This window comes from Amia ocellicauda, chromosome 14, assembly GCF_036373705.1.
Source record: "Amia ocellicauda isolate fAmiCal2 chromosome 14, fAmiCal2.hap1, whole genome shotgun sequence".
Classification (NCBI taxonomy): Eukaryota; Metazoa; Chordata; class Actinopteri; order Amiiformes; family Amiidae; genus Amia; species Amia ocellicauda.
This window is the reverse complement of record NC_089863.1, coordinates 27,106,042-27,178,130: the sequence shown is the minus strand read 5'-3', so window position 1 is coordinate 27,178,130 and position 72,089 is coordinate 27,106,042. Positions and strand designations below refer to the sequence as shown.

The 72,089-nt window shown below is 43.6% G+C and overlaps 1 protein-coding gene across 1 annotated transcript; it reads right to left on the bottom strand.

Moving 5' to 3' along the window:
* Positions 1-20,307: 20,307 nt before the first annotated feature.
* LOC136767368 (uncharacterized) lies at positions 20,308-50,344 on the bottom strand. The gene is made up of 10 exons (XM_066721135.1): positions 50,212-50,344; positions 42,490-42,588; positions 39,830-39,857; positions 39,198-39,280; positions 31,023-31,082; positions 30,342-30,407; positions 29,800-29,865; positions 28,850-28,942; positions 27,610-27,663; positions 20,308-20,792 (listed from the first exon to the last, which is right to left on the bottom strand). Exons 1-10 carry the CDS (start codon positions 50,342-50,344, stop codon positions 20,737-20,739), a joined length of 738 nt encoding a protein of 245 aa, XP_066577232.1. The 3' UTR covers positions 20,308-20,736.
* Between the last annotated feature and the right edge of the window lie 21,745 nt (positions 50,345-72,089).

Genomic DNA, 72,089 nt, shown 5'->3' with positions numbered 1-72,089 from the left:
GGAGATGGTTAAACTCCAATTACAACATCAACTATTAGTTAGTCAAGGAGGGTAAACTTAGTGATTACCCTGACCCTCCCAGACGTGATGTTCTTACTGGTTTTGATCTGGCTGGTAATTTACGATTATTGCCAAAATTCTTTGAAAAAGAAAATGTTTTTTTCCCTGTTTGAGCGATTGGCTGAGTGTAGGGATTGGCCTGATTCTGAGCTCACTTTGCTGTTGCAGTGCGTATTGACAGGTAAGGCTCAGGAGACTTATTTAGCGCTTAGTGTTCTTGATGGCACTAGTTATATAAAGGTTAAAACTGTAGTGTTACAAGCATATGAGCTAGTCCCTGAAGTTTATCGTCAGAGGTTTAGATCTGAGACTAGGGGAAAACCAGACTCATGTTGAGTTTGCGCAGGAGCTGGTAACTCAGTTTAATCGTTGGTGTTCGGCGTCATCTGTCACTACCTATGAAGAGTTATGCAATTTAATTGTGCTCGAACAGTTTAAAGAATCTCTTTGTGAGCGTCTTGCTACTTATATCAATGAACATAAGGTGTGAACAGCTTCTGATGCTGCTGTGTTGTCTGATGAATTTGTCGTTATGCATAAAACTACTTTTGGAGAGACTCGTGTTCGTGACCCAGGAAGCAGGGACACAACTGAGTTTAACCCAGTCCAGTACCGTTTGGGGCATGAGTCGAATTCTGTTAAGCATGAGCGTGTGTCACGTGGGCCGGATTTCAGTCGGTAGGGAGTGATGTCTGTGCCACTTAAGATCTTGCGGGACACAGGGGCCTCAGAGTCTTTTATCCGAGAGTCTGTGCTACCCTTATCTTCTGAGACAGCCACCGGAGATAATGTATTAATTTGTGGAATAGGCTTAAATACGATGGCTGTTCCGTTGCACGAACTAGTGCTTAGGTCAGATCTTGTGCTCAGGTGTTGATCTCATTTTAGGGAATAAATTGGCTCAGGGGCGTGTATGGTCTGATGCCCCTTCGCCTCTGTTGGTGTCCCCTATTCCTTTTCCCTTAAGTTTTTCTGATGAGAGTGCGCAGAGATCTCCTAAGGTGTTTTCAGCTTGTGCTGTAATGCATGCTAAGTGCCATACTGAGTCTGATTCTGTTGACAAACTGGACATCACACAGTCTAAAATGTCATTGAATGATTATCCTTTGTCTGTGTCTTGTAGTGATTTAGTGAGAGAACAGAGTGCTGACACCTTATTAAAAGAATTGTTTGAGTGAGTTCTTCCAGTGGAACATAAGAAAGTTTACAAACGAGAAGAGGCCATTCGACCAGTCGTGCTCGTTTGGTGTCCGTTAATATCTAAGTGATCCAAGGATCCTATCCAGTCTATTTTTAAATGTACCCAAACGTTCAGCTTCTACCACATTGCTGGGGAGTTTTTTCCTGATTGTGACTACTCTCTGTGTGACGAAGTGTCTCCTGTTTTCTGTTTGGAATGCCTTGATTCCCAATTTCCATTTGTGTCCCCGGGTGCGTGTGTCCCTGCTGGAAAAGCTCCTCTGGTTTGATGTGGTTGATGCCTTTCATGATTTTGAAGACTTGGATCAAGTCCCCACGTAGTCTCCTCTGTTCCAAGGTGAAAAGGTTCAGTTCCTCAGTCTCTCTGAGTAGGACTTTCCCTTCAGACCTGGAATAAGTCTGGTTGCTCTCCTCTGAACTGCCTCTAGAGCAGCGATATCTTTGTGTGGAGCCCAGAACTGTCCACAGAATCCAGATGAGCATTGTACAGTCTTAACATTACTTCCCTTGTTTTAAATTCTACACTTTTGACAATATACCCTAACATTCTGTTTGCTTTTTTATTGCTTCCCCACATTGTTTGGATGGAGAAAGACTTAGGAGTCTACGTGGACTCCTCACTTTCTCATGCGTTACTTTATCTAGTTCTATTCCTCCCACAGTGTAATTATAGTGGACATTTTTCTTACCTGCATGTATTACCTTGCACTTGTCCACATTGAATTTCATCTGCCAGGTGTCGGCCCACAACTGAATATTATCTAAGTCCCATTGAATAGCCTGTGCTGCCGAGATTGTATCTGCTGAGCCACCTATTTTAGTATCATCTGCAAATTTGACAAGTTTGCTAACTATCCCAGAGTCCAGATCATTAATATAGATTAGAAACAGCAAAGGCCCTAGTACTGATCCCTGTGGAACTCCACTAACAACCTCACTCCAGTTAGAAGCAACTCCTCTAATCGACACCCTCTGTTTCCTATACATCAACCAGTTCATAATCCATCTACTTACATTACCCTGAATGCCTACAGCTTCCAATTTGAGGATCAGTCTTTGGTGTGGAACCTTATCAAAAGCTTTTTTTAAATCTAAGTATATTATATCATATGCTTTCACCTGATCTACAGCTGCATGTTCAAAACATTCTAATAAATTAGTAAGACATGATCTGCCTCGTCTAAACCCATGTTGACTATCTCCAAGAATATGGTTTTCATTAAGATGCTCCTCTATTTTCTGTCTAATAATTTTTTCCAACATTTTACAAATGATGCAGGTGAGACTGATTGGTCTGTAATTTCCTGGCTCAGTTTTGTCCCCTTTCTTGTGGATTGGTATGACATTTGCTGGCATCCAGTCAGTGGGCACATCCCCTGTTCTAAGTCATTTGGAATATTTGAGTTAGCGGCCTAAAAATAATTTCCCTCATTTCTTTAAGTACTGTTGGATAAATCCCATCTGTCCCAGGAGATTTGTTGGTTTTTAATTCTGCTAGTCCCTTTAGTACCTCCTCCTCATTTATGCTGATCTCTCTTAAGGCCGATTTTATACTTCTGCATAGGTCTGCATCTGCGTCTCTATGTAGCAATACAGTGCAGGGGTTTCTGGGTAAGCATAGCCCGCAGAGGCCCGCAGACGCGCCAACACGCACTCCTCCGAAATCTCAACAGCGTGTCTCTGCGTCAGGGCAGGATATTCTGAGAGCAGCGGCTCATCCACAAAACGCATTTGTCCACATAATTAGTATTTTGTCCCTCATACTGCACATTTCGTTAATATAATTCACATTTTATCCCACGAAATGCCCATGAATTTCGTGCTTGGAAATTTTGGACGAAAGGTAAAATGTATTTTGCTTTCCGTGGACGGAATGAACAATTATCATTCATGATCAAACAGTGACTGAGACCTGGGTTTACAACATGATCAGGATTGAATTACAAAGGAAAGTTAGGAACTTGCTGAGCCGATCAGACTAGCGCTATATCGAGTGTAAATTTAATACAATTATAATTAATATATGATGTGTAGCAAATAGTGTTTCACCAATAAACATGATTATAAATATTTCACAATTACTAATTTGATTACAAAGCCCATATTGTCTGCTATATGTATTATATTATTCAGTGGGCTATAGCCTATCACATAAACTGCGGGTCTGGCGGTTGGAGAACAATGTATTTATAGCTCATTCATTTTGAGGAGTTTAACAGCAGAAACACCATATATGTATCTAATTCAAAGATATAGTAACATATAAGAACAGATATGCAGGACAAATTCACATACGCAGAGATGTGGGTATGTATGTTCCAGTGTTAAGTGTCTAGCCAACTATAGCAAGACCTCCATTTTTGCCATTTAGCTGTTTCTTGCTCTTGTAATATTGAAAAAAGCTCTTCACATTAGTTTTAGCTCCAAGACCTATGTTTCTTTCTATTTCCCTGTTTGCTTTCCTGATCCCTTTCTTAAGATCTCTTTGCAGCTCAACATATTCTATGTATTTTGTTTAGTCTCCATCCCTTTTGTATGCGCTATACAACATTTTCTTTCTCGATATTTTTTTGCATACTTCTATTAAACCATTTTGGCCAATGTTTTATGGTCCTCAATTTGCTCAATTTGCTCAAGTCCTCAAGTTTTGGAACAAATTGCTCCTGAGCCTCAAGTAGTATATTCTTAAAATATACCCATCCATTTTCAACTGAATCTGTATCCAATGTGCTCCAGTCTATCTCTTCTAAGTGCTGCCTCATACCTTCAAGGTGTGCTTTTCTAAAATTTGTAGACCATTGTTTTAGACTTGGACCTTGTTTTTTGAAAGTATGCCTCAAAGCTAACCATGTTGTGATCACAATTTGCCATTGGTTCTTTAACTACTGTCCCTCTGACTCTGTCTTGGTCATTTGAAAAGATCAAGTCAATGCATGCACTCTCCCTGGTTATTTCACTGACAAATTGAGTTAGAAAGCAATAATTTACCATCTCAAAAATTTATATTTCTGCTATTTCTGAACAGTGTTGCACAGGGTTATTTTTTGCAAGATCAAGTATTGGTGAGAACATGGGTGCCATGCGGTGACTGTTTTGTTGGTGACGCTATTGTTCAAATGGTGGTTCAAACTATTTATAGAGAGTTGGTGCTGCAAACGTCTCATGGCGATACAGCTGGTCATATGGGCATCAGAAAAACTTGTGACCGCATTATGCAACACTTATTGGCCGCGGATGAAGACGGATGTATCTGCGTACATTAAACCTAACCAGGTAATCAATCCTGTGCTGTTGTTTCCTATTCCAGCTATTGGTCGTCCATTTGAGCATCTGATCATACAAAGTGATCAGGGTTCAAATTTTACGTCCAAGGTTTAGCACAGGTGTTGTGTCGGCTTCACATTAAGCACAATCAAGCTAGTGCTTATCATGCTCAGAGTCAGGGTGCCCTGGAGAATTTCCATCAGACTCTAAAGTCATTACTATGTGCATTTTGCACTAAACTGGACTATGATTGGGAGGAGGGGTTGGCATGGTTACTTTTAGCACCTAGAGAGGTGTCACAGGAGAGCACTGGGTTTAGCCCAAATGAGTTTCCGACACGGCTTTATGTTGCTGGTGAGTTGGCAAAGAAAAAACTTGCATCTTCGCAGGGTCGAATGAAGCGACTATTTGACCGGTGGTCTGAGAAATGTCAGTTTAGTCCTGGTTATCAAGTCCTTGCACTTCTGCCTATTGTTGGTTCTCCTTTCCAGGCCATGTTTTCTGGACCACATCATGTGGTGTGGTGAGTCTCTGACTCCAGATTGAAGAAGAGCGACTCCGCTCTGTCATGTCAATGAAACCATATTATATACGGGTGTCTGTTTCTGGCACGGATGTTAAATCTGTGCTGTTACCTGAGTCTGTGGACAGGTTTTCCCTTGTCTGCCAGTGACAGCGCTTGACGAGGGGAGGGGTACGTGATTGGTCCTGATGATGGTGTTTTGCGGGGTAGAATAAGGAACTCTGAATCGCACCTCCGTGAAGTTGGCACCCCATATAATTAAATAATCACCAAAACTATTCCATTCATTTGTGCTGTGTTGGTGCTGATTTGTGCCGCAAAAATTAACATTTGTGCTGGTTTGGTGTTTGAGATATTAAGCATTCTTTTTTGGGCTGTGTGACGTCACTCTCCACCCCATCTCGCTCAAATCGCTCCAAACCGGTGTCATTCATTTGTGCTCCATTTGTGCCTGTTTGTGCCATTAAAACAAATGCTGTAACTATGTCCATTCCTCAGATATAGCAAGAATGTTTTCGGGAGCGGTAATGTCATTCTCCACCCCATGTTGTCCAAATCACTCCGAACCGGTGTCATTCATTTGTGCTCGATTTGTGCTGTTAAAAGAAACTATGTAACTATGATTGTTTCTTAAATATAATGGAAAAACTTTTTAAAGAACAGTGACGTCACTCTCCACCCCATGTCATCCGAATCACTTCAAACCAGTGCCATTCATTTGTGCTCGATTTGTGCCGGTTTGTGCTGTTAAAAGAAACAATCTAACTAATTCCCTTACATAGAAATAACAAAATTATATCCCGGATCTGTGACATCAGTCATGCATTTACCCCATCTCGACAAAGCACTCATTTTCTCGTTCATTCGTCATTGTTTTTTTTGTTTTTTTTATATTGACAGTTTGATCATTGGCAGTAACTTCAAGGTTCAAATCCAAATCACATATGCCCTGTATTTGTGCTCGTGTAGCACTTGTTTGAATTCACCTTGTGCATATTGGTACTTAATATAATGTTGCTTGTGTTCTGGTCCATCGCTGAACCAAGTATTACATCTCGTTTATTACCGTTATGTTTTAGGAGTTTATTCAAAGTAAAAAGTAGACTAACTTAACCTCAGTGAATATATCGTTAAGGCCACTGCGTTATAATAACCGTTTGCTTGATTAGTTACTGTGTAACTTGATACAAGTGGAGCTTATGTTCAAAATGGTTATTGCATTATGCAAGGACCACGATGGAATGATTGGATAGGATAAACAGTTTCATAAGAAATGGAGATAGTTGAAGCTTTTTCATCTTTGCATTTGAAAGTATATACATGCATTAGGTGTTGTCTGTTCTTTGTTCCATCTTTAAATAGCAATTCTGTAAGCTGCATTCTGCTTGATACTTTAATCTTCAATATTGATTACATGTTGAAATTGAAACATAACTAATTACCAAGTTATTTGACATTAATGATATTTCAGATGATACTGTGATGAAAAAAACAAAAAAAACTTACAACAGCATAAGATGTTTTTTTGGTCTTAACTGGTCTAGCAGCCTTGTCTTTCAGCTGGGTTTAAAGGGCACTTTTCAAGTGGTCAGACTGGGAAACCAGGTTAAACCAGCTAAGACTAGAAAACCAGCATAGGTTGGTTTCATATGATTGGCGTTATTTCATCAAACTATAATTTTGGCCAGGAACTAAAATGTGTCACCCGGGGAGGGGCGCAAGACGAGGCAAAATTATACAAGTAGCCGCACTACGCTACCTGAATTTCAGCTGTTGAGTATCAGGACTCTTAGGGCTGCAACACCCCCGAGCAGCCACAACCAACTACAAAAATCCCTCTTCCTAAAGATTATTTTATCTAGGGGTCCACACACCAGTTGCAGCAGAACAGTACAAAGTGATGGGTTTCAATAATTTATTACAATTACTTCCCACATTTCATACAAAGGTTAAAAATAATTTAAAACAACAAATTAAATACTGAACTCCTGGACCGTCTTCCACTCGAGCGGTAGGTGAGCCTCTTGATAAAAATCTCGCCTTCATCTGCAATACCTCAAAAGAACAACAGAAGGAGAACAGAGAAAAAAAGAAACAACCAGTCGAGTAAGAGGAGCGCCTAAATAATTTCAACAGCACAGCCAGCGGAGCACCAGCCTCCACTTCCGTGGCTGGTACTCGGGACAGGGGCCCTGATCTCCAGTGTCCCGCCTGTGCGCCTCCGAGCCCCTTGCTGCTCTGCTCCCCTCTGGAGGCTCTGCTGCTCTCGTGTAGAAGATCCAGAGAAATACAAAAGATTGAACAGCAGCTCCCACCGCCAGCAACACAGGGACCCGAAAGCTATTACCGTCCATCTCACTGTGCCCTTGGTGGAGTTGCGGCGTGAGAAACAAAAGAAATTATAAAACAGCGCTCAAAATAAAAATAGAAAATACAATAAAAGAGCGAGAGCGAGTGGTTTTAAAAACATGAATACGTGCAATCAAATAAAGAAAATAATAGTGAAGTAAATAAGTAGTCCAAACCAAAATAAAGTGCTCAATATGAAATCATGAAAAACAATTAATAATAAATAAACAAAACGTGCAAGTCCCAAGGGTGACACAGGTTCCCGACCAATTGCTTTACACATCCCTCCGGGTCAAATTGATGACTAAGCGGATGATCGTTATATCCGATTTTTTTTTGTTTAATTTATTTCTCATGCAGATTACCATTTAATTACCATTTATATATTTATTACATGAATATAAAGTAATGAAACTGACAGCTTCGCTATTACCTGAATTTGATATACTTTCAAAATACGTCGGTAGTGCAAATAGGCTAAGACACAGCTTGCCGGTGGTTTCAGTGCATTTCAAACACAATAAATAAACTGTAGACTATCAATGCCAAATGCCAATTTGGTCATAACAATAACTAGCATACAAACAAAATGAGTCTACCTCTGTTTTGTGCGTCGGCTCTGGAAAAGTCAATTCACAAACTTGTCAATTGATGCCTGGATCATGGGTTTGTCCAAAACCAAGTTCACTTTTTACTAACTTGCATGAGATTAGTCTAGCTATCAAACTGAGACTAATCTATGTTTAGACTGTTTTAGTACAGTGGAGACCCCTTATAATGATCACGTTGGTCGTTTTATTTATTTTTCTCCATATGTTGAAATGTTTGAAAAGACCCAAAATGAACACTATAAGCGGAGTACTTGATCACTAAAAGCAAATGATTTAAACAGCATTTGTATAGGAACGATTCTGTCCCAAGCATTTTGATCCATTTAAGCGGTTGATCGCTATAACCGTGATCGCTATAAGCGGTCTCCACTGTAAAATATTTGAAACATAATAAAACACACACCTCATCTGTACTTGCTTCACTGTTTATGCAGATTTCTCTGAGAACTGCAAGCAGAGATGAGCCAAATCTGAAGATGAAAAGCTTCAACTATCTCCATTTCTTATGAAACTGTTTATCCTATCCAATCATTCCATCGTGGTCTTTGCATAATGCAATAACCATTTTGAACATAAACTCCACTTGTATCAAGTTACACAGTAACTAATCGAGCAAACGGTTATTATAACGCAGTGGCCTTAACGATATATTCACTGAGGTAAAGTTAGTCTACTTTTTACTTTGAATAAATTCCTAAAACATGATGGTAAGAAATGAGATGTAATACTTGGTTCAGCAACATTATATTAAGTACCAATATACACGAGGTGAATTCAAACAAGTGCTACATGAGCACAAATACAGGGCATATGTGATTTGGATTTGAAGCTTGAAGTTACTACCAATGATCAAACTGTCAATATTAAAAGAAAAAAAGTGACAGTAAGGATAAGAAACCTGCACCGAGAGCACAAACGAACGAGTCAGAAAATGAGTGCATTGGACGAGATGGGGTAAATGCATGACTGACGTCACAGATCCGGGATATAATTTTGTTATTTCTATGTAAGGGAATTTGTTAGATTGTTTCTTTTAACAGCACAAACCGGCACAAATCGAGCACAAACGAATGACACCAGTTAGAAGCGATTTGAACAACATGGGGTGGAAAATGACGTCATCGCTCCCGAAAACATTCTTGCTATATCTAAGGAAGGGAAATAGTTACAGCGTTTGTTTTAACGGCACAAACCGGCACAAATCAAGCACAAATGAATGGCACCGGTTTGGAGCGATTTGAGCAAGATGGGGTGGAGAGTGACGTCACACAGCCCAAAAAAGAATGCTTAATATCTCAAACACCAAACCAGCACAAATGTTAATTTTTGCGGCACAAATCAGCACAAACACAGCACAAATGAATGGAATAGTTTTGGTGATTATTTAATTATATGGGGTGCCAACTTCACGGAGGTTTAGCAGACTGGAGCTGCACTCCAGACTACAGATGGATAAGGGGGTGGGTCCAAGGTGGGTGGAGGTTCCCAGTTAGCATACAACGTTGCCACAACATTGTACAACATTATGGGAACATTGTGTGTTAGCATGGTTTGCAGTGGATGCAGGTGGCGGATGGGTGGGATGGTGCTATCTGTCCATAGTTTCTAGATTTTTCTGTATTGCGGTTTGTTTTGTTGACATCAAAAAAATAAATATAGATATTGGTTAAAAATAATTGCCGTTTAGCCCATGTATAAACTTTTATATAACTAATATATTATTGGCACCGTTGGCACATAGCAAAGTATACAAACCAGACTGTGGGCACTCCATTCAAAAAAGGTTCACCATCCCCGACATCAGTTGCGTGTCCAGAACATTTTCAACGGGGTGGCCGAGTGGGGACACAAGGCCAATTTAGGTGGGCCATCTTTATTTCATCAATGGTGTTTCGTCTGCACCCTTGTTCTTTGGTCGTAATTACTTATTAATGAAATGCATCATCCGTGACCCGCATATCAAATCATTGTTTAATATGTTATCAAGGAGCATAGGATTAAGGATTTCAGAAAAGTACCTTTCACACAAAAGTATGAAAAGGAAAGTCCCGCTGGGAAACGAACGTGTCTTCTGTTTCACTGTGTAAACATTAGTTTAACACAGACTATTATTATAACAGTGTCCTTCCAGTATTCCAAAGTATTCCCGGAGTTTCGAGGTCAATACGTAGTTGCCGCAAAATGAAGTTTGCTCATATGAGATTTCGTGTTTAAAAAATACACATGTGCAACATTGTAGAAACATAAGAGATGGAACCGGAAATAGGGCTGGGAAGTTTTGTATGGCTGGGAACTATTGTATCCTACACCGGCTCTGTCTTGGCTCACTCTCTGTCTCTTAGCTCTCCGTCTCCTCTGACCTCTAACTCCTCTCAGGGCAGGGAACACAGGCGAGGACGATCGGTGCTGGGAAAGTGGGTTAATCCATGTGGAATGTGCGCGCTGATTGACTCGCAGAAACACATGTGCACACAATAAGAATCATTAATCATTAAAATGAAAAAAGCACAAAACCACATGGTGTAAAGAAATCAAAATAAAATGTATAAAATAAGATTTCAAAAGAAATTAATAAACCAGTGAAAAATAAGCAAGTGGAAACCAAATATAATAACAATTAGTGGAAAGAATGCTGAGCAAGTGGCAGCTAAATTAATGTTAAGGTACAACGATTCATTTGAAGCAAACCTTTGGATCCCAGTGAATCAGGCACCCCAGGGAGCACTTCCAGTAACAGTGTAGACTCTCAGCAGGAGACCGGCCCGGGAAGTAAAGTCACTGACACAATGTCTGTTCGTTTATTGAACGTTTCACACAGCCTTTTGTACATCTACAAGCAATATTTCAAAGGAGGTTTGGGGCCGTCCCCAACCTGAATGATATTTTCTGGACATATGTCCCGGGGCAGTTCCGAGACACGCAAAACAATAATACATAAGGTATTCTTTATAATTAGGGAAACAATATGTCATCCAGACATGGAAGCGCTGGTACCAAGGACTCAGCACACACTATACTGATAAGAACATGTTATATAGTTTTGGTTCGTTAACTAAAGAATGTCTACGGCAGTAGAAATTCTCTATTTGTCACAGATAAGTCTGAGCAGAAAAATCCTAATAATAACAAAGAAACCCTTATAAGAGTGTAGCGTTATGTTGGGTGTATTTTGATAAGAGCATTTTAGCTCTGAGCTGAAGCACTGATCTAGAGAAGACCTCTCCCCCCCAAAGTTATCAGATTTCCTTAACTCATCAGCTTGAAACTGGTTTACATCAAAGTGACAGTTTTGAGGAGGATGGCACCGAGAAGAGGCCAAATAGTTTGGAATCCTGCTATGAGATGTCTGGAGAAAGGGGCCTGTAGGTAATAAAAAACTCTTTGAAGTGGACGAGAGCCGAAATCCAGACACAGAGCTACGAACCCGGGCCGACCGGCATTTCCAAAAGATGGCATGGATTGACATCAGTCATAAATCAAGCCCCCCTCCAATAGGACACTGGGGGCTGAAACCGAAATCCAATCTCAAAAACTCAAGAACCAATCACCTATTGATCTGACAGACTATAAGGAACAGCGCACGGCCCCTTTTTCTCTCTCTCCCACCTGAACCAGTAACTTGCTGCCACAGCTCAACCTGTAGCTCTGTTGCCCGAACCGGAACCTGAAACCAACCAAGTCTTTGCCGGCAACAGAAGAGTTAAACTGGGAGAAGGAGATTGAGCCGTACGAAGAATTCTTTTAAAGGACTTTATTAAATAAAGAACTTTACAGACTGCGCTGCCCGCCTGTGCCCACCTGATCAGTGGAGTTTTACAGCTGGACAATTGACTAAGTCGACTGAATACGAAAGTGTCAGTCATTTAAATAGCTATTTGAGTCTTAAGAAACTCGACCCTTGGAACAAACAGGGCCCTGCTTTCCTCAAAGACTTTGTCTTCAAATAAGTACGGTGAGAGACCCTGCTTGCCAAGAAGATTTTGTGCACAACCTTGGAGCCTTCAAACCAGTGGAAAATCTGTTTGGAAAAGACTCTACATTCGCGAAACCCCAACTTCCAGGTGCATCGACTGAGTGGAAGTTCTTGGACAAAGCCGAACCGGACTGCCTTTGTTCCAAAACACACGGACCTCGTGCCGTGTGCTGTCATCTGAGCCCGAAGCCAGAGAGGCCTCTCTGCGACGAAGTTCAGATAAGTTTAACAGTTTGGAGTTTGTGATTCATGACATTTGAGAAATCAATTAGAAATGTTAATCTGTGATTCATAACTCTAGAATGTGTAATATCATTTAGTTTTCTTAAATATAAATGTGTGTTGCATTAAACTGTTTTGTTGACAATTTTAGAAATAAAATCTGTCAACGCAGAGAAATATCTTCTCATTCCTGTTTAACTGTTTAGTCTGAAATTGACACGTTAATAGACATTAGATTATTGGTGGCCCTGCCTATCCTTAATCATTGAATAATAATCAGTTAAGGGAAATTGTGGTAACAAGTAATGATAGGATCTTTCTCGGCACCCAAATGTAAATGAGACTGATATATATATAACGAGAAGTTACCTGACATAAATACTAACCTGCGTAGTTATTTAATGTCTGACTAACGATACTAATGAGAGACTCACCTTTGTCTTACTAACCGGTATTGTAGTCAATGTGTTTATAACCTTTTTTGTTTAACGATTTGTGTGTTATCATATGCGATCCCATGGTCTTTGATCTGGTCACGGAAGTGATTTGTCTTTGATTTGCTGATCTAGAGTTGAATTTTAATTAGTTTTTCCCTTTTGAAGTCATGTATTTTTTCAATAGAAAACTAAAGCTGCAGGTTTTCCCTGATATCCTCATATGACCAAAAGATTTAAACGGTCAATGATGTTAAATATGTTGGCATGGTCCTTGATTCTAATCTTATTTTTAAAAAGCACATCAAAAAAATACCAACTCAATTAAATACAATTTAGCCAACTTCCTGTTTATCAGAAAATCTCTGCCCATTGAGGCCGCAAAGATGTGTCTGTATGCTATGGTCTTCTCACATCTGTCCTACTGTATTACCAGCTGGTCCCAATCATGCGAGACATCACAGAAACCATTGCAATCCCTCTGCAAGCAAAGTCTTAAAATCCTGGACAATAAACCACAGCATTATCACCACTGTAATATACTCACCAAGTTCAAACTGCTCAGTTTAGACAATTTTATTCTGTTTTCGGATATTTCCTTAGTTTACAAAATAACTAACAATGTCGCCCCGCCTCCCCTTACGGTCTTTGTAAACCTCTGTTCTGAACAAAAGAACAAAATAAATCTGTGACAAGAACCTCTACTAGGGGGGATTGTTGCATTCCTAGATGGTCCACTACCTTTTCCCAAACGATTTTTTCATTCAGAGCAACCAAGAAGTGGTATGCGCTCCCTGCTGCTTTGAAAACTTTTTCTATGGAGATAAACAAATGGATAAAATCCAATCAGGCATGCACCCACTGAATAATTGTGTGTATAGGTTTTGCAAATTTATTTTATGTTATTGATGTTATTTATTTATTTATTTAATATATATATATATACAATAGTAATCAGTCAACACAGTGTTTTAAGTGCAATGTAATTGATTTCACTTTTATATTTTTATGCTGTTTGCTGTATGTATAATGTTTGTTTTTTACTTGTCAGGGGACTATAGAAATTAGCTATTAGCTATTAGCTATTCTCAGTACTCTAAGATTCATGTTTTTGTTGTGCATTGTCCCTGCTAAATAAACAATAATACAAAATAATAAGTGCTGATAGCCATTTACCATGACGGTAAATTTGCAAAATGCACTCAGACTCTCAAAACAGCAAAAACAGTTTAATTGGTTTAATCTAATGACAAGTTCTTTCCATCAGCTACTTCACAATGTGGCACAATTAACACTAACTAACTAATCACTATGACACGGTCAGCCCTGTACTGCTCTCTCTGTCTTCTGCTTGTGTGTAAATGGTCAGTAAACATTTCACCCAGTGAAACAGTGTGAGCTGAACACATGTTCTCTGAGTGACTCACATGTAGACCAGAGTAGAAACAATTTCAAAAGATTTTACTATATTCAGTTACAGTAATGTTCATGATACATCAAATGAGTCTGTGGTCCACATGACCAACACCATAACCTAAATGAGCAGAACAGAACACACTTCTGCAAAACAGCAGGTCATGTATGGTTACTTTCACACAAAATGCAAATGCCAAGCACATTTGTGCAAAACAGTAAACACAACTCACTACACAAGACAAGTCTTGTCAAACAAAATGAGATCATCTGTTCACAGTCAATAACACACACTCCCACACGTGTGAATCTCCACTGCACATGTGCAGATCCTCATTGCTCAACTGTTCAATCAGCAGTCAGTCCATAATCACATATAACAGTGAGTTGGTGTTGGTGAGAAATGGAGCAAGAAGACAAAGACAAAAGAGAGAAAGAGGGACCACAGCCACGAGCCCATAGAGGAAGAGAGGTGCGTCTATGCGGTGGCACAGCAGCTCAAAGGGGAGACACAGAACACGTTTCCAGTGACATGTGTGCCACTAGTGTTGACCATGTGATAAACATTACCTTTCAATGCAAGAGGCTGGGCAGAGGGTGCAGCCCAACCTAAGCAGGTAAACTGTGGCATCAATAATTAGAGCATTCAGGAATGGGAATAGTGACCATAGATGACTTCACTGTATTACAATACTGTACAATGTGGCAGGCTTATCACTGTACTGATTTACAGAGGGGTTACGTCAACTGTATCGAGCTCTTGGACACTATGAGCCCCGTTACAATGCACGCAGGAAAGTGGCAGGACCAGACTCTATAGTCACAATGAAGACAAGGCTGGCGTGTTGTGCCGGTGGGAAACAGCCCCCACACTTGTGTGTGAACACTGGCTGGACAGGGGACAGACTCGGGCCCAGGAGAGTCCCAGAATCAATAAGCTTAGCTTCTAATGCAACACAGATATTTGAATTCCAGTGACGTAAAAGACAAATTCAAGGCCTATTTAAACACCAGGATTCAGCTTCAAAAATTGTAATGCACTTTACAAAGCCACTGTCAATAAATACAGAAAGACATTGAATGTATTCCTGTTATTGTGTAGGCTAGTGGATGCTTTCACTTCCCCCAGTTCCTACACAAAGTGAATCTGTGGAGTATAATGTGGACAGGGTGCCCTTTTCTTGGCTTGAGCCCATACCCCCCAAAATGTCTGTGCATGCCACTGACTGCAAAACCTGGTTTATAGTCTGTTCACGAATGCTTTTCATGTGCAGATTTAATTGAGACAATTGGCAGCTGATTTCCCTGTATGTGTCTGTGCTCTATTTGTCATGCTGCAGAGGGAAGCAGGTCGGGGGTGCATTGCAGTCTGGGTGTGAGAGAGCAGGCACGGACGAGCAGCTGCATCTCACTGGTTACTGGAAAGGAAGTGAGAGTATTGATTCTGTTGGTGAATTGTATGGTCACAGGGCTGGTTGTAGTGAGACCAAACATTTAAACGCTCAAGGGACACAAGGGATTAGTTGTTTTGTAAGATATTTTGGTCAAAAAATTTGCGTCAGGGCGGCCGGCTGCTGCTGTCCTGTAGTTCCTCCCTCTGATTCCCTGACCATTTATTGATTGGTGTCTGTTTGGTACAATATTGACTGTTTGTCCCTTGACACTTTTAATATTGGGACCTGCCCCTTTGCCCTGCCACCCAGAAAGTGAAACAGACTGAGAGATGCTGCTGTAGCAGGGATGCGCGCAGCCAGTGAGGCAGGCGGGCCAACGATGCGACTCATGAGAAAATAACGTCTCCTTTCTATTGGCGCTGCCCGTTGCAATGGACCATTCACAATGGACCAATGGACCAATCGCAGTGCCCTGTGCTCTGTGCCCTGTGTGATGGACAAACTGTGCTGAGCGCAGTGTAGTGCCCTGTGCCTGCCCGGTGTGTTAGACAAACTGTGCTGTTCCCAGTGTAATGCCCTGTGCCCTGTGTGTTAGACAAACTGCGCTGAGCCCAGTGCAGATCCGGTCCTGACCTATATGTCTGAAAATAGTAAAATAAACCTATACAGCTGTGTGATTAGCTTTGGTTCCCTGTACAGCCTGGGCATTTTCAGCATCAGCATGGGCACCAGTCTATCTGGACTGTCTGGAAAAAATTTAGAAAGTATGTCACAGTTAGTTAAGCAGTCATTTACACAAATGCACTTCTGCCATATGATCTTAAATGTTACCAGTGTAAACATTTGCATGTTTGAATTAAAATCTTACCATCAAAATATTCCTCTTCTGCACTTTCTTGAGGCAAAATCATCAATTATGTCATCATAGGACATGTTTCCCCACATCATGATTTATGCTTATGATGGCCAGACCACTCAAACGTTCCTGTGACATGGAAGACCTCAGGTAGCTTTTGATGAGCTTTAATTTTGAAAAGCTCCCCTCTGCCGATGCTACTGTTACTGGTAGGGTGACTGCAATTCTTAGGGCTATCCAAAGGTTAGGATAGAGTTCATCCAGGTTTTTCTCACAGAGAAAGGAAAGCAGCTCAAAGGCTTATCTGATGGCAGATAAGGTAAATTCTGAATCTCGTGTGCCAGATCCATTCCACTGATGTCAGTCCTCTCTGAAGGTTAGAGTGTTTTCAACTTCCATGCAGTGAGCCTTTAAAGATTCACTGGACATCTGAGAGGCAGTGCTGAAGTTCAGCAGCACTCCATATTAATACAATACTATTATTAATTTTATCCGCTGCATCAGGCCCAAACTGGCTCCCCCAGATTTCTTTTATACATTTTCAAATATAAAATACTATTTATACTATGGCTTGGCTGAATACTTGATGGTTATTATTTACTGAGAGATGTGCATCCATATTGCCCAGTATGCCCAGCTAATCAGCATTTTAAATTCAATATTTAAATCAATAGTCAATGTCAATCCATTGCTTTCCATCTTGCATTAGTCCAGAGTTGTAACTAAACCTTGACTGAGAGACTACATAATCATTGATGTGCGCCTATGAGGAGTGCCATCAAGCCCATATATTGTCTGGACTGGTCCCAACAGAGGTTGCTGCTGGAAAGTTTAATCTCATGCACACGCATATGAACGCATGTTCACGCACGACACGGATATCTTTTCTGAGCTGCAGTTTATAAACACCGTTGCCCGTTGGCGTTGGTCAAATGTAATAAATAGTTGTATTTCACTCTCACTTTTGTCAGGCACAAAGTCACAGAGCACAGCCATGGAAGTGGCTGGCAAGCAAGCAAGACACACAGACCAAGAGATGCACTGCCCAGCTAGGTTAGCAAGACAGACAGACTAGAGAGAGATGCACTGCAAGCTGGCACTTAATGTTACTGTTATTTGCTGACATCAAATGCAAGTTTACGCAAGTTTACCTGATTGCTGATCCCGCAATTCACTCTCATGGTGTTTTTTTTTCTCTCTTCGTGACCAGAAGGATAGTTCCGCTTCATACTCTCATTGAAGTTGAAAACATTGACACCCGCTTTGACACGAGGGGGATGCGGGGTCCTTGCGTAACTTGTGGGGCCCAACGCAACTTGCGTAGTGAGCGTATAGGGCCGCCTGGATCTGGCCTAGTGTAATGCCCTGTGCCCTTGTGTGTTAGGCAACGCGCCTCGCTCTTACCTGGAAGATGTAGAGCCCTGGTGTGGCTGCAGCAGGACAGGACAGGAGAGTGGGCAGCTGCTGTCCCACAAAGCACACAGAGAGAACAAGCCCCTCCTTCCTCTTCCTGCTTCCTCTTCCTCCTGTGCCCTTGTGATGAAGGACTGGTGTGAAGTTTAGATGTGAAGAGTTTTGGCTCTATTCGCTTGGCTGAGGGCCCCCCCGCCCCATTTACGGGGAATGAGCCAAGGAGGCGTAGACAGGGGATGAGGAGTGATGTGAAAGGGCGAATGCTGGGGGGGTGATAAGGACGGGGTATTTACTGTATACTGTATTAAATGGAATGAGAGAGCTGAGTCAGAGCTGTCTACTCACAACATTGTATTCTAAATGTCAAGTATTGACGCACTGAACACACATCAGAATGACCCTGTGTGTTCAATGGACACACGGGTTTACAGACTGAAATAGGGACCCTTCTGTCATGTGATCAGTATAAGGAGCCTAGAATTGTGTCTGTGAAGATCCATTATTATTATTATTTTTGTAATTTAGCTGACGCTCTTATCCAAGGCGACTTACATTTGTACCCATTTATACAGCTGGGCATTTTACTGCTCAAGAGTACAACAGCACTACCCCACCCAGGATTTGAACCCACAACCTTCCAGTCATGAGTGCTCCACAGTGCTGTATGTGTGTGTCGAGTGGGTCAGTGCAGTGGCAGCAGGCAATTCACTACATGCATTAATATCAGCAAGACATTTAATGAGACACATGTGTTCAGTGTTAGAACAAGTGCAGCAGATCTTAAATGATCAATTGAGTTCTAAGACATGAGTCTCAGACTGACAAGAGTTTTAGGCACGAAAACAACAATACCTGAGCTAGACTAGGTCAAAGCTTTTCAATGAAAACACACTCGCATAAACCACACACACACTGACACACACATAAATACTCAAATAAACACACACACAAACCACACACAAACTGACACACCCATAAACCACACACACACTGACACACGCATACATACAGTGGGGGAAAAAAGTATTTGATCCCCTGCTGATTTTGTACGTTTGCCCACTGACGAAGAAATGATCAGTCTATAATTTTAATGGTAGGTGTATTTTAACAGTGAGAGAGAGATAGAATAACAACAAAATAATCCAGAAAAATGCATTTCAAAAAAGTTATACATTGATTTGCATGTTAAAGAGGGAAATAAGTATTTGATCCCCTATAAATCAGCAAGATTTCTGGCTCCCAGGTGTCTTTTATACAGGTAACGAGCTGAGACTCCCTTAAAGGGAGTGCTCCTAATCTCAGCTCGTTACCTGTATAAAAGACATCTGTCCACAGAAGCAATCAATCAATCAGATTCCAAACTCTCCACCATGGCCAAGACCAAAGAGCTGTCCAAGGATGTCAGGGACAAGACTGTAGACCTACACAAGGCTGGAATGGGCTACAAGACCATCGCCAAGCAGCTTGGTGAGAAGGTGACAACAGTTGGTGCGATTATTGGCAAATGGAAGAAACACAAAATAACTGTCAGTCTCCCTCGGTCTGGGGCTCCATGCAAGATCTCACCTCGTGGAGTTTCAATGATCATGAGAATGGTGAGGAATCAGCCCAGAACTACACAGGAGGATCTTGTTAATGATCTCAAAGCAGCTGGGACCATAGTCACCAAGAAAACAATTGGTAACACACTATGCCGTGAAGGACTGAAATCCTGCAAGCCTGCAAGCCCGCAAGGTCCCCCTGCTCAAGAAAGCACATGTACAGGCCTGTCTGAAGTTTGCCAATGAACATCTGAATGATTCAGAGGAGAACTGGGTGAAAGTGTTGTGGTCAGATGAGACCAAAATCGACCTCTTTGGCATCAACACAACTCGCCGTGTTTGGAGGAGGAGGAATGACCCCAAGAACACCATCCCCACCGTCAAATATGGAGGTGGAAACATTATGCTTTGGGGGTGTTTTTCTGCTAAGGGGACAGGACAACTGCACCGCATCAAAGGGACGATGGACGGGGCCATGTACCGTCAAATCTTGGGTGAGAACCTCCTTCCCTCAGCCAGGGCATTGAAAATGGGTCGTGGATGGATATTCCAGCATGACAATGACCCAAAACACACAGCCAAGGCAACAAAGGAGTGGCTCAAGAAGAAGCACATTAAGGTCCTGGAGTGGCCAAGCCAGTCTCCAGACCTTAATCCCATAGAAAATCTGTGGAGGGAGCTGAAGGTTCGAGTTGCCAAACGTCAGCCTCGAAACCTTAATGACTTGGAGTGGATCTGCAAAGAGGAGTGGGACAAAATCCCTCCTGAGATGTGTGCAAACCTGGTGGCCAACTACAAGAAACGTCTGACCTCTGTGATTGCCAACAAGGGTTTTGCCACCAAGTACTAAGTCGAAGGGGTCAAATACTTATTTCACTCATTAACATGCACATCAATTTATAACTTTTTTGAAATGCGTTTTTCTGGATTTTTTTGTTGTTATTCTGTCTCTCACTGTTAAAATACACCTACCATTAAAATTATAGACTTATCATTTCTTTGTCAGTGGGAAAACGTACAAAATCAGCAGGGGATCAAATACTTTTTTCCCTCACTGTACTTATATAAACACTCACACATACACACACAAACCACACACACATAAACCACACACAAATGATTAAATATTTAAAATATAACACTTGTCACACACTGGCTAAAATATATATTTATATATAAAATGCAACTCACACTCAGTTAAATAGCTATAAAAACCTATAATCTCTCAGGCAGTGCAGCTCCTCAGATCCCATGTGATCCTCAGGCCGACAGGCAGTGCTGCTCCTCTGAGACCCACAGCACCGCCAGGGCCGGAGTGGCACCAGTATCAGCACTCCACTCGGGCCGCTGGGTCCCTGATGCAGGTAGTGACTGTGACCCAGAGGGACTGGCCGTGAGGGCGCAGTGGGGTTGGAGAGAAGATACAGACAGACAGAGACATGCACACACACACACACACACGCTCCACAGTGCCGCTCTGGCTCTAGCTGTGCTGGACTCTGGCGTACAGAGACTCAGGCTTCGCAGCAGTACGATCAGCTGTGAGAGAGAGAGAGAGAGGGAGAGAGGTCTGTTGAAGGTAGCCACACAGAACATGAGCTCCTAAACACATCAACTTTAGAATGCAGCGGTTGTGAAAAAGTGTGAACAAAAAATTCTTAAAAATACTTGTCAATACACTATTAATGAAAAAGAATAAATGAACAGAAGCGCAATAGTAAAGAAAACCAGCTTAAAGGAAGATAAGCTGATACGCTGAACTGAAGCAGGAGGAAGAGAGAAGGAAGAGGAAAAAGTGAGGAAGAACAAAAAAGAAAGGAAGAAGAAGACGAGAGAAAGTGGAGAAATAGAGACTTTGTTTAAACAAAGCATTTTATTTGTGACCTTTTATATTACAATTAATTTGATTTCTCATATTAAACACTGGTTAAATTTGCCTAAAGCCCCCCGAGCCTCGTACGCAGACTCCTCCACCACAGGGCAACAAGGACAGCACCCTGAAGCCACACAGAGCCCGAAGGCGCGGGCGTGCCGGAGACACGGCCACACGGACAACACGGGTGTGCAGCGGCCGGCGGGGCCCGTGGGAAAGAGCGACACACACAGAGCCAGACGCCTCGGCTCTGAAGGAGAAGGCAGAGAGAGGAGGCCCACACCCAACGCAGCCTGAACACCCCCGAACCTGAGGAGATGTCACCTGCCCCCCCGCACCTCCCCAGCACGATTACAATGCTCTGCCGTGACTCAGGGAGGGGCTGTCTTTGAGTCGTGCAGCCACAGCATCTCTGTTCATCCCAGAGAGAAACGGGGGAAATATATGTAAATAACTTGTGTTTGTTTTTCTCTATTGTAACCAGGAAGCAACATGCCTTGCGGTCTTGTTTTAGTTGTGTTTTTGAGCATGCACATCCGTTAGGAGGATATTTCGTTTTCTTTATCTGTTATTGCGCGTTTGCTGAAAAGGCTAAATAAATCGCCAGACTTTTCTCCTGTACTCCATTGTCCCTGTTCAATACGAACCTGTAACACTGCGTATGAACTCGCTGCACTGAATATACAGTGTCAATGGACACTCACTACCTCATAGTAAACCGTCCCATTTTTAAAACTTGCTGACAAATAGTTTACTTTATAATAAACTAAATAACACTTTGACCGCTAATCGCAGAGTACAAATCAGACCAGGGTGTGTGTTTTATCAGTATGAAGCTTGTAACGGAATGTTGGTATGACTCTACTTTTTTTCTTTAATTGTTTTTTTAGTCACTCGTTAATTCTGCTTTGAGATGCCGCTGAAATATATCTGAAGTGAAGTGCCTGCTACACAACCTGAATTTATTGGACCATTTATCCAACTGAACGCCATCACGAAATTTGTTTATCTGTCCGACGATATTGACAGCTTACTGACTGGCAAGATGTTGATCTTTTGGGAAAGGGAATAATTTGACTTCCACCTCGTCATCTTGATAATGATCTTTGGCTTGTTGATGGTATCCACTGTGTTGTGTAGAGCCAAAAGGCACACAGTGTGGCATGTTTGTGCACAGACGGTGACTGTCAGCTACAGAGAAAGTGGCTGCTGCCTATGTGTTCATAAATCACAGTTTTCCTAAATATATATTCACTTCAGACTATTTTCGACATTGCCATATTTAAAACAATATATACAGCTAACATAATCAAGATTTTTAAAAATGGGGTGCCGTTTTCCTTTAAATGCGAGGAAATACTTTGTTTCCCATGGTGCTTTGTGGTTTCGTGCCAGGAACAGTGACTCATGTCCTCTTTATGGACCAATCTGCTGGACATACGGTTTGAGTGACACCTGCTAGACCAAAACTGGGAAACTGAACAGTCGCCCTTTAGCCCACCTGCACTTCCGGGTACTGAAAGGAAAATTCCCGCCCTGGGGTCAGACTAGAACTTTTCTGGTGAACATTTCCCATAATGCCTCGCTGCTCGCAGAGACAGCTGAGAACCGAGAGCCGAGAGCCACTGAATGTGACGTCACAACAAGAAGTGATTCGTAGCGAGCCAGTACGCAGTAACATGATATAGCTCGGTTACTAGGCATCAGTTCATGTTACGAAAGCTATATCTGATTTATTAAATCATCACTAAATATAAGTGCAGCAACGTAAATGTGGAGAATATAATATTAACATCATGGGCGGAATTTGCGGGGTGGGGGGGGCAACTTGGCAACTTGATACCAAAACTTAGCAAATTGAGGACCAAACAACATGGGCCAAAATGGTTTAATAGAGGTATGCAAAAAAATATCAAGAGAAAGAAAATGTTGTATAGCGCATACAAAAGGGATGGAGATGAAACAGAATACAAAGAATATGTTGAACTGCAAAGAGATCTAAAGAAAGGGATGAGGAAAGCAAAGGGAAATAGAAAGAAACATAGCTCTTGGAGCTAAAACTAATGCAAAGAGCTGTTTTCAATACTACAACAGCAAGAGGTCAATAAAGGAGGAAGTGAAACAGATAAAGGGCAAAAATTCAAGTATCTTGGAAAATGAACAAGATGTGGCAAATGTTCTAAATGAGTATTTCATAGAGGTGTTTACATAAGATAAAACAGATAACATGCCACAGGTTAACAATCAATCCAGTCAAACCCTAAGAGAGATCAGGATAAACGAGGAGGAGGTACTAAAGGCACTAGCAGAATTAAAAACCTGGGCCAGATGGGATATTTCCAACAGTACTTAAAGAAATTAGGGAAATGATTTATAGGCCGCTAACTCAAATATTCCAAATGACACTTAGAACAGCGGATGTGCCAACTGACTGGAAGACAGCAAATGTCATAACAATCCACAAGAAAGGGGACAAAACTGAGCCAGGAAATTACAGACCAATCAGTCTCACCTGCATCACCTGTAAAATGTTGGAAAAAATGATTAGACAGAAAATAGAGGAACATCTTAATGAAAACCATATTCTTGGAGATAGTCAACATGGGTTTAGATGAGGCAGATCATGTCTTACTAATTTATTAGTTTTTTGAACATACAACTGCAGCTATAGATCATGTGAAACCATATGATATGATATACTTAGATTTTCAAAAAGCTTTTGATAAGGTTCCACACCAAAGACTGATCCTCAAATTGGAAGCTATAGGCATTCAGGGTAACGTAAGTAGATGGATTATGAACTGGTTGATGTATAGGAAACAGAGGGTGTCGATTAGAGGAGTTGCTTACTGGAGTGAGGTTGTTAGTGGAGTTCCACAGGGATCAGTACTAGGGCCTTTGCTGTTTCTAATCTATATTAATGATCTGGACTCTGGGATAGTTAGCAAACTTGTCAAATTTACAGATGATACTAAAATAGGTGGCTCAGCAGATACAATCTCGGCAGCACAGGCTATTCAATGGGACTTAGATAATATTCAGTTGTGGGCCGACACCTGGCAGATGAAATTCAATGTGGACAAGTGCAAGGTATTACATGCAGGTAACAAAAATATCCACTATAATTACACTATGGGAGGAATAGAACTAGATGAAGTAACACATGAGAAAGATCTAGGAGTGTATGTGGACTCCTCACTTTCTCCATCCAAACAATGTGGGGAAGCAATAAAAAAGGCAAACAAAATGCTAGGGTATATTGTCAAAAGTGTAGAATTGGGAACAAGGGCAGTGATGTTCAGACTGTACAATGCACTAGTTAGAGCTCATCTGGATACTGTGTACAGCTCGGGGAATATCGCTGCTCTAGAGGGAGTTCAGAGGAGAGCAACCAGACTTATTCCAGGTCTGAAGGGAATGTCCTACTGAGAGACTGAGGAACTGAACCTCTTCACCCTGGAACAGAGGAGACTACGTGGGAACTTGATTAAAGTCTTCAAAATCATGAAAGGCATCGACCACATCAAACCAGAGGAGCTTTTCCAGATCAGCAGGGACACTCGCTCCCGGGGACACAAATGGAAATTGGGCTTCAAGGCATTCAAGACTGAAAACAGGAGACACTTCTTCACACAGAGAGGCGTCACAATCTGGAACAAACTCCCCAGCGATGTGGTAGAAGCGACAATTGGGGAACATTTAAAAATAGACTGGATAGGATCCTTGGATCACTTAGTTATTAATGGACACCAAACAAGCAAGATGGGTTGAATGGTGTTCTCTTGTTTGTAAACTTTCTTATGTTCTTATGTTCTTATACACATATACACCGATCAGCCATAACATTATGACCAGCTGCCTAATATTGTGTAGGTCCCCCTTTTGCCGCCAAAACAGCCCTGACCCGTCGAGGCATGGACTCCACTAGTCCTCTGAAGGTGTGCTGTGGTATCTGGCACCAAGACGTTAACAGCAGATCCTTTAAGTCCTGTAAGTTGTGAGGTGGGGCCTCCATGGATCGGACTTGTTTGTCCAGCACATCCCACAGATGCTCGATTGGATTGAGATCTGGGGAATTTGGAGGCCAAGTCAACACCTTGAACTCGTGATTCATCAGACCAGGCCACCTTCTTCCATTGCTCCGTGGTCCAGTTCTGATATCTAGCCATCACAATTTGGCCCGTGTCAAAGTCGCTCAGATCCTTACACTTGCCCATTTTTCCAGCTTCTAACACATCAACTTTGAGGACAAAATTTTCACTTTCTGCCTAATATATCCCACCCACTGACAGGTGCCATGATAACGAGATTATCAGTGTTACTCACTTCACCTCTCAGTGGTTATAATGTTACGGCTGATTGGTGTATATGAATAAAAAATTAATACATAAAAATAACTGTGTTACATCACTACCTTGTTGCTAGTTGTCATAAATGAATTCTTCATCGCTTGTGCACAACAAAACACAACAATGAAAATAATATTTAAATTTGAGAGGAAGATGTCTCTCCTTCCCTTGGTCACAAATGTATACATATACACATACATACGTTGATTAATTTATTTTCAGTAGTTTACAATTAAGATTAAACATAAATTATTACATTTTGTACACTAGTAATTGCTAATGTGAGGGTGCGCGGTGTCGTTTGCTGTTATGCCACTTTCAAAATGGCTACCAGGAAGTGACAGCACTTGATGAACCAAATCTTAATAAATATACATCTGATTGGCTTAAAATAAAAATGGGGATGGAAATACATGCATGCATTGGTGGATATATCAAGCAGCAGAACAGATTATACTTTGTATTTTTTATTTGAAGTCAAACATGGTAGTGGGCTTAATGGGTACATGGGCTTCATAGGTACCTTACCATACATTTGGCATAGACAAATACGGGCATTAGCAACCGTACTTATTGCATTTCCATTGTGTTGTGTTTTTTGTTCCAATGTAGGCCACATTTTGCAACATTAATTTTGAACAATGATTAAGGGAAATGGTAAAGACTTGAATCTAATAAGACACGAAATGCTTGAAAGTTTCTATTATGTTTATCTGTATGTCTACAATAATCTTTAACAAATTAAAACAATTAAAAGTGGTCTGAAAGCATTTTAATACGAATATTTACATTTAACATTTTATTTTTGTACTTTGTTAAATGAATGTACTAAATATATAAGCAATGGGGTATATTACTAATCTGCAGCATTGTGTATGAAGGGGCATTTGGAATCCCTGCTGTGAGATGTCTGGGGAAGAGGGCTTGTAAGTAATAAAAACTTTTTTAAGTGGACGAGAGCCGAAATCCTGACACAGAGCTATGAACACTGGCCAACCGGCATTTCCAAAAGATGGCATGGATTACCACAGTCATAAATCTAGCCCCTCCAATAGGACACTGGGGGCTGAAACCGAAATCCAATCTCACAAACTCAAGAACCAATCATCTATTGAGCTGACAGGCGTATAAAGGGTAGCGCACGGCATCTCTCTCTCTCTCTCTCTCTCTCTCTCTCTCTCTCTCTCTCCCGAACCAGTAACTCACTGTCACAGCTCAACCTACAGCTCTGTTGCCAGAACAGAAATGGAACCAACCAAGTCTTTGCCGTCAACAGAAGAGTTAAACTGGGAGAAGGAGATTGAGCCGTACGAAGAATTCTTTTTAAGGACTTTATTAAATAAAGAACTTTACAGACTGCGCTGCCCGCCTGTGCCCATCTGATCAGTGGAGTTTTACAGCTGGACAATTGTCGACTGTATACGAAAGTGTCAGTCATTTAAATAGCTATTGAGTCTTAAGAATCTTGACCCTTGGCAACTAACAGGGCCCTGCTTTCCTCAAAGTAACTATGGTGGAAACCCTGCTTACAAAGAAGATTTTGTGCACAACCTTGGAGCCTTCAAACCAGTGGAAAATCTGTTTGGAAAAGACTCTACTTTTGCAAAACCCCAACTTCCAGGAGCATCGACTGAAGTGGAAGTTCTTGGACAAAGTTGAACCGGACTGCCTTTGTTCCAAACCACACGGACCTCGTGCCGTGTGCTGTTATCTGAGCCCGAAGCCAGAGAGGCCTCTCTGCGACGAAGTTCAGATAAGTTTAACAGTTTGGAGTTTATCATTCATTGTGGTAACAAGTAATGATAGGATATAAGGTGATACTATAAATTCACTTCTTTAATTGAAATGTATAAGTGTACCTTACGCTACAACCTTGACGAAGAAATGTGAACCCTGACAAAAAATAATTGACTACTCCCGATTTAACTGAATTGAGAGAGAGAGAGAGAGGGAGGGCACTCTGGGTCAGTGCTGACGTTTAGTCTTGCGTGGCTTCACCTCAATGTACACTCACTCACTCGCTTTGTGGGTCACTGCTGGAGGAATAAGACCACATATATGAGAGGGAGAGAGGGAGAGAGAGGAGGATTGGGGAGGGTGGGAGACAGAGGGAGGCGATGGGGTCAGTGCTCACCTGGGCTCTGGTGCGGCTCCACCTCGCTGTACAGGGTATCCGTCTGTGGGGTCACTGAAGAAAGACAGGCAGCAGAGCAGTGATACACAACACAGTGCTGAGAGACAACAACAGACAGACAGACAGACAGACACACGGACACGCATGACTCAGACACAGAGACACACACAAACAGTTGCCTTTCAAATTGAAACTCACATTTTAATTCATGATTATGTCAGTTTGTCCAAATACTCTTTGGGGGACCACATATAAAAATGGATGTAATTCCTACACCGTTCACGCACTTTGGATGTAACTACCCTCAAATTAAAGATGAAAGACTACACTTAAAGCACATCTTATTTCCTTTCAAATCCATTGTGGTGTTTTACAGAGCCAAAATGATGACAATTGTGTCACTGTCCATATATTTATCGAGTTAACTGTATTGAATCTGCCCAATGAAATGACAGCGGACACGCCCCAAATGATGATGCGCTGTTCGTAACAGACCAAGTAGGGGTGGAGTGATCTTAATAAGGTAAGCTTTTCAGTGAGAAAGAATTAAGAGAAATTAAAGATTCTTTAAATCATACAGATTATTTATTCGAGTGTTACAGGTTCGGTCGGCAAGGAATGATTTATCTAGGTGATTTATTAGGACCAAACATCAGTAATGCCACCGCTGCAGTCATGCATTGACACAGAGCCGCACACCCTCCGTGTGGCTGCACTACTGAGCCAGGGGTGCGATCCTCTACACTGTAGGCGACGCCAACACTTTTAGCAAATCTTTAGTGTGCAACGCTGTTCAGAATGTATTATGTATTATTCTTTGTAAGTGCTGTGTAGACAATACACTAGTTTTGGTTATTGTAGTTATAACATTTATTCACCCCCCCACCTTTATTTCCATAATTTAGTTTAATTAAATCCCCTTTGAGTTTTGGCGATAAGTGTTGCTGTGGGAATAGAGTGTTAAAACACTGTGAGGGGGATATTTTCCTTTCAACAATAAATGTATTGCACCAAAGGCATCAGGGATCAGCTTGTGAATAGAAAGATAATCAGATAACACTATATGCTTGAAACCTTGATATTCAAGTGTAAGCATGACAACCCATTCGGTAATGGCTGTCTTCCTTTTTCAGGGAATTGGGGTTATGATAATAATCTATCGATACACACACACAGAGACACGCAGGGACAGAGACGCACACAGAGATGCATACAGAGACGCACACAGACATACACTCACTTTTTCTCCGGATCCTCTTGCCCTGGCTGTGGTTGGTCTGCAGGCTGAGCTCAGAGTACTGCACCTCATTGGGGTCAGCAGTGCCGGCCTGCCCTGAACACGGCAGCACGGATCAGCACTGCAAGCACACTAACACCCTGACACCCCGACACACTGACATCCCAACACACTGATACACACATTGGCATACCCCGACACACTGATACACACCTTGACACACACTGGCACATACACACACAAACACACTGACACACACCAACACACTAACACACACCCCGACACACTGATACACACCTTGACACACACTGGCACATACACACACAAACACACTGACACACACCAACACACTAACACACACCCCAAAACACTGATACACACATTGACACATCCCGACACACTGACACACACATTGACACACACTGGCACGCACACACACACACACACTGACACACCCCGACACACTGACATCCCAACACACTGATACACACATTGGCATACCCCGACACACTGATACACACCTTGACACACACTGGCACATACACACACAAACACACTGACACACACCAACACACTAACACACACCCCAAAACACTGATACACACATTGACACACCCCGACACACTGACACACACATTGACACACACTGGCACGCACACACACACACACACTGACACACACCGACACACTGACACACACCCCAAAACACTGATACACACATTGACACACCCCGACACACTGACACACACATTGACACACACTGGCACGCACACACACACACACACTGACACACACCGACACACTGACACACACCCCAAAACACTGATACACACCCTGACAAACTGACACACACCCTAGCACACGCACACACAAAGACACACACACACACACAGACTCTCTCCCTCTCACAAAGTGAAAGCCTGACAGAGATATGGATGCAGACAGTGTAGTACCTGCAGGGCGGGTCACATTGATGGCAGAGTAGCAGACCTCCACAGTGCTGGGCCTGAGGGGCATGTCTGGAGGGAGGAACAGCAGTTACTGTCTCTGCTGTAACACAGCAACACTTCCACATGACCACAGTCGGACAGCTACATTCGCACATGGCCTCAGTCACACACAGCCACAGTTGGACATGGTCACAGCTGCACAACGGTCACAGCCACACAGCTATAATCACACAGCTACAATCACAGCTGGGTCAGTGCTCTGTGTGTGAGTGTCAGTGTGTTAGTTCCTGGGTTAGTGCTCTGTGTGCATTAGTGTGTGTGTGTGTGTGTGTGTCAGTACTGTGTGTGACAATGTCAGTGTCAGGGTGTCAGTACCTGGGCCAGTGCTCTCTGTGTGTCAGTGTCAGTGTCAGGGTGTCAGTACCTGGGCCAGTGCTCTGTGTGTGTTTGTGTCTGTACCTCGGTCAGTGCTCTGTGTTTGCCAGTGTGTCAGTGTGTCAGTACCTGGGCCAGTGTGGGGTGTGTGTGTGTCAGGGTGTCAGTACCTGGGTCAGTGCCTGGTAGGTGGATTTCAGAGTACAGGATATCAGGCTGTGAACTGGCCCCAGTGTCTGTCAGGATAGAGAATCACACCGTGAATGACCCCCCAGCACAGAGAGACAGTCAATGACCCCCCAGCACAGAAAGAAGAGGGAAGGGCCTTCGCTGCAATGTCAGGCACCAGGGTGAGGGACTGGGGGTCCGGGGTCAAGGTTAGGGACTGGGGGTCAAGAGTTAGGGTGAGGGATGAGGGACTGGGGTCAGGGGTCAGGGTGAGGGACTGGGGGTCAGGGGTTGAGGTTAGGGACTGGGGGACAAGTGTCAGGGTTAGGGATAAGGGACTGGGGTCAGAGGGAGGGACTGGGCGTCAAAGGGTGATCTGAGGGACTGGGGGTCAGGGGTCGAGGTGATGGACCGGGGGTCAGGGGTCAGGGTGAGGGACTGGCCCCTGTGTCTGGGGCTCAGCGGGGGCTGTATCCTTAGATTCCCACTGACATCCTGGTATGGCAGGTTCACTGCTGTGAGGGGGGCAGCGCACTGACTCATGGGAAACGCAGTGTAGTGGGGGGGTCAGAGGAGGAGAGGAGGACAGACTGACACAGAGAGAGAGAGGGAGGGAGAAAAGAGAGAGAGAGAGACAGAGACAGAGGCCAGGCAGCCCTCCTGAAGTGAACACAGATTCTCACTCTTCTTCCATTGTTTCTTGCTGTTGTCCCTGTCAGGGGCGTTCAGGTACACAGAGTCATCTACAGCCAGCGTCCACAGATAGAGAGAGAGAGAACATAAGAAAGTTTACAAACGAGAGGAGGCCATTCGACCCATCGTGCTCGTTTGGTGTCAATTAATATCTAAGTGATCCAAGGATCCTATCCAGTCTATTTTTAAATGTTCCCAAACTTTCAGCTTCTATCACATCGCTGGGTAGTTTATTCCAGATTGTGACAACTCTCTGTGTAAAGAAGTGTCTCCTGTTTTCCGTTTTGAATGCCTTGAAGCCCCATTTCCATTTGTGTCCCCGGGTTGAGGGAGGGAGAGTACTATTAAAAATATACGTGTATGGGCTGTGCTTCTGTATCTGTGTATTGTGTGTGTTTCTGTATCTGTAGTTTGTGTGTCAGTAGTGTGTGTGTGTGCAGTGTGTGTTTCTGTGTAGTGTGTGTTTCAGTAGTGTGTGTTTCTGTATCTGTAGTGTGTGTGTCAGTAGTGTGTGTTTCTGTATCCGTGTAGTGTGTGTGTCAGTAGTGTGTGCAGTGTGTGTTTCAGAACAGTATGTGTGGAGTGACTGTGTCTGTTTCTGTATCTGCCTGTAGTGTGTCAGTGTCTCTCTGACCTGTATGTATCTGCCCCCTGTGTGTATGTATGTATGTACACTCACCTAAAGGATTATTAGGAACACCATACTAATACTGTGTTTGACCCCCTTTCGCCTTCAGAACTGCCTTAATTCTACGTGGCATTGATTCAACAAGGTGCTGAAAGCATTCTTTAGAAATGTTGGCCCATATTGATAGGATAGCATCTTGCAGTTGATGGAGATTTGTCGGATGCACATCCAGGGCACGAAGCTCCCGTTCCACCACATCCCAAAGATGCTCTATTGGGTTGAGATCTGGTGACTGTGGGGGCCAGTTTAGTACAGTGAACTCATTGTCATGTTCAAGAAACCAATTTGAAATGATTCGACCTTTGTGACATGGTGCATTATCCTGCTGGAAGTAGCCATCAGAGGATGGGTACATGGTGGTCATAAAGGGATGGACATGGTCAGAAACAATGCTCAGGTAGGCCGTGGCATTTAAATGATGCCCAATTGGCACTAAGGGGCCTAAAGTGTGCCAAGAAAACATCCCCCACACCATTACACCACCACCACCAGCCTGCACAGTGGTAACAAGGCATGATGGATCCATGTTCTCATTCTGTTTACGCCAAATTCTGACTCTACCATCTGAATGTCTCAACAGAAATCGAGACTCATCAGACCAGGCAACATTTTTACAGTCTTCAACTGTCCAATTTTGGTGAGCTTGTGCAAATTGTAGCCTCTTTTTCCTATTTGTAGTGGAGATGAGTGGTACCCGGTGGGGTCTTCTGCTGTTGTAGCCTATCCGCCTCAAGGTTGTACGTGTTGTGGCTTCACAAATGCTTTGCTGCATATGTCGGTTGTAACGAGTGGTTATTTCAGTCAAAGTTGCTCTTCTATCAGCTTGAATCAGTCGGCCCATTCTCCTCTGACCTCTAGCATCAACAAGGCATTTTCGCCCCCACAGGACTGCCGCATACTGGATGTTTTTCCCTTTTCACACCATTCTTTGTAAACCCTAGAAATGGTTGTGCGTGAAAATCCCAGTAACTGAGCAGACTGTGAAATACTCAGACCGGCCCGTCTGGCACCAACAACCATGCCACGCTCAAAATTGCTTAAATCACCTTTCTTTCCCATTCAGACATTCAGTTTGGAGTTCAGGAGATTGTCTTGACCAGGACCACACCCCTAAATGCATTGAAGCAACTGCCATGTGATTGGTTGGTTAGATAATTGCATTAATGAGAAATTGAACAGGTGTTCCTAATAATCCTTTAGGTGAGTGTATGTCTCTCTCTCTCTCTCTCTCTCTCTCTCTCTCTCTCTCTCTGTTGCATGCTGGGAGTTTGGGAAGTTTGAGTGAGCTGTGGGGAGTGAGGCACGGGAGATTTTTCATTTTTTTTATTTTCTTTGTTTATACTTGATTTTAAATAGTTCTAACTGTTTCTTTGTTAGGTTATTGTGGTAGTCTTTTCTGGGCCTTTATGACCCAAAGGTACCATACAGGTACAAATGCCAACGCTCACAGGCCCAGACGCAGGCTAGCGCCTCTCGCTCTTTATTCTGTGGGGTTGATTGCCCGGGAGGCAAAGGCAATGGGATTTTCCACTCCATTCTGTACGTGGGATAACACCGCTCCCACAGCCACGGCAGAAGCATCGCAGGTCACAAGGGTGGGGCTGGCGATGTTGAAGTGGGCTAACACTGGTGAGGATGTGAGCTGGGACTTGAGGAGGTGCACAGCCTTGCTTCAGGCTTGTGACCACACCCAGGGTTTGTCCTTCTGAAGGAGCTGGCGTAGCAGGGCTGTGGTGTCAGAGTACTGTGGTAGAAATTTCAGGTAGTACGCAGTCATGCCGAGGAAAAGGACTACCTGAGCTGGGGAGCTAGGCTCTGGGATGCTGTGTATAGGTGATATGTTGTCAGCTGACAAACAGTAGCCCACAAACTCAAAAGACACACTTGTTATCGTTGAGTGTGAGATTGTGCTTGGTCAGAGCAGTAAACACCATCTGGAGGCGCACGTTGTGGATGGAGGCCGTGGGCCCATGCACAACGATGCCATCCAAGTAAATGGCCAACCCGGGGAGCACAGAGGTCAATACCTTCTGAAAGCAGCTGGGAGCCGAACTGAACCTGAACGGCATCCACTTGTAGCGAAACACACCCGTGTGTGTCATGAACGCAGTGAGGTTCCGGCTACTGGGGTGGAGAGGCACCTGGAGATAGTCCTGCCGCAAGTCCAGTTTGGAAAATATGGTGGAGCCGTAGAACAGGGTATTTGTCTATTATGATTGCCTTGTTCACTGGTTGCAGGTCCATGCAGACGCGTAGAGCACCAGACTTTTTCCTAGCGATTACCAGGTTGGAGATCCAAGGGGAGGCGTTGACTGGTTCAATCATGTCCTGTTCCAGTACATTTTTCAGCTCAGCCTCGGCTTCAACCTCGACCTCTCCACCTCAGGAGCCGGAAGACAGCAAATGTCATACCAATCCACAAGAAAGGGGACAAAACTGAGCCAGGAAATTATAGACCAATCATGCTCACCTGCATTAATTACAAACAAAAGGATTTACAAGTTGCCAGAGACAGACACAAGACAGTACAGGTGAGAGACATCTTGTTGTGTTCCTAGTTCCTAGTTCCTAGTCTTGGCATTCCTGGTTTTGTTTTAACTACCTTAATTGAAGTTAATCTTGTCTGTAGTTTGCCTTAATTTAAGTCAATTAAGTACCGCTGCTGAGTTGGTGAAAGTAAATTGGATGAAGGAAAGGCAATCTAGTCTAGGACTGACAGAAATCCTGTTAGGTGAGTTTGTGTCAGGTGAAGCCAGTTTGAGGCAGTTAGGTGTGAATTGGGGGCAGGTAGACACAAAAAAAGTACTTATGCAGCTGTTGAGAAAGAGCTGCGCTGACAAAAAATCTAGTAGTTGACCAGAGGACAGAAACCAAGAGACCCAAAAAAATAAATAAAAGCTTTCAAAATTTAGAAGCATGTGGCCACTACAGTGTGAGGTTTGCAGAATGATTGCCATCCTGGATGAAGTCATCCAAGAAGATTTCATTTGTGAATGTTGTCAGCATGTTGAAATCCTAGAGGTCAAGGTCCATGATCTTGAGGCTCAGCTTGTTGATCTGCACTGTATTAGTGATACAGAAGAATAAGTCAATCAGCCCATGAGAGAGATGGTGTGCGGCAAAAACCCAGGAGAGTTGAGAACTTAGAGCAGGAAAGTGCGGAGAACTGCTGGATTACAGTAGGTCGTAACCGCAGAAAAGGGCTCGCACATCCCTTAGAGACATCCCAATTGCCCAACAGGTTCCAACTGCTGGACACCGAGTTACAGTGACAGCTAAGAGAGTGGTGGGAGGGCAGTTGAGCACCAGAGCACTATAGTGCCCACTCCCCCCCACAACAGGGAGGTAGTTATAGTAGGAGATTCGATTCTTAGAGGCGTAGATCACACAATGTGTTCTAGTGATAAGGAGACCTGCATGGTATCTTGCCTGCCTGGTGCTCAGGTTGCAGATCTCCCTAAACTAGTAGACGGGCTACTGGCCAAAACCTGGGGAATCCATTGGTCATGGTCCACATTGGAACCAATGATATAGGAAAAGGTAGTGCAGAAGTTCTGCAAGACAAATTTAAAGAGTTAGGAAAGAAACTAAAGAGCAGAACCTCCACGGTAGTTTTCTCCTAAATACTTCTTGCCAGGTCAGGGAGACAGGCAAAGATTAGAAAGTTCAACACGTGGTTGAAATCTCCGAGACAGCAGTTTCCAGTAAAACATGTAACAATTTACTAAGTGAACTTGATAATGTAGATAACAACGAGAGTGAATTTAAGATCCCCCGAAAAAGGAAGCGAAGCGGGACACAAGAAGTGTAGTTAAAAGACCGCTGGAGCAGGCTGTGCAGAGCGGATGGGGGGAGAGGGCAGCGTGCCGGCCTTGGTTACACGCAGTGCCGGGAGTGGATCAAGGGAGCTCGGGGGACGAGAGTGAGAGGGAGGGTGTGTCTCGGATTCCTCTTATTTATCAGAGCCGAATAGTCAGATGGGGTAGGGGAAATATGATCTGGTTAAAATTGCAGAATTTTTGGACGCCACAAAGGGGCAAAGAGGGGTGAAAGTAGGGGGATTATTTTCATGATTTGGAGCTATTTATAAGTACAGTGTAATCGCTAGTTCATGACCCGACTGTGTGTCAGCTGGATAAACAGCAGCGTTATCGGTTAACTAAAACTGCAACAAAACTGTGTAAACAGGTGTAAAAAAAGGAATAAAAAGATGTAACGATTTTTCTTCTCTCTCTGTCATGGTTGCTTTTCTCACGTGTTGGGTTGTATCTCTTTTCATTTTTATTTATGGATACACTAATTTTAGGCACTTTTAATGTGAGTGCACATAACAGAGCATGTGTGTTAGAAAGAGAAAGAGAATAGAATAGATGTGTCCTTTCTCCAGGAAACACACAGTGACTATAATAATATGTGTGAGTGGAAACAAGGGTGGAAAAGAGAGGTTTAGTCACGGCACAAACTTCAGTGTTGGAGTTGCAGTCCTGTTCTCAGAGAGGTGTGCTGCTGAAGTTCCCTCCCATCAGGAGGTGGTTGTGGGGCGGCTGGTGAAAGTTAAAGCAAGGATTCGAAACGCAGTTTTTGCTTTATAAATATTTACACTCCTAATGAGGATAAAGAGAGGATTTAGTTTTTTAAGGTTTTAAAAGATGTTTTATCTGAGTTTTACCTGGTGATGGTTCATTTCTGGGAGGGGATTTGAATTGTACTGAAGATTATGTTTGAGATCGGAATCATACAGAGCCACACCTCCAGTCGGCTCAGGAGCTTTCTGCTCTCTTTCATAGTTTTGATTTGGTGGATGTGTGGAGGAATAAAAAAGGTCAAGAAAGGCAGTACTTAGATGAGAGCAGGTGATATTAATATATCAGGTACCAAGTTGGACCGGGTGTATGTCTGCAAAGACCTGATGCATTTTATTGAGGACTGCAAATAACCGGACCATAGCATTGTGTTGGCTAAAGTGGGATTTCCTGATTCTAGAACACGCAGCCTGTTTTGGCATTTTAATACAGGACTTTTGACAGATGCTTATTTTATCAATTGTTTTAATTTTTGGGGGGACAAGTGGAAAGGGGAAAGAGTGTTTTCCTACATGGCAATGGTGGGATGTGGGGAAAATTCAAGTACAACAGTTTTGTCAAAGGTATGCTAAGGATGATGCTCTGTGCCGTAGTGAGGTCAAGGAACAGCTGGAGGCGGATATTACGGGGTTAGTTGAGAGTCTGGAATCTCAGCAGAACAGATTTTTCATTGAGCAAGTAATTCAAAAGAAAATGATACAGGTGTTGCTAGAGCTGAGGGTGCAGGGGGCGCTGATGTGTTCTCGATTTCAGCACATCAGTGAAACTGATGCCCCATCACAGTACTTCTTTGGTCTAGAAAAAAGGGCAGCTGAGAATCTTTTCCACAGCAGTGGCCAACAGACTGAAGAAAGTTATGTGACATATTGTATACCATATAGTTTGGCCCTGTCGGAGTGAGCAGTGTGGCTCTATATATGATAATGTGTTTCTTGTTAAGAAGTCTTATATTGTGCTCTGTTATAGCAACATTTTAGTATACTGAAGGTTAATGGGGTTTTGAGGTCTGGTGCGCAGTGGGGTGCATCAGGGGTGTCCCCTATCAGGGATTCTGTATTCCTTAGCCATAGAGCCTCTAGTGCACAGATTGAGTTCTGCACTGACTGGAGTGGGGGTTCCTCAGTACGGCATGGTGCCAGTGAGAGTCACAGCGTATGACATGACAATCTTTGTCACAGGTCAGCATGATGTGTAGGAGCTGTGTCAGTGTCAGGAGTTGTTCCAGAGGGCATCTTCTGCACGTATGAATTGGGAGAAGAGTAGGGCCACTCTACTGGGCTGCTGGCAGGGACAGGTTTGCCCAGGGGGTTGCAGTGGAGCCGTGGTGCAGTGAAGGTCCTTGGTGTGTTTGTGGGAACAGATAGGGAAGCTAGTTTGCAGAATTGAGAAGGGGTGGTGGAGAAAAAAAGAAAAGAAAAAGGGGGCTTTGTCTGCCCCGGCAAGAGGGGGGGCAGGGTTTGTTAGATCTGGCCAGTAGAGTGGCAGCTTTTCGGCTGCAGGCTTTGCAGAAATTGATGTTTTCTCCAGAACCACTGCGCTGAAGGCCATGGGCCTTTGTTTTTTTGAGAAGGGTGGGTGGGCTAGGCTATGACAAGCACATTCTCCTGATTGATATGGGGAAGGGGATGGATACTTCCCAGCTCCCACAGGTATATTGTGGCATGGTGAGAGCATGGGGTTTGTTTAAGGTGGAGAGGATGACTGTGGAGGCAGACAGCAGGCTTTGGTGTCTAGAGTAGCCCCTGATATATAATCCAGTGCTTCAGCTGGTAATGCTTGACTCACAGAGTTTTGTTTCCAGGCTGGTGTCGGCAGGAATACGGAAGCTGACAGATCTGAGGTATTCAGGGGGAGATGGGGCAGTCCCGAGGAGGTGGCAGAGAGGATGGGGGCTGTGCTCGGTCAGAGTGGCCGGGGTGTTCTTGGACCAGCTCAGGCTGAGCAGAGGGTGGATGAACAGGAGCTGAGTGGTGATGGGGCAGAGGAACCTTTCCCCTCGGTAACAGTGTCTCCAACAATAAGCGTTCAGATTAGACCAGGAGCGCTGCTGGACCCCGCCAGGCTCGGCCGTTCCTCCTTCTCTGTTGCAGAGCGGAAGAGTCTGTATAATGCGTGTGTGAGGCTGAGGCCGGATACACCCTGGAGGGAGCATATGGTGGCTGGGGAGGGGTGAGGACGGCGTGGAGAGCTCTTTATAAACCCTCGATCCCGAAGATGTCTGGAGATTTACAGTGGAGGATTTTACACAACATTATTGCTGTCAGTTCGTTTATTTCTATAATTAATTCTGACGTTTTAGACTGTTGTCCTTTTTGTGGTGAGAGGAAAACTCTCTTCCATGCTTTTATGACTTGTGCCCGGGTGAAATCTCTTTTTAGACAGTTGAATATTTTATTTTCAAAGACTTTCTCTGTGTTTTAGTGAAGAAGTTTTTATTATGGAAGTGCAGTACCAGAGGAATAAGAGTTCCAGGTGTCAGATGGCAAATTAGCAGTTTTAAAGAGCAGGAAGAGGAAAGTGACAATATAAACCTACTCAGTATTTTTAGGTTGTTGCTGGTTACTCAGATAAAGTTTGAACAAAGTTTTTAGAAGTGCTGTGGTGTGTAGACAGTGCCTTGTGTGAAGTGAATGGAGAGACTGTGCTGGTTGTGTTCTTTTAAAAAGGGGAAGAATAGAAAATAAAAAAGAGGGGAAGGAGAAGGGTGTTTTAAATTTGTAGTTTTGTTTGTTGTTGATGCACTGGGGAGGCTTAAGCTGATCCCTGGAGCAAGCACAATAACTGTTGTTCTAGTTATGGTTGTGTGTATATTTATGTGGGTTTGTTTTCTGTAAATTGAATTTGTTAATTAAATGAGTGTTAAAAGTCGCCCCCCCCCTCTCTCTCTCTCTCACCAGTCCTCAGAGGCAGGGTGCTGAGCTCCACTCCCGCTGTACTATGGGTCGGGTCGCTGAACCGGCTCTGACCCGCTGAGACCCTGCAGGCAGAGAGAGCAGTCACTGTAAACAACACAGGGGTCAGAGTCCACACACACACACACACTCTCACAGTACTCAAACACTCTCTCACACACACCCTAACACATACACAGAGTACTCAAACACACACACACACACACACACACACACACACACTCTCACAGTACTCATTCAGTCTCTCACACACACCCTAACACATATACAGAGTACTCACACACACACACACACACACACACACACACACACACTCTCACAGTACTCAAACACTCTCTCACACACACACTAACACATATACAGAGTACTCACACACACACACACACACACACACACACACTCACAGTACTCAAACACTCTCTCACACACACACTATCACATATACAGAGTACTCAAACACACACACACACACACACACACACATTACTCAAACACTCTCTCACACACACAGTACTCAACCTCTCTCTCACACACACACACACACACTAACACACACACACAGTACTCAAACCCTAACACACTCACACACTTTCACACACAGTCCTCTGACTCACCTCCTCTTCCCAGCAGCCCCTGATCCACCTGCAACCAGACAAACAGCATCATTGATTGGACTGAATATAAACACCTAGAGCAGGGGTTCCCAAATGCGGCCCTCGAGGATGTTTGGTGCGGCCCCTGCACCATTAAAGCCTGCCAGCGATGGGGTACCAGGGACGGGGCAGGGCTGAATAACCTGGAAGCTCCTAGCCAGGGCCCAGCCCAGTAACAGCACAGGGCTATTGCTCGTCAGCAGCTGGGATTTGAGTGGCCGCTGGTCCCGGCAGACTCAGTATGTCTGAGCAGTCCTACTTAGGAGCCACACTGCTCACTCCGACAGGGCCAAACTAAACAAACCCATATTAAAAGGCAGTGGCAGGAACAGAAGAGCAAGGTGCAAAATACCTTTTGGCACCTGCAAAATGAGTGCCTGACCTCTAAAGCACAGGAGATACAATCTTATGCAGACAAACACAAGATGTACAACTTCTATAATGCTGTTGTTAAGTCCAACCTTGGAACAAGAAGTTGCTCACTCTGCCCCCTCAGAAGTGCTGCTGAATCTACCCTCATAAAACATCAGTTCAAGATTGTCAAGAGGTGGTCTGAACACTTTGAAGCCCTACTAAACCAACCCAGCTGATCAATCCCTTCTGAAATCTCCATGCAGGGGGGATATCACTGCACCAGAGCTCTCTATCTCTTCATCCTGGAGGTATGGAGGAGAGAGAGCATCCCCCAACAATGGAGGGATGCCAACATCATCATCAGCTATAAAAACAAGGGAGAGAAGTCTGTCTGCAGCTGCAGCTGGGGTATATCCTTGCTTGCTGTCACTGGTCAAGTCCTGGCAAAGATTATGCTCCTCAGACTGGCTGATAGAATCACTGAAGACCTGGTACCAGAGTCACCGTGTGGAACAGGAAGAACAGTTTAACAGAGAGCAAAAACAAAACCTGTTTGTTGTCTTTGCATATTAGAAGGGAGCTGCATGCTCTAGTATTTATTTATAGCATTAATGCAAAAATTCCCATCTTATTTGTCAACATTAATTCATTTTAGATCCAATACTTATAGAACTCGATCTCATGAATGGATTACACTAGTGGTTCCCTTGGTTTCCTGATTCTGGCAAAGTTGCTTTTAGTTTCTTTGGGCCATATTTATGGAATAAATGACAGAATTCCTTAAAAATGGAAGTGTTGGTGCCTTTAGCATAGTTTAAAAGGTAGATTTTTTTTTTTAGTGTAATGATGTTAAAATTGTTATTGCTATTTTTAAAGTATATTATTTGTTAATTGTATATATTTTAAAATGTATTGTATGTATTTGATCTGATTTTAAATGTTTACATTTTTTATTTGTGATGCTTGTCTTGCAGGCCACACTTGAAAATGAGACTTCGGCCTCAGTTTGTCTTTCCCGGTTTAAATAAAGTGATATATATTGTGGAGCTCTCCACAGCGATCAGACACAGTTAATCGAGAACTCCTTTGGAATGTTCTCCTGCAGTTTGGTTGCCAGTGAAGTCTGTGAAAATACTACTCTTCTTCCATGGGGGGATGATGGCTGTGAACTGGCACCAGTCCTAATGTTTTTCTCCTGTGCGTCACAATACTTCTGCACAAGGATATAGAGACAGAGAATGGAGTATTTCTGGATTTCAGACTGGATGGTCATCTATTTAACATCAGGAGTTTCAAAGCTGTCACACAACTCACATCTCAGCATGTCCTTGAGCTTCAATATGCCGATGACAGCAAGCCACCCTAACAGCAGCGGTCAGAGCACACACCAGACTGGGACTGCTGTCAGGAACTGAAGTCCTGTGTCAGGGGTTTTCCAGTCCTCTACCTGAACCAGACATCTTCATCTCAGACTCTAAACTTGCCATCGTTCCACACTTTAAAAACCTGGGAAGCGTCATCTCTGAAAACTGTTCCATCGATCCTGCAGAAAGCCGAGCGCACGTGCACTGATGGCACAATCACTCTCCGCCAGCTGCGATGGCTTGGTCATGTGATCAGAATGCCAGTGGACCGCCTTCAGAAACAGATACTGTTTGGCCGGCTGCATACGGGGCTCCGCACTGCAGGGGGGGGGGAAACATCTAAAAGACCATTTGACGGCGTCACTAAATCAGTGTGGGATCAACAGTCACTCCCTTGATGGCATGAAAGGGTCCAGCTGGGTGAGGAGCGAAGGGCAGTGACACAACTAATGAAAAGTCAGAGGAAACACATGGCCAGGGCTGCACCCGACCACACGGCTCAGCTCTTTGTGTGCCCTGTATGTGGCAGACAGTGTGCGTCCTGCATTGGATTATAGTCATCAGAAAACTCACCAGCAGTAGTGGAACTCATCTTTGGTCATGAAGGACACCTGAGGAGGTGTGTGTATGAGCATGTGTCAGTAGCGATGGCTGTGTGTGTGTGTGTGTGTGTGTGTGTGTGTGTGTGTGTGTGTGTGTATAAGTGGCGCTGGCTGTGAGTGTGTGTGTGTGTATGTCTGTCTGTCTGTCTGTCAGTGGCACTGGTTCCTGTGAGTGAAGCCTGCTCTCCTCTGGTTAAATACAGCTCTCAAGTCAATAGGACGGGCAGCTCTGTATCTGTGGGTGCAGAACTGTGATGCCATCATTGCTGGCCCGCACCCACTGTGATGGACAGATACTCACCCCGCCTCCTGCAGTACAGCACAGTCCCCAGCAGCACAGCCAGCAGCAGCAGGGCCACACAGACGGCCCCCACAGCCACTGTGCCCCATGGGACGGACCCTGTGAGACACAGCACACTGTTACACAATGAGACACACACACAGCACACTGTTATACACACAGACTGACACACAGTCACACACTCACACACTGTCACTACACACAGCACATCCTATCCAGTCTATATTTGAATGTTCCCAAATTGTCTCTTCTACCACATCGCTGGGGAGTTTGTTCCAAATTGTGACTACTCTCTGTGTAAAGAAGTGTCTCCTGTTGTCCATCTTGAATGCCTTGATGCCCAATTTCCATTTGTGTCCCCAGGTCCATGTGTCCCTGTTGATCTGGAAAAGCTCCTCTGGTTTGATGTGGTCGATTCCTTTCGTGATTTTGAAGACTTGGATCAAGTCCCCACGTAGTCTCCTCTGTTCCAGGGTGAAAAGGTTCAGTTCCTCAGTCTCTCAGTAGGACTTTCCCTTCAGACCTGGAATAAGTCTGGTTGCCTCTCCTCTGAACTGCCTCTAGAGCAGCGATATCTTTCTTGAAGTGTGGAGCCCAGAACTGTCCACAGTATCCAGATGAGCTCTAACTAGTGCATTGTACAGTCTGAACATCACTGCCCTTGTTCTATGTTTTGAATTGCGTTGGTACTATTATCAGAAGTAAGTGGTGATTTTTCAAAACTCCAAACTGATCACACTTGTAAAACAGCAAGTCTTACATTCAAAACAACTGACTGTGCTTTCATTTGGTTTGTAAACATCTTTCACCACAAGATCATTGATTCAACCAAGTTTTATGTGAAATACAATGAGTACATTGGGTGACTTAACCAAACACAACATAATGCCATCCTTTCAGTTTTGCCATTGTAACAACCAGTTAGTCTCTCGATTGCTTGAGCACATTTGTCCAAACAGAATTCACTTTGTCAAAACAATTAACACACAGCCCCAAACTGAAACATGTTGTTAATTAGTTTTTTCTTTTTGTTAATTTGCTTTCCTTTTTGTTGTTGTGTTTTGCACTTCAGGGCCACCGTATCTTTGCATTAGTTTTAGCTCCAAGAGCTATGTTTCTTTCTATTTCCCTCTTTGCTTTCCTCATCCCTTTTCTAAGATCTCTTTGCAGCTCAACATATTATATGTATTTTGTTTCGTCTCCATCCCTTTTGTATGCGCTATTCAACATTCTCTTGATATTTTTTTGCATACTTCTATTAAACCATTTTGGCCCGTGTTTTTTGGTCCTCAATTTGTTAAGTTTTGGTACAAATTTCTCCTGAGCCTCAAATAGTATATTCCTAAAATATAACCATCCATTTTCAACTGAATCTGTATCCAGTGTGCCCCAGTGTAACTCTTCTAAGTGCTGCCTCATACCTTCAAGGTTTGCTTTTCTAAAATTGTAGACCATTGTTTTAGACTTGGTCCTTTTTTTTGTAAGAATGCCTCAAAGCTAATCATATTGTGATCACAATTTGCCACTGGTTCTCTAACTAGTGTCCCTCTGAATCTCTCTTGGTCATTTGCAAAGATCAAGTCAATGCATGCACTCTCCCTGGTTGGTTCCCTGACAAATTGAGTTAGAAAGCAGTAATTTACCATCTCAACCATTTCTATTTCTGCTTCTGTAGTCCCAACTGGGCTTTCCTAGTCTATGTTTGGGAAATTGAAAATGCCCATTAAAATATTCTTGCTACATGCAGTCCTGATTACACTGTACAATGCAACATCTTTCAGATTATCTGAGTTGAGTGGTCTGTAACACTCCTACCACTAATCCTCCAGATCTTTTATTCAAAAATGTATCTCATAAAGATTCTGTTTCATTACTAAGATCTAATTTGAGTTCTTCTGCCTCAATGTCATTGATGTGCAAATATTTCAGGACTTTCCTACTAGCAGTTTCCCTTTGTTTTCTTTCCTTAGTGGAACATCTCCCATTGTCAGAGCTCCCTGCCCCCTTGGTCCCTAGTTTAAATTATTCTCAATTACTCTGCACATACTTGCTCCCAAAGCATTACCCCCCTTCTGTTTAGATGTAGACCGTCCAGTTTGTACAGGTCCCTTCTATCCCAGAAGAAAGACCAATGCTCCATAAACGTAAAACCCTCTTCCCTACACCAGGATTTCAACCACATGTTAAACTTTTTAATCTCTCTAGTCTCCCTGGCCTGGCACGTGGTACTGGAAGTATTTCAGAGAAAACTACCATGGAGGTTCTGCTCTTTAGTTTCTTTCCTAACTCTTTAAATTTGTCTTGCAGAACTTCTGCCCTACCTTTTCCAATGTGGACCATGACCAGTGGATTCCCCCACGGCTTTGGCCAGTAGCCCGTCTACTAGGGAGATTTGCAACCTGAGCACCAGGCAGGCAAGATACCATGCGGATCTCCTTATCACTAGAACACACTGTATGATCTACACCTCTAAGAATTGAGTCTCCTACTATAAATACCTCCCTGTTCTGGGAAGGAGTGGGAACCATGGTGCCCTCCCATCACCCTCTGAGCTGTCACTGTCCAACTCAGTGTCCAGCAGTTGGAACCTGTTGGGCATTTCTAGCTCTTGGGTTGTAAATCCTTCTGTTAACGTTTTTGGTCTCAACAGCAGCTTTAAGTACCATTTTGTCTACCTGCCACCTATTCACACCTAACGGTCTCCACCTGGAACAATGCACTTCCTGAAATCCTGCTAGCCCTAGACAAAATCACACTTCCTTCAACCTATTTATTTTCACCAACTCAGTAGCTCTACTGAATTAACTTAAATTAAGGCAAACTTGTAACAGTTTGGAGGAGAGAGAGAATCTTTCTATCCTTTTTCCTTTAAATACAAATGTACCTGCTATGCTGCTATTGGCCTCTAGGGTTTCCCTATAAGAAGGGGGAACTTTTCATTTTTATTTTCATTTTCATTTTTTATTACTTGTTTGCATTATTTTTATGTGCCTATCTTATTTGTTATTGCCTGGTATTGTCTTTTACACTGTTACTGTGTTTTTGTTTTCTGCATCTCTACTTCCATTTTGGTTACAATTTAGATTAAGATGCTGCTTATTAATGTATTATTCATAATTTATAAAGTATTATTAAATGGTTAATAGATACTTTATAAAGCATGAATAATGCAATGTTTAACAGGTAGCTACTGCTTTGACACATTCCTACTAAATATTTTTTCAGTTTTGGATCATTATTTTTTTTATTTTTTAGCCACCTGTTTGACGATGTCCATTCAATGTATTGCTATAACCGAGTTATAACTAATTTATAATGTATTATTAATGCTTTATAAAGTATATATTACTCATCTATGAAATCATTAATGGCAGCAGGGAAGACTTTTCCAGAAGTTCCAGGGTTGGGAGAAGACTTCCCATACTCCTGTCCTGGATCCCCAGGCAAGGAGGAGGAACGGTCACTAATTGATTTGAAAATACCTTCACTGTTATGTCTACAGTTTCCTATTACAACACCTTCTCCTCTGCAGTTACCTCTTCGGCCCTTGTCTACTCCAGCTACCAATGTAGGTATGGCCATCCTGATCAGGAAAATGGATGCCATGGACAGGTCAGTGGCAGAAACGCAACAAACACAAATGGTCATGTACCAGGAACTCAGGCAGCAACTGCTTAAACCCGAAGAGAAGGATGGAGTCAAGTTCAGCACTTCTACTTTGGACCAGCTGCAGGAAATGGTAACTACAGCATATGAGAATGGTAAAACTGCTATAATTAAAACAGTAACTTCCCAAGCACAAACTCAATCTGCCCAGTTCAAAGTAGAGTTACAGTGGTCAATATGATAGCTACAGGCTGGGTTCGACCAGGAACTGGAGCAAAACCAACAAATGCATCTAACTCAAGTAAGTAAAAACAGAATGATGTCTCAAACTGTTTACAACAAATGCAATCGATCAGTACTGAGTTATGTGCTATAAACTATAAGTTGAACAGCTCACTGCTCCTGGGAAGCCACCTCTTGTACCTACCCTCCATTCCTTACTTGGGGATGCAGTCAGGTAAGTGAACTACCATACCAATCAGATACTTTTCTTCCAGAGTACTCCAGATTATCTGAAGGTAAAAGACACGTAAAATTGCAGTTTCCTACTTTTGGAGGGCCTACAGATGATGAGGATCCTCTGATCTTTATGGAGAAATGTCATGATGTTGTTGCTCTTCAACCCCTTACAGACATGGAGATTCTTGCTACACACAGTTTTACATGGAACTGCTCGTGACTGGGGGGAAGTCGCCAGAGAACATGTGAGTACTTGGCAGGAATTTGAAATGCAGTTTTTAAATGCTTTTCTGTAAGAAGACTGTGAAGATAAACTGCTGGAGAGAATAAAAACCCGGGTTTAGGGAGATCAAGAGACAATCCGAGATTTTGCCTTTTCATATAGTGTTCTTTATGCCATCGATGGAAACCAACTATTGAAGAAAAAGTCTTCCAGACTCAGATACAGTGCTTGGGCCACGTGATCTCTGCTCAAGGGATTCAAGTGGATCCAGAGAAGATCAAAGCCATATAGCACTTTCCAGTCCCCACCAATCTCAAAGCTGTGCAAAGGTTTTTAGGTATGGCAGGGTGGTACCACCGATTTGCCCCTCACTTCTTGCAGATTGCTGTTCCCCTTAACAACTTGAAGAAGAAGGGAACAAAGTTCATCTGGTGAGTTTAAAGAAACTCTTATCACACCTCCCTCCCATCTTGGGTCATCCTAACTTCCAGCTACCTTTGTGGTCTACACGGATGCCAGCGATGTGAGACTTGGAGCACTGTTGGTACGAACTGGACAGGCATCTGAAGAAGTACTGGCGTATGCTAGTAAGACTGAACAATGCAGAGCAGAACTATTCTGCCTCGGAGAAGGAATGCCTTGCAGTAGTGTGGGCATTGGAGAAATGGCATTACTATCTCGAGGATGGTTATTCACTGTAGTCACTGACCATTCTTCGCTGCTATGGGTTTTCAAAACACCCAAACCCAGCACTCTACTTATTCGTTGGGATTTAAGACTACAAGAATTTTCCTTTAACGTGGAGTACCATAAAGGTAAACTAAATCTCCTGCCTGACGCCTTATCCAGAGCTCCGGTGGATTCTGGTTCTTCATCTACTGTTCCCACTTGTGCTGCTGTCCTGGCAGATTGTGGATTTTCATTGCTTTTCCCCATCACTGATGAAACTCTATGGAAAGCCCAGCAGGAGGATCCAGAGATCCAGAAAGTATATGAGACTCTGCTTGAATGACCAACCAGCTGAGGAGTCATCAGCTTACTTTGTTCTTATAGAGTACAAGGTATTTCAGAAAACCCAGCAGAGGAACAAGACATACTACCAAATTTATGTTCCTCACTCCTTGCATGAGCAGGTCCTGGCAGCTTATCACAATGATACTCTAAGTGTTCACTTTGGAAGATACAAGACCCTTAAACGTGTCTAAGCCGTTGCCTATTGGCCAGGAATGTGGAAGGAGGTCCAACGGTATGTTAAGTGTTGCACGGTGTGCCAGGTCCATAAACCTGAAACCAAGAGACCTGTAGGGAAACTACAGCAAACTATCATTCAGAGACCCTGGGAAATGGTGGACTTGGATCTGATGGGCCATTTGCCTTGTAGTTCTCACCAGAATATCTATCTTCTTGTGTTTGTTGACTACTTTACCTGGTGGGTTGAACTTTACCCTCTAAGGAAGGCCTCTGCTGCTGTCATCACACCAAGGGTCCCAATTCATATCCTCAGTGTTCCAGGAAGTGTGTAATCAATGGCAGGTCTCACACAAGACTACCACTGCCTATCATCCCAAAAACCAACTTGACAGAGAGAGTACCTTAAAGTCCATGCTGTCATCCTATGTAGGAGTGAAACATCAGAAATAGGATCAGTTTCTCCCAGAATTCCGGTTCACCACTAAACCCGTTTAGTTTTTGGGGAAGCTGGGCTCTTTTGCTAGTTTTGATTTCTTTTCGACTTCCTTGTTTCTTTTTATAGTGCATATTCTACGTATTTTCTAATCTGTTTGCAACTGTTTTCCTTCTCTATTTTGTTTGCATGCTTTGGAGTTCAGCTACTTTTCTTTTTACTATACTCCAGAAGCTTAATTAGTTTTTTCCCTCTTTCTTTTCCCCATCAATACTTTATTTTGTGTAATCCTGTTTCATTTTCATATTTTCCAACTTTGTATGTCTTGTCTGACAAGTGTCCATTTTTTGTTGCTATTATTGCTAGTTTGTAAATGTTCTGTATGGGTTATTACGGTTTATGCTGAGCTCAACCAAGGGGAGAATTTACATTTAAACTGAAATTGAATGCATTTGGTTGTTTTGATCACTTTGTTTTGTTATTCCCACTATTTATCATTGAACATTTTCATTTGTTTTGACCGGGACATTTTTTGTTTAATCTTTTAAGGATTTAGATTTTCAGATATTGTATCTATTGCATTTGTGTTTCTCTTTTCACTTAATAAATGTTTCACATTATACAGTTGCGTGTTGTGGATCATTGTGAACTTCATATCTGTCTGCAATTATTGACCCAGTGGGTCTTGTGCTCTGGCTAGCTGGCACAGGGTACAGGTCATGTGATCTTCCCTCTCTATCTTCACTTTCTATTGCAGTGCACTTACTACCTGTGTCCTGGTGCCATTCCACAAGTTTGCTGTCCTCTTTACTTATTTCTCATTTGTTCAATCTTTTATTAGGGGGCCAATCAAATAAGTTGCTGGACAACCTTTTGTAATTGGTCGGATTATTATTATTATTATTATTATTATTAATAATAATAATAATAATAATAATAATAATAATAATAATATTATTATTATTATTACACCAAATATTTCAAATTGCCATAAAATTAAAACTACTCCACAGAATCTCACCAAATTTGGTATGCTGGTAGATGCCTATATAACGTTGTCACTCAACAATGGAGGAGGTCATATGCCTTATTGTTGCCAATATTGGATTAATGACAATTATTAGACAATATTCAATCATCTTCTTCTCCAAAAGCACTAATGGGACGGATGTGAAACTTGGTGCATGACTTCGTGTTATGACCTATAATCAGATTTGTAAATGTAAATTCATAGAAAAAGATTTATAAAACTAAATTTGTCTGTACTTTCACAAACTTAATGTAATCCACTTAAATAGCACATCTATCAAACACAGACAATGAAACTCAACCATCAAGCCAAGGTTTCAGCAGGATTCAATCACAAGAACTCTGACACATGCAGGTGTTGACATATACCAGATAGAAGAACATCTCCTAGTCTTTCATGTTGTGCCTTTACCCACTCCGCCACTTACTATTAAGGCATGGATTTAGAATAGAGTACATTTATGAAGCAATACATGTTATACATTCTTGTGGACCTGAAAAAGAGAGGGAGCTGTACTACCAATACAAATTTAACTAATAGTAATCTTTATAAATATTGAAATGGTTAACAATTTTATATTGTCCATGTATTAATTGTACAAGAGCAGTGCCCTACCTGGGACTGAAAATACAACCTCTCCACTGCAGAGACCAGAGCCCTGACCACTACTCCACACTACTGTACCACCTGAACTACTGTATAAAGACACAGTCTGACCAGTCACTTTGACAAAAGACTCAGAGAGTGAAAATGTGAACACACACACACACAGCCCCTCACCTTGCACCTGGACGTCCACGTGGCCGCTCTCCCTGCTCACTCCAGTGTGAGAGGAGACCACACACCTGTACCTGCCAGTGTGGCTCCTGTCAGGGCTGCTGATCAGTAGGGTGAACACAGCAGCCTGGGGCATGAAAGACAGAGGCTGGGAGAGAGACTGGAGGAGCCCAGACTCAGAGCTGTTGTCCAGGGAGCGGTTGTCCCTCAGGAAGCTGCAGGTCAGTGGAGCTGCAGACTGTGTGTTGACCACAGCCTCACAGCTGAAGTTCAGAGCCTGTCCCTCAGTCACTGTCCCCCCTGGAGACACACTCAGAGTCACTGAGGAGAACAGCTCTGGAGAGAGAGAGAGAGAGAGAGAGAGAGAGAGAGTGTGTGTCACTGAGGAGAACAGCTCTGGAGAGAGAGAGAGACTGAGACTGTCTGTCACCCACAGAGCAAGGGCTCCAGCAGCAGCTGGACACACTGCAGTGCTACTGCAGAGCTTGGGTCCTGGAGGTCAACATGGACAAAACTAAAATCATGATCTTCCAGAAGAAAGCCAGGATCCAAAGCAGAAAATACAATTTCACCCTCAACAGCACCACAATAGAGCACACAGCCAGCTACACCTACCTGGGCCTGCTAATAAACTCCTCAGGCAGCTTCACCCTCACTGTCAAGACCCTCGCTGACAAAACACGCAGGGTGTACTACACCATCAGGAAGAGGATCAGCTCCCTGACCCCCTCTGTGCCACTGTGGATGAAGCTCTTTGACAGAGTGATCCTGCCCATCCTGCTGTATGAGGTCTGGGACCCGGTTATCAGCAACGACTTCGACAAATGGGAGAGGAGCCCCACAGAAGCCGTGCATGCTGAGTTCTGCTGGGACGTGTTGAAGCTCCACAGGAGCAACCTCAACAATGACTACCAAGCCGAACTGGGGCACCTGCCTCTGAGCTGTGCAGTGCAGAAGAGAGCCCTGAAATACTGGCTGCACCTGAAATACAGCAACCCAGAGACCCTCCAGCACAGCGCCCTGATGTAGCAGGAACGCACCCCCCACACAGACACCCTCGGCCAGCTGGCCCTGAGGCTCTGTGCCCAGAGCCACATCGACAGCACAGAGCTGCTAAGCAGCCGAAGGCAGGAGACAGCCCCCCCAGCTCCAGCACATCACTGCAGCGCTGCACTGCAGTTACATCGAGCACTGGGCTGAAGCAGAGATGCACTCTGACCAGGTACAGACTGAGTGACCACAGCATGGAGGTGGAGACCGGACGGGACAGGCAGACCTGGACCCCTAGAGACAGACACCTGTGCAGACAGTGTGCGTCTGGGGAGGTAGAGACAGAGGCGCACTTCACCTTGACCTGCTCCAAACACACACAGGTCAGAGACGCCTTCTTCCCCAGATTCACAGCAGAGTCCCCGACTTCCCCCAGCTCAGCACAGAGTCGTGGCTCAGAGTGGTGCTGGGGGAGCACAGAGACTGCGCTGTGATCACAGCAGAGTACAGCACAGCCTGCCATACTGCCAGAGAACTGCAACCATGTCTCCAAACCACTAACACAGCACATTAACAATGTAAAATATATGTAAATAATGATATTTTATTTTATATTTGTAAAGTTCTTAATGTTATTGTATATAATTTCAATGTACCCAATTGCTTTGGCAATACTTGTGTGTAATCTCATGCCAATAAAGCTTGTTTCAAATTCAAATTCAGAGAGATCAAGCAGCTGCTCAGTGTGTTGTGCTCCAGACTGCTGACCTCAGGCCCAGCGCCCGGGAAGGACACCACCACGGTACATAGAACAGCACACCCACCACGGGTGGAACCCAGGGATTTATTTTCAAAAGCACAAGTACTCCCTGTAGCCATTAAGGTTATACAGTTTTTTTCCCAATTGCATTCACACTGTTCTCTGAATAATACTCCAATACCCCTAAACTGTTAACACAATGCCCATTATAAAAAGTCACATCTGCAAAACACACACATGGGGAAAAATGAAATTCTGGCCTAAAAACTATATATACAGCCCTCAAGATCAAGTAATTGGGTCAGAATCACACATAATTACATCATATCTGTTGCTCACACTGAGCATTAAGAAAACACTGTGTTTAGAAATGGAAGATTCGTGTAGGAAAACAAAAATAATCCAACACAGCCAGTAATGAAGAACTTTATTTTATATAAAGTTTGATCCTGGCCACCGACAAATTATAAATGTATTTATATATAACACATACATTTAGTATCATCAAGCAAGAACAAGTTACAGTATTGTACAGTACACATGAATGGAGAGAAAACACTGAAACCTCAGGCATTGTCCTGCCTGTCAAGTTGATTTGGTCACATGTTTTCATCCACATCACAACTGATATGTTCCCTGGCCAAGCAGCAGGGGAAAACACCTAGCATGGCGGATCCATCCTTGGCATGTCTCTGCAGGCCACCGCCAAGCTGAGAAAAAATTCTTAGTTGGGTTGAGGAAGGTGGAATATGGTGGAAGGAAAATCATTTGGATCTGGAGGTGGTTGGTGAACCATTAGCGCTGCACGGTGGAAGCTCACATTGTCCCATAGGACAGCATAAGTGGTGTGGCCTGGGGCCCTATGTTGTCTTTCTGGGGGTAGTAAAAAAAGGTCATACACTGCATCAAGGAATACCAGAAGGAGTGCAGTGTTGTAAGGGCCAAGCGTGACATGGCGATGGACAACCCCCTGCAGACTGATAGCAGCTCACATGGTTGTATTTTCACCCCTTTGGCCAGGGACCTCCACCCTTGCTCGGTGGCCAATGATGTTCCTTCCCTGGTGCCGCCTCTTGGTCAGATTGAATCCTGCCTCGTCGACATAGATTAACTCAATGTGGTCATCACTGGCATCAAGCTCAAGTATTCTCTGACCATGGAGGAACAGTGATTAGAACACTGGAGTTTCTCTCAAATGGTACACAATATATTTGCTTCATGCTCATCCTGTGCTTTCTCAGCAAATGATCAATAGTTGATATTGAAACACTGTGTATGTTCTGAAACATCCCATTGTCCTCGATTATATGTGTTTGGATTTCTCTGAGTCTAATTGCATTATTTGCCAACACCAGCCTCTTGTTCTTGGGTGATGAGATGGTTTCTCCCAAGAGCAGGTGGTCTTCTCTCAACCCTGTATGCAAACAATACAATGTCATGTGCAGACATGCTGTACTCTTGTTGATATATGAAAACCAAATATTGTGCATGGTAAATTTATACCCACTCACCGGTTCGTAGTCCTGAATGTCCTGATGATTCCAGCCACAGTAAAGCGACTCAAATTGGGTTGCACTCGCTGCCCAGGGTCCCGCATACTCATCCCATGGTTGATTACACTATCAACTAGTGTGGCTCTTTTTTTTAATATTCTGTCACCTTCCTCGTCCTCTGTGTCTTCCCCTACTTCTTCCCCTTTCTGCTCTTTGTTGCTCCATTTTTCCTGTACAATCACGAGTCCTTGTTTGTCCTTGTTGGCAATCACAGAGGTCAGACATTTCTTGTAGTTGGTCACCAGGTTTGCACACATCTCAGGAGGGATTTTGTCCCACTCCTCTTTGCAGATCCTCTCCAAGTCATTAAGGTTTCGAGGCTGACGTTTGGCAACTCGAACCTTCAGCTCCCTCCACAGATTTTCTATGGGATTAAGGTCTGGAGACTGGCTAGGCCACTCCAGGACCTTAATCTGCTTCTTCTTGAGACACTCCTTTGTTGCCTTGGCTGTGTGTTTTGGGTCATTGTCATGCTGGAATACCCATCCACGACCCATTTTCAATGCCCTGGCTGAGGGAAGGAGGTTCTCACCCAAGATTTGATGGTACATGGCCCCGTCCATCGTCCCTTTTATGCGGTGCAGTTGTCCTGTCCCCTTAGCAGAAAAACACCCCCAAAGCATAATGTTTCCACCTCCATGTTTGACGGTGGGGATGGTGTTCTTGGGGTCATTCCTCCTCCTCCAAACACGGCGAGTTGAGTTGATGCCAAAGAGCTCGATTTTGGTCTCATCTGACCACAACACTTTCACCCAGTTCTCCTCTGAATCATTCAGATGTTCATTGGCAAGCTTCAGACGGGCCTGTACATGTGCTTTCTTGAGCAGGGGGACCTTGCGGGCTTGCAGGATTGCAGGATTTCAGTCCTTCACGGCGTAGTGTGTTACCAATTGTTTTCTTGGTGACTATGGTCCCAGCTGCCTTGAGATCATTAACAAGATCCTCCTGTGTAGTTCTGGGAAGATTCCTCACCGTTCTCATGATCATTGAAACTCCACGAGGTGAGATCTTGCATGGAGCCCCAGACCGAGGGAGACTGACAGTTATTTTGTGTTTCTTCCATTTGCGAATAATCGCACCAACTGTTGTCACCTTCTCACCAAGCTGCTTGGCGATGGTCTTGTAGCCCATTCCAGCCTTGTGTAGGTCTACAATCTTGTCCCTGACATCCTTGGACAGCTCTTTGGTCTTGGCCATGGTGGAGAGTTTGGAATCTGATTGATTGATTGCTTCTGTGGACAGGTGTCTTTTATACAGGTAACGAGCTGAGATTTGGAGCACTAGAGAGTGCTCCTAATCTCAGCTCGTTACCTGTATAAAAGACACCCTGGAGCCAGAAATCTTGCTGATTGATAGGGGATCTAATACTTATTTCCCTCATTAACATGCAAATCAATTTATAACTTTTTTGAAATGCGTTTTTCTGGATTTTTTTGTTGTTATTCTGTCTCTCACTGTTAAAATACACCTACCATTAAAATTATAGACTGATCATTTCTTTGTCAGTGGGCAAATGTACAAAATCAGCAGGGGATCAAATACTTTTTTCCCTCACTGTACTTGAAAGAATGAAGAGAACTGAGTGGACAATTTGGTTCATTGGGTTTGGACAGGTGAAGTGTGTTTTGGTGCACTTTGAGTTTTGTCTGGTGACTCATGTATTCACACAAAAGGCACAGGTGTTTTCTCAATGACAATGGTGCTAACACATTGAGAGTTGTGTGTAGTGCTTTGCAACATGAGTGAACTGGACTCACAAATTGAGCTGAAACAATTAGAATATGTATTTAGTTCTGCAGAAATGGTTCATGGTTCTAGGATGTTAGCTTGAACATCTGATCACTCTGTGTATGCTTTCGGTCACAGTGTATACATGACTGGGTAAAACTGTAATACTATGAATGTGTATGCTGTTGATTTTGATTAGTCACTCATCACTCAATGACATCACTCAATGACCCACTTAACATTCCAGCTCACCATGTGCACTTCTTCCATCACTCACCTCTCCCATTGGTTCTCACTCCCTACCTTAGTCTCTTTCGTCCCTCTGCCTCTGTATATATGTCCCTCAGTTTCCTTCACTTATTGCAAAGTTTTGCCTTAGTCAACTTAGAGCATTATTATCGCTGGCCTGTGTTGTGACCTCTTTATTCTGTTCCTGTGACTACTGTTCTGGATTCCCATGTTTTGTCTGTTTGCCTCCTCGATTGACCTCTGAACCATTATATCTTTCTGACGTCTGGATTTGCCTCTTTTGGATTGTTTGCCCTGGCTCACCGCTGTGATTGAGTCTGCGCTTGGGTCCCCCTTGCCCTGCCCTGGTAAGCGTGACACCACTGCTTTTGCAGGCAAAAAGTAAAGACCCCGCGTTAGTTAGAAATGTAAATAGATTAGACATAGTGATTCTGTTGGAGACCTAGTGCTGTCCAGATGTGCTGACAGACTGCCCCTCAGGGTACAGGGAGGTCATAGTGCTGTGGTCACGGAGAGACAGGAGAGGTGGACACAGAGGAGCGGCACTGTGGTCACTGAGAGACATGAGATGTCCACCCAATCTTTGATCAGTCCTCCTGGGGGAGGGACACACAGCCCCCCTGGCTGGCCAATACGTCTCTGGCTGCCACAGCCTGAGGGACAACGTGACTCTGCACATGAGCACAGTCGGGCGGCGCAAGTGTAAATACTATTTTCTGATGTATGTTCATGTTATTTCTGTGGATGATAAAAACAAAAAGTAAATTGTAAATGTACAACCCCAATTCTGAAAAAGTTGGGACAGTATGGAAAATGCAAAAAAACGAAAAGTCATTTGAAAATTCAATTCACCCTGTACTATATTGAAAACATGTTATTAACACATTATTCGATTTTTTTTTTTTTTTTTATAATGATTTTTAACTTTGTGATTTTAATTTTATTTTTGAAAATATACACTCATTTCAAATCTGATGACTGCAACACACTCCAAAAAAGTTGGGACAGTCGACTGTTTACCACTGTGTAACATCACCTTTTCTTTTAATAACACTTATTAAGCGTTTGGGCACTGAAGTTTAACAAACTGAATTTTCCCCCATTCATTCATTATGCATTTCTTCAGCTGTGCAACTATATGGGGCCTTCATTGCTTTATTTTGTGCTTCATAATGCACCACACATTCTCAGACAGGTCAGGACTGCAGGCAGGCCATGCTCACACCCGCACTCTCTGCTTACACAACCATGCGCTTGTAATCCGGGAAGAATGTGGTTTGGTGTTGTCCTGCTGGAAAATGCAGGGACGTCCCTGGAAAAGATGAAGTCTGGATGGCAGCATATGTTGCTCCAAAATGTGTACATATCTTTCTGCATTAATGGTGCCCTTACAGATGTGCAAGTTACCCATGTCATGGGCACTGACACACGCCCATACCATGACAGACGCTGGCTTTTGGACCTGACGCTGATAACAGCTTGGATGGTCCTTTTCCTCTTTGGCCCGGAGAACATGACAGCTGTTTTGTCCAAAAACTATTTGAAATGTTGACTCGTCGGACGATTCCACTGTGCTACTGTGCTACTGTTCATCTCAGATAAGACCGTGTTCATGTATGGCTTCTGCTTTGCATAGTAAAGCCTTAAATTGCATCTGTGGATGTAGCGGCGAATGGTGTTGACTCACAAAGGTTTACCAAAGTATTCCTGAGCCCATGTCAGGATATCCATTACAGACTCATGATGGTTTTTAAGACAGTGACGTCTGACGGATGGGAGATCACGCGCATTCAGAAGTGGTTTTCGGCCTTGCCCTTTACGCACCGAGATTTGACCGGATTCCTTGAATCTTTTAATTATATTATGCACTGTAGAAGGTGAAATGTCCAAAATCCTACCGATTTGTCTTTGGGGAATGTTGTTCTCAAAGTGTTGGATTATTCGCTGATGCATCTGTTGGCAGATTGGCGAGCCTCGACCCATCCTTGCTCTTGAAGGACTAGGCCTTTTTTGGAGGCTCCTTATATACTATGATTACACGATTGCCTCACCTGTTTCACATCACCTTCTTATTTCAACTTGTCAAATTGCTATTAGTCCTAAATTGCCCCTGTCCCAACTTTTTTGGAACATGCTGCATGCATCAATTTCACCTTCAAAAAATGATGCAGTTGATGTGCATGACAAACAGGCGGGCATCTTCCCCCAGAGCCAGGTGCTCCCTCCAGGGGGTGTCGGGGAGGGGCTGCAGCTGCTGATGGTGCAGCTCCCTCACACTGAACTGATAGAGCTCCTGACGCTGAGCTGTGGAGACAGACACACTACACAGACTGTGAGGCGACAGAAGGCGGCCTGATGAGCTAGGGGGGAATGACAGTGTAAGATATTATTTGTTAGAATATATTTTTCTATGGGAAATTCTATACCATCTGGTTTGGTAGAGGAAACAGACCTCCTCCCTTTTATCTAAGTTCCCTGGTAGCCCTGGTAACCCTATCTTTATGATCAGAGACCAAAAAGGGACCTGTCCTCTGATTGGCTCCTAGCCAAATTCAAAATGACCCCCACTTCTAAATTACTTTAGCATAAGGCACCCAAGTCATGGTGGTGGCAAAATGCTATTGGTTGGAAGGAAACCTTATAAAAGGGAAGACAAAGAGAATTTGAGTTCTCTTAACTTCTTCATCCTGCAACGAGACACAAGACAGAGCTGGAGAGGAGAGACAGAGAGAGACACACCGCTTCCTGCCTGACCAGACTGGCCTATAAGCTGTACTGTGAGGAGAAAGAAGAAAATGGGTATTATCTGTTTCTTACTGTAATCCAGCAGAAGCTTAATATTACTTATTTTCAGTAATATAATTGAATGATATTAGTTTCCTATTTTTGTCAAAATAAATTATTATTGCACATCTGTGACTTGACTGCATCTTCCCTCTAAAAAGAATCTTAAAAGAGAAACCAATTGACTATGAGTTTTCAGTTCAACTATTTATTTAGATTGACTGAAAAACCAAGCATTCCAAATTCTCTTACAAGAGACACAGACAAACAAGGGGAAAGACGGGGTCAGGGTCCTTGAGCCAGCAGCGCTGTGTGAGGGCCTGGGAAAGCCACTCCACAGTGCCTATGGGAAGGGCGTTCTGCACTGCCCAGAGAAGTCTGGTTACGACTCTCAGTGACCACACACCCAGCCTGGCAGCCAGGCTGTCGGCTCCAACCCACTGGCCCCTGTTAACATCCAACAAATCCCTCAGCCGGATCACGTCAGCCTTAAGCAGGACCGACCTGAGGCTGCTGGAGAGCAGGAGTGGACAGCTAAATCTGGGGTTCCACAGCAGTGGCTCCTCAGACAGACTGCTGCCCCCCACCTCCCTACCCAGGGAGAAGCGGTGCCACACCTTTAAAACAGTACGATAAAACACAGTGAAGGAAGGATATGGGGAGGTGTCTTAAGTAAAAACATGTGTCTGTCATAACCCAGCCCCCACCCCGCTGCAGAATGTGTGCAAGAAGTGTCCAGGGCGGGGGACACTGGGGATCTGGAGGGTACAGCAGCCTCTGAGCTGCCTGCAGCCGAAAGGCACTCAGCCTGCTAAACAGATCTACCAACCCCTGCCCCCCTTCCTGGAGCGGCAGGTACAGCACTGCTTTGTGCACCCAGTGCATCCCGACCCAGAAGAAATCCAGGAGCAGGGTCTGTATATGGGACACCAGGGCCGTTGGGGGGTCCAGACAGGCAAAAGTGTGGCAGAGCACCAAGTTGTTGATAATAATTGCTCTCCCCGTGAAGGAGAGCTGGGGTAGCAGCCAGCGCCATGCCCTCAACCTGCCCTGCACCCTCTCCAGCAGGCCAGCCCAGTTCTCCTGTGTCTCCCCTAAAGTCACACCCAGCACCCGAGGGCCTGAGCGAGACCACTGCAGCCCCGCAGGGAGGGCAGGGGGGGCAGAACTCTCCCACAGCCCAACCAGATGAGCGCTGCTCTTGCCCCAGTATTCCCTGGCTGAGGAGGTCCTGCTGAACTCCTCCAGACACTCCCCCAGGACCTGGACGTCTCGCTGGCCGGACACACAGACAGTCAGGTCATCAGCATAGGCCGACACCCTGACCGCCTGCTCTGGGTGACAAGGGATGGACAGCCCGGCCAGCAACTGCCTCAGCCTGTGCAGCAGGGGCTCGATAAAAAGGGAGTATGCATCCCTGACAGGGGACGGCCCTGTCTGATGCCTCAATGGATGGGGATAGTCTCACTCAGGCCACCATTGATCTTCAGCACACTAAACACACGACAGTACAGCAGCTGAATGAATTCTACGCACCGTGGGCCGACACCAATTGCTCTCAGCACCTGAAACAGGTAGTGGTGATCAACCTTGTCAAAAGCCTTTTCTTGATCTATGGAGATCAGACCGCACTCAAAACCGAAGAGCTTAGAAGTAGTATATCACCAATCAAAAAGACATTGTCAAAGATGGACCTGCCAGGGACGCAGTAGGACTGGTCTAAATGCACTGCGGCCGGCATGATGTCTCTGCTTAGCCAGAGCCTTGGACAGGATCTTATAGTCCTGACACAGCAGCGCCACCAGCCTCCAGTTCACAATGGAGGACAGATCCCCCTTCTTGGGCAGCAGGGTCAGAATGCCACATCCTGCAGGATCAATTGTGCAGATGCCAGGAACTGCTTTGCATCAGGAAAAAGGTTTTCTAAAACTACATTCCTCTTCCCTTTGGTTTCCCTTAAAAAATCCTTGATGCTTTTAGCAGTGTATCCCACAGTGTCGGTGGAGACAGGCTGGCTCTGGGAGTCAGCGATGTCCCCCTCAGCAGCGCTGTCCGAGTCTGCGCTCTCCACAGCCGCAGCACTGTACTCAGACTCCCGGCGCCGCAGCCGGTCGGCCTCCTTGGGCTGAGATGGCAGGTTACCCCAGACAGACTCCTCTGACTGCGAATCCTGCCGCCCCACAGCACCCACACCGTCTCTGGGCTCCTCCTCACCAGCCGCCCTCGCAACATTCGCCTTTTAAGACACTGTATCGACGGCCTCAGAAGACGGGGCAGACCGCTTCTGTTGTCTTTTCCTGGGCACTTTAAACCCGTCATCACTGGCAAGGTGTTCAGTCTCTGTGGCAGCCGTATCAGCGGCAACAGCAGCTCCCTCCTCGGCTAACTGAGCCCGGGGCTGCTCTGCAGTCTCACTGCTAGCAGCTTCCCCACTAGGCTCCCCTGCTCCCCTGAGGCGACACCGGACGGCCCTGCCTGCTCCTCACCTTCCTCTCGCCCCCCGCCGGAGCCTCTCCCTGAGGGCAAGAGTGCCTGATGTGCCCCTGCGCCCCGCACCTGAAACACCTCATGGTATCAGTTGACACAAACACCACATACACTACCCCCTCGATCTTAAACTTCAGAGACAGGCTTAGCTCATCGGCGCCGTCCGCCAACACCATGAAAGCCTGTCTGTAAGAGAGGACGTGTTTCAGCTCCGGGGCGCTGCAGCCCAGCGGCACCCTCCTAATGGCGCAGGTACGCTGGCCATACCGCCAGCAGATCATTGCTCAGGAAGGGGGGCACATTGGAAATAACCACCTGTACAGCCTGGGAGGCCAGAGGGAACGCGGGCAGGAAGGTCCCCTTCACCATGACCCCCTCCTCCACCACATCATTCACCAGCGCCTCAGACCTCAAGAATAACACGATGCCCTTATTCATTCGAGCCACAGAGATGATGTTCTGGAAGCCTACCTTCCTGCCGATCTCCATCGCACAGTCCTCCACTGACACCTGCTCCTGGGATACGAGCTTAAACCCGTGCTTTCGGGTCAGTATTTCATAACTAAACAAAACCAAACTATTACTGTGGTAATATCTGACAGAGCTGATGGTGTATCTGTCTTTATCTTCAGTGTAGGAGTCAGTCTGGTCAAGCTGCAGGCTCAGCACAGCCCGGGGTCTCACTGTACAGACAGAAAGACACACACACACACACACAGGCCCACAGACCGGAATCAAACCTGGGGCCCAGGACCTGAGAGGCAGCAGTGCCGACCACTGCACCACCACACACCCATGACAATACGGCTCTTTAAATAACATTGCATTGTGACGCTCACTGTCACTAGTGTCTGTGTCCTTTACACGCCTGTCAGGAACAACACACAGGCAGACATCATCAGACCTGCAGGGTACAGGGAACGCTTCTGCACTTCATTCACTCACACGTGATCTAGAGCCGGGCTGCACCGCTGTACTGAGTATAATAGAGCGACTCAGCTATTAAATCTTTCCTTGATTCTTATGCAATCTCTGACACTTGGCGGTTCCTTTTTCCATCTTCAAGACAATATTCTTTCTTTTCCCATGTCCATCACACTTACTCCCTGATTGATTATTCCTTTTTAGACAATAAATTACTCCCATTTATCCGTTCATGCACATACAACAGTATTGTCATTTCAGATCACGCTCCTATAACCTTAGAATTAAGTTTTCCTAACCAATCTGCTACACATCATCCCTGGAGATTCAATCCGCTGTTACTGTCTGTTTCTAATTTTTTTGAAATTTATAACTGCTCAAATAGATTTTTTTTTAGAAACAAATACCACACCAGATATTTCTCCCTCCACTTTTTGGGAGACATATTTTTGGGCTTATATACGAGGTCAAATAATTTTCATCTACTGTTCAAAATAATAAACGCAGATCAGGGAGACTTTCAGAACTGGTTAATCTCATTTCTCAAATAGATCAAGTTTATCCCAACTCCCCTACACCAGAACTTTACAAGGAGCGTCTAGCTTATCAGACTGAATTTTATCTTTTGTCTACAAAACAGGCAGAACATCTGCTGTTCAAAGCCCACCATACAACTTATGAGTATGGCGACAAGGCCAATAAAGCACTCGCCCATCTTCTTCGGCAGTCAGCTGCTCCCCATTTAATTTCACAAATTCAGTCCCAGTCTGGCCTGGTAAATGATCAAAAGGAAATAAAGTTCAGTTCTATAATTTGTACTTATCTTTTTACACATCCGAATCGCCTTCAGACCCTTCCTCTCTTGACTCTTTTTTTAATGACCTCAACATTCCCTCTATTGATTCTGATATGAAGTCTTCTCTAGAAAACCCTGTTTCCCCTGATGAGATGAGATAACTAGGGCAATCAAATCCTTGCAGACCGGCAAATCCCCTGGACCTGATGGCTTCCCTGCAGAATTCTACAAAAAGTTTAGCAAACTGTTATCACCTATCCTAACTTCTATGTTTTTGGACGCTTTTAATTCCTCAACCCTACCCCCTACTCTTCGTCAAGCCTCAATATCCTTATTGCTCAAGAAAAATAAACCCTCCATCAACTGCAGGTCAAATCATCCCATATCACTTTTAAATGTGGATGTTAAAATCCTTGCTAAAATTTTAGCCCTGCGTCTTGAATCTGTCTTGCCATCAATAATTTCTCCAGATCAAACTGGATTTATTCGAAACAGGCATTCCTTTTTTAACCTCAGATGGCTTTTTAATATTATTTACCCTTCCTCAGTAACACCTCTGCCTGAGGTGCTTGTGTCTCTTGATGCTGAGTAAGCTTTTGATCAGGTCGAATGGGACTACCTTTCTGATATGTTACAACGGTTTGGCTTTGGCCCTACATTCATTTCATGGATTTAATTGCTGTACTCTTCCCCTCTTGCTTCTGTCCGAACTAATAGTACCCAGTCTAAATATTTTCCTCTTCAGCATGGAACCAGACAAGGGTGTCCACTTTCCCCTCTCCTCTTTGCCTTACCTATTGAGCCCCTTGCCATTGCACTTCATGATAATCAGCAGGGGCAGGGCATAGAACGGGGAGGTCACACTCAGAAGGTTTCCCTGTATGCTGATGACCTATTACTCTTCCACACGCAATATCCATTTTGGAACAGTTCGGGAAGTTCTCAGGATACAAACTGAACCTTAATAAAAGTGAACTTTTTCCCATTAATAAAGCTGCCGCCCAATATCCACTTCACACTTTATCCTTTAAAATTGCCCATGATAATTTCACATATCTGGGAATTTCAGTTACACGTTCTCATGCTAATCTTCTTAAATCCAATTTTACCCCACTTTTAGAACGTACTAAGCAAGACCTTATCCGTTGGTCCACCATACCATTGTCACTCGCTGGCCGAATAAACTCTGTTAAAATGACTATACTCCCCAAGTTTTTGTATCTCTTTCAATGCATCCCAATTTTTATCCCTAAATTGTTCTTCACTAAGCTTAATCAAGTGATCTCCTCCTTTATTTGGAACAAAAAATCCCCTCGCATACAGAGAGTTTTCCTTCAAAGACCAAAGGCAATGGGGGGCATGGCGCTACATGATTTTCAAATGTATTACTGGGCAGCCAATATCCTGAATCTGTTATATTTGCCCCAATCACAAGAAACTACCCCAGCTTGGCTATGATTAGAAATGACCAGCCATTTCTTGTTTGGCACAGACATGGGATAATAACCATTCAGTATTTTTATAAAGATAGGATTTTTATGTCATTTGAACAGCTCGCAAATAAGTTTAATTTACCTCAGTCCCAACTGCAAGTTAGGCATTTTATACATTCTCAATTCACTCAATTTCCTTCACTTCCCCAGCAAACTGATACAGATTCCATACGCTGTGTTTTACCAAGTAACAAGGGTCTGATATCCCAGATTTATTCCACTATCTTTCTCTTACACTGTCCCTCCCTGTCCGTATTAAAAACTTTATGGGAGCAAGACTTGGGCCTAACTTTCCATGGCGAGCAGTGGACAACTATTTTATCTCGGGTGCACTCCTCATCTGTGTGTGCTAGGCATGGGTTTATACAATTCAAGATTTTACATCGTACCCATATATTTAAAACCAAACTGGCTAGGATTTTTCCAGGTTTGGACTCAATGTGTGACAGGTGCAATCAGGCTCCGGACACTCTTATACATATGTTTTGGACATGTCCCAACATGATTCCTTTCTGGTCCTCAATATTTGAGACTTTTTCTCAGATTACAGGGTTCAAAATTAATCCTACACCACTCATAGCTCTTTTTGGTGTTTCACCAGATGACATCTGTCAAATTCAGTCAAATTGCTTGGCCTTTGCCACTCTCCTGGCTAGATGCCTTATACTTCTCAATTGGAAGCCCCATCTTCATTTGTTCACTGGATCAGAGACACTATGCAATTTCTCAAATTAGAAAAAATCAGATACACACTCCAAGGATCCACTAAGATGTTTTATTCAATTTGGCAACCCTTTTTGTCTGTTTTTGATAAATTGAGCCTCCCTTCCCTATCTTAGCTGGAGGTTGAGCTACCCAAATCCCTTTTTAGTTGCCTTTCATTCCACTTGTTGCTGGCTGCGCATGATAGTTATATTTTCTTTTTCATTTAATACTATTATTACTATATATATTTTTTATATTATTAATTATATGTGTATGTATGCATATGTATACAGTGGGGGAAAAAAGTATTTGATCCCCTGCTGATTTTGTACGTTTGCCCACTGACAAAGAAATGATCAGTCTATAATTGTAATGGTAGGTGTATTTTAACAGTGAGAGACAGAATAACAACAAAAAAATCCAGAAAAACGCATTTCAAAAAAGTTATACATTGATTTGCATGTAAATGAGGGAAATAAGTATTTGACCCCTTCGACTTAGTACTTGGTGGCAAAACCCTTGTTGGCAATCACAGAGGTCAGACATTTCTTGTAGTTGGCCACCAGGTTTGCACACATCTCAGGAGGGATTTTGTCCCACTCCTTTTTGCAGATCCTCTCCAAGTCAGTGGGCAAACGTACAAAATCAGCCGGGGATCAAATACTTTTTTCCCTCACTGTATGTTTGGGAAATTTAAATCCATTATAACAACCACATCCTTGCTACATGCAGTCCTGATTACATTGTACAATGCAACATCTTTCTGAATATCTGAGTTGGGTGGTCTGTAACACTCCTACCACTAATCCTCCAGATCTTTTATTCAATAGTTTAACCCACAAAGATTCTGGGATCTAATTTGAGTTCTTCTGCCTCAATGTCATTTCTGACATATAATGCTACCCCACCCCCTCTTCGATTTTGCCTGTCTCTCCTAAACTGTGTGTATCCTTCCAACTTGTATTCATCCCCATTATTTTCTGTAAACCATGTTTCTGTCACTCCTATAACATCATAGTCACACGCCAGCACTGTGGATTCTAGGTCTAACATTTTGTTCCTTATACTCCTGGCATTAAGGTACAAACATTTCAGGATTTTCGTACTACTTTCCTACTTTTCCTACTTAGTGCCACAGTTTTCAACCCGTGTGAAGTGGAACAATGGTGTGCCATGAGGACTCCCCAAGTGTGCCGTGAGATTTTTGTCCCCTCAAAAATATTATGAATTTGTTTTTTGGGCAAATTCATAAATCTTTTATCAAATCAAACTTATTCAAAGTTATGAAAATGTAATATTTAAACATCTACTTTAGACTTTTTGTAATGATATATCCAACTGAAGTCGTTAAATAAATAAATACATTTACCATCTATGCATCCAGACTGGGTTCTTCAAACTCAAATGAATGAACAATCTCACAGCAGCGGCAGCGCAGCGCAGTCTTGTGTCACGGTAAGACCTGAGCCAGACAACATCAGGCAAATGGCATCGATATTATTGGATGATGATCTGAGTGTCTGGGTTATAACTTGTAAAAGTCTAAAACTGAAGATAAAAAAGAAGGAGGAGAGAGAAGAAGAGCAGAAGACAAAGACACACCGGCTGCCTGCTGCCAAGAGAGACTGACTGTCCCGTGTCTGGAGGGGCAGGGAGAAGAGCAGGGATTATCTGTTCCTCTCCTGTAACCCAACAGAAGCTTCATGTTGCATATGAGTGTAATCAAATTGTATTAGTCTTACATTAACACTGTCCTAAATAAATGATAAGTGCACATTTGTGACCACCGCGTTCTGCGAGTGAGTTTCAGTTCATCTGTAATGCAGGACTGAGGAGACACTCACCTGACACAGAGAGAGAGACTGGGTCACTGCGCTGTGAGGACAGGGGTCTGTCTGCTCTCTGTCCCTCACAGTGATACTGCCCCCCATCAGACACAGACACTGCAGTTATGGAGAGTTTGTCCCCAGTCACAGTGTGTCCAGCAGGCTGGGCATCTTCTATGCGTTTCCCATCTTTATACCAGTGATACTGCCAGTCCGTGTAGCCCCCTGAGAGCCCACACCTCAGAGACACTGTCTCTCCAGTGTAGATGGGGCTCCAGTGCGGCTCTACGGTCAGGGAGGCGTGGGGCAGAGCTGTGGACAGAGCACATGTAACAGTTCGATCTCCTGTCTCTGTACACTGTAAAGGAGCTGCAGTGAACTGACCAGACACGCACGCACAAACGCACACGCACACGCACACACACACACAGTGATAGACACAGTGATAGACACAGTGCACTCACCAGTCACAGTCACTCCAAGAGGAGCACTGGGCTGTGAGGTCTGTGGTCGTTCTGTCCTCTGACCCTGACACCAGTACTGCTCAGACACAGCAGACACAGTGAGGGTGTTGGTGTATCTGGGACTCGACTCCACAGGAGTCATCTGTGTGCCACTGAACCAGAGGTAGGTTTAGCCTGAGAGAGACCCTGATATCTGACAGCGCAGAGTGAGCGTCTCTCCAGGGTACCAGGGTCTCTTTGGAGACACAGACACAGTGGCAGTGGGCCGAGCTGTATGTAATGTAATGTAATCTATTGTATGACTGTATATATACAGTAAAAAGACTCACAAGCCTGGTCAGCTCTACACCCAGCAGCATGAATTACTAATCTGTTCAGTCTCAGATACAAGCACACAGGCAGGTAGAGGAAGCTGGAGGAGGGAGGCTGAGGGTCCCCTGTACCGTTGTGACATTGTGACAAACCGCAAACTCACCACAGCAACACACAGACGCACACAATGACTCTGGGACGCCCAGGGCTCCTCCACTCACCCATCACAGAGAGAGACACAGCCAGTCACCTGATCACCAAGACAGTCACCTGAACACTAACAGTAACCTGATAATAATAATAATAATAATAATAATAATAATAATAATAATAATAATAATAATAATAATTATTATTATTATTATTATTATTATTATTATTATTATTATTTCTTAGTAGACACCCTTGTCCAGGGTGACTTACAAAATATACAGTGAGGGAAAAAAATATTTGATCCCCTGCTGATTTTGTACGTTTGCCCACTGACAAGGAAATGATCAATTTTAATGGTAGGTGTATTTTAACAGTGAGAGACAGAATTACAACCTAAAAATCCAGAAAAACGCATTTCAAAAAAATTATAAAATGATTTGCATGTTAATGAGTGAAATAAGTATTTGACTCCATCGACTGTTAAAACCCTTGTTGGCAATCACAGAGGTCAGACGTTTCTTGTAGTTGGCCACCAGGTTTTCACACATCTCAGGAGGGATTTTGTCCCACTCCTCTTTGCAGATCTTCTCCAAGTCAGTGGGCAAACATACAAAATCAGCCGGGGATCAAATACTTTTTTCCCTCACTGTATGTTTGGGAAATTTAAATCCATTATAACAACCACATCCTTGCTACATGCAGTCCTGATTACATTGTACAATGCAACATCTTTCTGAATATCTGAGTTGGGTGGTCTGTAACACTCCTACCACTAATCCTCCAGATCTTTTATTCAATAGTTTAACCCACAAAGATTCTGGGATCTAATTTGAGTTCTTCTGCCTCAATGTCATTTCTGACATATAATGCTACCCCACCCCCTCTTCGATATTGCCTGTCTCTCCTAAACAGTGTGTATCCTTCCAACTTGTATTCATCCCCATTATTTTCTGTAAACCATGTTTCTGTCACTCCTACAACATCATAGTCACACGCCAGCACTGTGGATTCTAGGTCTAACATCATGTTCCTTATACTCCTGGCATTAAGGTACAAACATTTCAGGATTTTCGTACTACTTTCCTACTTTTCCTACTTAGTGCCACAGTTTTCAACCCGTGTGAAGTGGAACAATGGTGTGCCATGAGGACTCCCCAAGTGTGCCGTGAGATTTTTGTCCCCTCAAAAATATTATGTAATTTTTTTTTGGGCAAATTCATGAATCTTTTATCAAATCAAACTTATTCAAAGTTATGAAAATGTAATATTTAAACATCTACTTTAGACTTTTTTTAATGATATATCCAACTGAAGTCGATTTCTAAACAGAAAGGAAGGGAGAGCTGCGGCAGTCAGTTCTCCTTTCTATGTGCTTGGTGTGACGATTTCCAATTAAACTGCATCCCGCACTTTTATCCATGGAGTTTTCCCAGATGTTGAATTAGTTTTTATCTCGCACTCTGCTTGTCCTTTTTCTAGGTTGGACTTGTGGACGAAATAGATTTTATAAATATTATTTAATATGTTTGTCCTTGCCCTTTTGGTAGGCTTATTTATTTGATTTGAAACTGCTTAAATTAACTGTGGATATGTTTTTATCATGCTCAGCTCAGGTGTGCAGTCAAAGTTAAGTTAATCAAATAGAATAAAACAGAGAGGATAGCATGTTTGTTCTGCGTGATATTGTTTTTCAGCAGTTGTAATGCCCTTCGTTAAATTTAACCACTTAGTTGAATTAACTTTTTATATGATATTGTGCACTGAACATATTTTGCTGTTAATTTATATATATAGTTTTTAGAGTATGGTCTTGGTCTGCCTGCACTAAATAAATGATTTGTTTTAAGACATTTTTTAGCATGTCTGTCTACTTTTTACCATACCACTAAAGGCCACTCCAGAGATGAACACAGTCCAGAGTGTGTCCTATTAACACACTGCATCACTCACCTGACACTGTCAGAGTCACAGCCCCGCTGTACTGAGTGTAATAGGGTGCGTCTCCTCTCCCAGCTCTGCACCAGTACAGCCCTCTGTGTGTCCCAGTCACAGCGCTGATGGTGAAGGTGCCTCCAGCTCCGCTGCTGCTGTCAGAGAGGGGCTGCAGATAGACCCATCTGCCATTGTACCACACATTGTCCAGTCCAGCCCTGCTCTGTCCAGCTCTGTACCAGTAATACCTCCAGCCTGCAGACGCCCCTGTAACCTCACAGCGCAGAGTCACTGAGTCTCCCTCGAATATCTGTCCCAGTGGAGAGACAGTCAGGACAGGCCGTGGCCGAACTCCTGTAACACAGAGCACACAGTCAGGACAGGCTGAGCTCCTATAACACAGAGCACACGGTCAGGACAGGCTGAGCTCCTGTAACACAGAGCACACGGTCAGGACAGGCTGAGCTCCTGTAACACAGAGCACACGGTCAGGACAGGCTGAGCTCCTGTAACACAGAGCACACGGTCAGGACAGGCTGAGCTCCGGTAACACAGAGCACACGGTCAGGACAGGCTGAGCTCCTGTAAATCTCTTTATATCTTTATTTACATGTTTCTCTATGAGAGTGTGTAGGGTGTAGATATGATCTGTAGTGCGGTGTTTTGGGAGGAAGACAATCTGACTCTTACTCAGGACAGTGTGTGTTGAGGAACATAAGAACATAAGACAGTTTACAATGGAGAGGAGGCCATTCGCCCCATTGTGCTCGTTTGGTGTCCATTAATAACTGAGTTATCCAAGGATCCTATCCAGTCTGTTTTTTAATGTTCCCAAATTTTCAGCTTCAACCACATCGCTGGGGAGTTTGTTCAGGTTGTGACGCCTCTCTGCGTGAAGAAGTGTCTCCTGTTTTCTGTCTTTAATGCCTTGAAGCCCAATTACCATTTGTGTCCCCGGGTGCGTGTGTCCCTGTTGATCTGGAAAAGCTCCTCTGGTTTGATGTGGTCGATGCCGTTCATGATTTTGAAGACTTGAATCCAGAATCCAGTCTTGAAGCCAGTATCCGGGTGTTGATGATGCTGCAGAACACCTTCCCCAGGTTACTGCTCACACAGGTGCCCCAGTAGTTGTTGGGGTCGAATTTGTCTCCATTTCCATGTAAGGGGGTAATTAACCCTTGATTCCAGATGTCAGGGAAATGTCCCACCTTTAGAGTTGTGTTAAGGAGTTTGAGCAGGGCTTCCTGCAGCTTGGGGCTGCTGTGTTTCAGCATCTCACTGGAGAGGCTGTCTGCCCCGCTGGCTTTTCTGTTCTGGAGGGCCTGCAGTTTCTCCTTCAGTTCCACTCGGGGAGTCCAGGGGCTTCTGATTGTCTTTAATTGACAATTCCATTTGTTTAGCTTGATCATTTTGTGTTGTTGTTTTGTATATTTTTTCAAAATGTTCTTTCCATGTGTTTCCATTTTCAATAGCCAATTCGTCAGGTTTATTCATCATCTATTCCTTGATCTCTGTCAGTTTTTTATTGATGTGGTTGTTCTTTTTCTTTTTGAATGTGAGTTTGTAATTAATTAATGTCTCGCAGTAACTAAGACCCCGTTCACACTTACTAGGCCGGCCCTGGGCCGCCTCTGGGCCGCCTCACATATGCCGGCGAAAAGGAGGCCTACACGAAATGCATGCCGGGAATAAACAAATCTGCTCAAACAAACCAGTGACGCAGGACATTAGGTTTGATTACAGGTGTGTACGATGTGTTTATAATCACAACTTATTAATATCGATGTGAATATATAGGCTATTGATCGGTTCTATATTTTCTTTGAAAGTAATCTTAACCCTTTGCAGCCGAAGCTTTCTAAAATAATTAAAAATGTGCTGGTTCAATGGGGAATCTAATTCATATATTTCCTTTTTCAAATGCCTATCTTCAGTTCTGCAAGTTTAAAAAGCTGTTATACAATTCACCCGAAAGGGAAGCACCTTTACTAGGACATCTGCATTAAATCACAATAAATCGTGTGCATTAGTGTGCAATCGTATGCATGGAAAGCAGCCTCTGTGACGCGTCTATAGTTATAATATCCTCATAGCAGCGCTGTGCACTTCCTGCGGTTTCTGTTCATCCACATTGTAAACAGCGCTTTCATTTCTGCATCGTCCCAGTTGTCACCTCCAACGCCGGCATTTGTGATTGTACTGCTCAGCTCAATATAATCGCATTTTGGATTGCATAGTAAATTGCTGGTCTCGTTTTAAAATGCATTGATTTGAATGGAAACCTGCTTATACCGTTTTAATGCAAAATTCGGATAATTAATAAAGTTATGGTCCCGTTCTCAATTTCACAATGCAATTTCCACGTGTAAAATGCATGCTGTTAAATTCCAGACTTCAATCATACTTAGTACAAGAACAAACAATAGCAAGTTTACCAGCTACACACACTTTTATTTAATTTATATTTAAACTGTTTACATCATTAAACTCTTTACTTAGCCTAGACTTTTATAATATATATAAAGATGTGAGCTAGCGATCGATATGACATTCAAACAATACAGAGACAATACTGTGTCTTGCAGCAGTGCAGTTGTGTCGGTGTCTGTGTTTACTCTGTGTTTACTCTGTGTTTACTTTGTGTTTACTCTGGGGGCGGGGCTTGAGTTGCGTCACGCGCTGACGCTTTCCACCGGCTCAGGGCCCGGCGCGTCACAGTCACATT

What these genes read in the sequence shown, in the direction of transcription:
- LOC136767368 (XM_066721135.1), bottom strand. Translation starts at nt 50,344, where the DNA reads ATGCCCCAGGCTGCTGTGTTCACCCTACTGATCAGCAGCCCTGACAGG. An exon ending in GGGGCTGCTGGGAAGAGGAG is followed by an intron (nt 39,281 to 39,829) that starts GTGAGTCAGAGG and finishes CTCTGCCTGCAG; the next exon opens with GGTCTCAGCGGGTCAGAGCC. An exon ending in CCTACCAGGCACTGACCCAG is followed by an intron (nt 29,866 to 30,341) that starts GTACTGACACCC and finishes TCCTCCCTCCAG; the next exon opens with ACATGCCCCTCAGGCCCAGC.